Source organism: Musa acuminata, chromosome BXJ2-2 (genome assembly GCF_036884655.1).
Source record: "Musa acuminata AAA Group cultivar baxijiao chromosome BXJ2-2, Cavendish_Baxijiao_AAA, whole genome shotgun sequence".
Classification (NCBI taxonomy): domain Eukaryota; kingdom Viridiplantae; phylum Streptophyta; class Magnoliopsida; order Zingiberales; family Musaceae; genus Musa; species Musa acuminata.
This window is the reverse complement of record NC_088339.1, coordinates 28583190-28653649: the sequence shown is the minus strand read 5'-3', so window position 1 is coordinate 28653649 and position 70460 is coordinate 28583190. Positions and strand designations below refer to the sequence as shown.

Sequence of the window (70460 nt, the reverse complement as noted above, 5' to 3'; positions counted from 1 at the left end):
AGTGATTCAGTGATTCATAGGCTTGAGCCTTTGCTTGCCTCTCATATTCTCCTCCCCTCTCCATCTTAGAGCAGGCCTATGCTTGACCTCCTTCACCCTCTCCTATACGATCTCCTTATGTAACATAATCTATTCTATACGTAGTTTGTTTCGTAGATTTTTACGCACTAATTTTTGCACGACGACGAATATCTTTTTGGGAAATTGGAGATTTTATGTTTTTGTTCTTCCACTTTGCATGTGATGTCGCCCCCAAGATTTCCCAATAATAGTATCAAAGTCAGGTTATTCGTACGATAGATTGGTTTTGAACCGCATGTATTGTGTTTTGGAGAAACTTTTGAAGTCAAAATTGTTGACGCAAAATAAGGACGGACAACAACAGTTACTTCCCTCGATCTGCATGCCTGTAGCCACATGCAGCGGCTGCCGCAGCCAGGCTGCACAGCGCCGGCGTATGCGCAAGTGCTGTGCCTGCAACAGCCGGCCGACGGCCTGCTTGCAGCAGGCTTGCCGTCGGCGGGGCTGGCAGCCCGCGGGCAGAGGCGACTGCGGTCGCTTCTCCCGCAGGGTGAGGCGCCGCATTGCAGCGGTGCCTGTGACCGCTGCTCCCGCGGGCAAAACCCCTCGCATTGGCGGCCGCCTGGCGGGCCAACACCGCCTGCGGGCGCTGCCCCGCGGGCAGAACCGTCCGCCGAGGCGACGGCGCCCGCGGGGGCGCCCACCTGCAGGGGCAGCATCGCCTGCGGGCGGCGAGGGCAACGCCCCCATCCCCCGCCGCACAGGTCGCCGCCGGCGGGGTGGCGACGGCGGCGATAGCAGTAGGGTAGAGGGCATTAGGGCATCTTAGGGCAAAATACAGTTTTGCCCCTTGAAATTTCAAAAATTTCAGTTCTGTCGTTTGTCCAAATTACGAAAAATACCCCACAGCAATTAGAAAATTCCTTATATGTCTCTGATTTCAAAAAATATTAATTAATTAAAAATTTTAATTGATTATTATTATTTTTATTTTCTAGTGTCCTATATGATGATGATTTATATATGTGATGTATCAAAAGTAGACATATGATCATGAACGTGTGATGTATGTACTTGTGATTATTATTATTGGGGCTTGCGAGCCTCTATTTTTATTTCTCGCCTGCGTGCTTATGATGTATGTAATCACACGAGGAGGCGCAGTGGGAGCGTGGAAGCGATAACGGGACCCATGAGACGGACGATCGCGATGCATGGAGATGCATCGAGATATCGACAGAGCTAACGAGGACGAGATGGACAATCATAGGATATGGAGATGCACCGCCGCACACATAGATCTTGATGTGAGTGATTAGGCCCACTGGCTTGGGCCTGATCACATTAGGCTGTGGTACATGATTATCTAGTGTGATTGCTTATACACCTACTAGATATGTATATATATTTGCATGCGATATATATATATATATATATATATATATATATATATATATATATATATATATATATATTAAATATGTATATGTGTGACATGTTATATTAGGAGACCAAATCATATAAACCCCTCTATCGATAATATTAAATTGGTAAACGTAAGGCCATTAGATTGACCCACGTGGCCTTCCATCGTTATAGGTAGGGACCAATTCCCGGTGTAGGTTGAGTCGGTTGAGTCCCACGAGGCTCACATATATCGCGATTCGCTATCTTGCCTACGATATAGAGATGTCACCGATGACTTGAGAACATGGTATACTTGGTCGAGTCCCTCGAGGGTATATCATCAAATCAGACTCATCTTGTAACGATGATGTTGACTTAACCGAACATCATGGTTGGTCGAGTCCCTCGAGATCATAGTGATTTGGAGGCCAAACAGGGCAGGAATCACAAAGAGCTATGATCGACAAGAGTTGCCTACCTTTTGGGCTTAGTGTGATTGATCAAGTCCCTCGAGGTTACACTAAGACGCTGATTGGATCTTAATCCCTACTAGAAGTCTATCGGAGACTTCCATTTCACGTGCTAAGGATGTCGCATGACTCGCTAGTAAAATAGTGGGAGCATATTAAGATAGAAGTCAATATTTTGATTGTTTATTTCTTGCAAAATCTGCATGTTATTTATTTATACTACATCTTTATTTTTAGAAAATGTCACTTTCAAATCCCTTACTTGGCATACTTGATGTCAACCGCCTCACTGGTCCAAATTATACGGATTGGCTCTGGAACTTGAGAATTATTCTCACGAGGGAAAAAATCGTGTATGTCCTTGATACAGTGATGCCTACGCTTGAGGAAGGGGCAAGTGAGGATGCGATCACTCGCTACGTGAAGTACAATGATGATTCCACTCTTGCTTAGTGTTACATGTTGGGCTCTATGACTCCTGAGTTACAGAGACAACATGAAAAGATGGATGTCAGATCTATTCTGCTACATGTCCGCAAACTATTTGAGAAATAAGGAAGGACTCAGCGATATGAGATATCCAAGAGTCTCTTTCACGCAAGGATGACTAAGAGAACATCGGTTCAGAACAATGTCCTAAAAATGATTGAGTTGATAGAGAAACTCACAGGTCTAGGAATGATTCTAGAGGATAACTTAAGTGTGGACATTGTGCTTCAGTCCCTATCAGATTCCTTTTCATAGTTCATAATGAATTTTAAAATGAATAAGCTTGAGGTGACTCTCCCAAAGCTCCTTAATATGTTGAGGGAGGTAGAGAGCACCATCAAAAAGGAGAAGCCAGTTCTCTACACTAGGGAGACCATAAAGAAAAGGAAAGGAGAAAAGTCCCTTAAGAAGGACAAGGGCAGACCAGGTAAAGCAAAGGTTGCTAAAAAAGACACGACAACGGACAAAGGCCAGTGCTTCCACTCTGGTAAAGATGGGCACTGGAAGAGGAACTACAAAGAGTACCTTGTAGAGAGGGCGAAACAGAAGCTTGGAGAAACTTCAGGTACATTCATGATCGGTCTCCATTTGTCACTCTTATAATAACACATGTGCTAGTCATAAGTGCCCAGCAAGCCAATCACGTGAGTGATGGCACGTGTGACTTGATACAGAATCTTTTTGCTTATTATATTTTGGTGTATATCACTTTATAACTATTGCATAAATGTATACATATATTGTGATGTCCTTGGATTTGTGCAATGGGAATCGGATCGTGATGAGATCATGATAATGAGATCGATTCACCTTTAACACATATCCTAAATAATCCCGGTCATAGGTTACTCGAGAGGGACATCGTGATAACCGGATAGACTGGTGTGCTGTATACCGGTCCATATGATGGATGCAGCTGGTCTCATAGCTGCTCGTGTAGGGACACTAGGGATACAGTACAGGTGCTCATTGGAGAATGAGTTCACTGATTGATCCGCTTACGGAATGCTGGATGGTTGATGATGCCTTATTGTCAGACAGCGATTCCGTAGTCCTAGTGGTGTATCTGGTCCTTAGACTTGAGACACCAAGGATGTCCTGTATGAGTGCTCCACTCTTTGATACCAGACTTATAGGTTTGGCTGTCCCCAGATCTAGTACAGCTGGTCATTGGGAGTGGTAGTCGACCTTACGAGGGCTATTGAGTGTCAATAGAGGATCATCCACTCTCGGCGTCATGAGAGGAATATCCTATGTGTTCTTGCTCAGACAAATCCCTAGCCAGGGTCATTCGGGTTGAGAGAGAAAGAGTTCTCCGGGAGAATCCGATTAGAGCGAGACTCGAGTAGAAACCGTATGGGTCTGACAGCACCATGCTCGATATACGGTCTTTGGGATATTAGATGGATGAGGGACTATAGGTACATGGTAACTGAGGACAGACAGGTCCAATGGATTGGATTCTCCTGTATCGTTTGGGGACTACGGTGTAGTGGCCTAGTACGTCCGTAGTCGATGAGTCGAGTGAATTATTACAAAGATAATAATTCACTGAGTTAGAAGGAGTTCTGACAGGTATGACTCACGGCCAGCTCGATATTGGGCCTAGAGGGTCACACACATATGGTAGGCATTGCGATGAGTAGAGGTTCGGATATGAGATATCCGACGGAGCCCTTGTCTTATTGGATGCAGATCCAATACCCACTAGGGAAGGACCCATTAGGGTTTTGACACGGGATCTCTATAAATAGGAGGGATTCACAGCCTCATAGGCTAGAGTCTTTGCTTGCCTTTCCTATTCTCCTCTCCCTCTCCACCTCAGAGTAGGCCTGGAGTTTTTGAGGAGCGTCGTCGCAACCCTGCTGTGTGGATCACCGCTAGAGAGTAGGACGCTTGACCTCCTTCACCCTCTCCTAAGGATCTGCAAGGAAACAGGGATATACAATCTCCCTAGGTAACACAATCTCTATACGCAGTTTTGTGTTTTGCGGATTTTTGCGCACCAATCTTCGCACGACGACGAACATCTTTTTGGGAATCGGGGATTTTTGTTTTCTTGTTCTTCCGCTGCGCATATGATGTCGGCCCCAATGATTTCCCAATAACATGGGTATTGGATACCGGTAGTGCTTATCATATATATAATTCGTTGCAGGTTCTGGCAAAGCCTCGGAGACTAAAGAGAGGCGAGATGGACCTCAAGATGAGCAATGGAGCAAAAGTTGCTATAGTAGCTGTTGGTGAGGTCGCCCTACATCTGCCTAGTGGAGCTATTATTACATTAGATGCATGTTATTTTGTTCCTTCTATTATCAAACACATTATCTCTATTTCATATTTGATAGTAGATATAAATTAGTTTTTAAGAACAATAGTTGTTCAATATTATTAAATGATAAGATCATCACGAAAGGAACATTGCATAATGGTTTGTTTATGCTAGATACTACTCCACATATCATGAATGTAAGTGTGTCTAATAGGAAACGAGATAAGATGAACAATGCATACCTATGACATTGTAGGCTAGGTCACATCAATGAGGGAAGGATTCAAAAGTTGCTAAATGATAGACATATAGATCCATTCAACTATGAGTCATATGCAACTTACGAGCCTTGCCTTCGTAGAAAACTGATCAATTCTCCATTTAGTGAAACTGGAGAGAGAGCCACTAAGCTGTTGGAACTTATACATAGTGATGTATGTGGACCCATGTCAACTCATGCCATTGGTGGTTACTCCTACTTCATTACCTATACTGATGATTTCTGAAGGTATAATTATGTGTATTTAATGAAGTACAAGTCCGAGATCTTTGAGAAATTCAAAGAGTATAAGAATGAAGTAGAGAATCAGACTAGAAAGAGTATCAAGACTCTTCGATCAGATCGAGGACGTAAGTACTTAAGTACAGAGTTTACTCAGTTCCTCAAGGACCATGGGATATTATCCCAATGGACACCTCCTTATACACCTCAGCTCAATGGTGTGTCTGAAAGGAGAAATCATATACTGTTAGACATGGTACGGTCCATGATGAGTCTCACTGATCTACCCATCTCATTCCGGGGATATGCCCTAGAGACCGTAGCTTACCTTCTGAACAGAGTTCCAACTAAGTCAGTAGTGTCTACATCACATGAGATATGGAAAGGGAAGAAACCCGATCTTAAGGTTATTAAAATTTAGGGCTGCCCTATCCACGTTAAAAGACACAACCCCAATAAGTTGGAATCGATGATAGAGCGGTGCAAGTTCGTGGGATACCCTAAGGAAAATTATGGGTATTATTTCTATCATCTCGAGGGCCAAAAGGTCTTTATAGCCAAGAGAGCAGTGTTCCTTGAGACGGAACATATTCTTGGCGGAGACAGTAAGAGCATGATAAGAGTTGAGCGAGGTTGGAGAACCTAGCTCAAGTACCACTCTACAGCCTGAGTCTGTTCAAGTACCTAATACACAAGTTCCAACTTTACATAACTTCGGTAAAGTATCTCATCCTCCTGAGAGATATGTGGGACATATTAGAGGAGAGGATGTTGAGAATATTGATCCTTAGACCTACGAGAAGGCTATTATGAGTATAGACTTCGGGAAGTGGCAAAAAGCCATGGATTCTGAGATGAATTTTATATACTCCAACAAGGTTTGGAACCTAGTTGATGCGACCGAAGGTATTGTACCCATCGGTTACATGTAGATCTTTAAGAAAAAGATCGGAGTAGATGGATAGGTAGAGACCTATAAAGCAAGGCTAGTGGCTAAGGGGTATCATCAAAGGTAAAGTATTGACTATGACGAAACCTTCTCACCCGTAGTAATGCTAAAATCCATCTGAATTCTATTGGCTATTGTAGCATACTATGATTATGAGATCCGATAGATGGATGTGAAAATCACATTCTTCAATGGGAACCTTGAGGATGAGGTGTATATGATATAACCCGAGGGATTCGTGTCCAACGATTGCCCAGATAAGGTGTGCAGGTTACTTAGATCCATTTATGGACTAAAGCAAGTTTCTCAAAGTTGGAACATAAGATTTGATGAGGCAATAAGATCTTATGACTTCGTTAAGAACGAAGATGAGCCTTGTATGTACAGGAAGGTAAGTGGGAGCGCTGTCATCTTTTTGGTGTTATATGTGAATGACATCCTGATCATTAAGAATGATGTAGGAATGCTATCCAAAATAAAGGCTTGGTTATCTAGATACTTCTCCATGAAGGACTTAAGAGAAGCATCCTATATCTTGGGGATTCGGATCTAGAGAGATAGATCCAAGAGGATGCTTGGCTTATCCTAGTCCAGGTATATAGAAACTATTGTCAAAAGATTTGGCATGAAAAATTCCAAGAGAGGTCTCATACTGATGAGACATGGGATTGCTTTCTAGGAGTATGTCCCCAAAGACTCCTGAAGAAAGGGCGAATATGGATATGATACTTTATGCCACAACGATAGGGTCAATCATATATGTTATGCTATATACTATGCCTGATATAGCGCATGCTCTGAGTATCACGAATAGGTATCAAGCGGATCCAGGCTTGGAGCACTGGAAAGCAGTAAAGTGTATCCTTAAGTACTTGAGAAAAACTAGGAATCTTTTACTAGTATATGGAGGTAGTAGCCTCAGGGTTGAAGGCTACACAGACTCAAGCTTTCAGTCTGATATCGATGATAGCAAGTCGAATTCGGGGTATGTGTACACCTTGAATGGAGGAGCAGTATGCTAGAAGAGTTTCAAGCAAAATATTATTGCTGACTCGACCACAGAGGCAGAGTACATTGCTGTAGCAGATGCAGTAAAGGAGGGAGTATGGATGAAGAAGTTCATCACAGATATAGGAGTCGAGCCAATTAGCGATGAGTTGATTCCTTATATTGCGACTACCATGGGGCGATTACTCAAATAAGGGAACCTGAGTCTCATCAGAAGTGTTCTAAGGAGATTCCAACTTATTAGAGAGATCATGACACGAGGAGATGTAGTAGTGGAAAGAGTTCAATTCGAAGATAACATTGCAGATCCACTCACAAAGTCGTTGTTTCAGATTGCCATTGAGCGTCATAGGGGTCTGATAGGGATCAAACACATAAGTGATTGGCTTTAAGTCAAGTGGGAGATTGCTAGTCATAGGTGTCCAGCAAGCCAATCACGTGAGTGATGGCACGTGTGACTTGACACAGAATCTTTTTATTATTATATTTTGGTATTTATCACTTTATATTGGTTATTACATATATGTATGTATATATTATGATGTCCTTGGATCTGTGCAATGGGAATTGGATCGTGATGAGATCACGATAATGAGATCAATTCATCTTTAAATACATATCCTAAATAATCTCGGTCATAGGTTATTCGAGAGGGACATCAAGATAACCGGACAGACTGGTGTGTTGTATACCTGTTTATATGATGAATGCAGCTGATCTCATAGCTGCTCGTGTGGGGACACTAGGGATACAATACAGGTGCTCAGTGAAGAATGAGTTCATTGATTGATCCGCTTACAGAATGCTGCATAGTTGATGAAGTCTTATTGTAAGACAGCGATTTCGTAGTCCCAGTGGTGTATCTGGTCCTTGGACTTGAGACACCAAGGATGTCCTATATGAGTGCTCCATTCTTTGATACCGAACTTATAGGTTTGGATGTCCCAAATCTAGTACAACCGATCATTGGGAGTGGTAGTTGACCTTACGATAGCTATTGAGTATCGATAGAGGATCATCCACTCTCGGTGTTATGAGAGAAATATCACATGTGTTCTTGCTCAGACAAATCCCTTGCCATGGTCATTCGGATTGAGAGAGAAACAGTTCTCCGAGAGAATCTGATTCGAGCGAGACTCGACTAGAAACCATGTGGGTTTGATAACACCATACCCGGTATATGGTCTCTGGGATATTAGATAGATAAGGGACTATAGGTACATGATAACTAAGGATAAATAGGTCCAATGGGTTGGATTCTCCTGTATCTTTTGGGGAATACGGCGTAGTGGCCTAATACGTCCGTAGTCGATGAGTCGAGTTAATTATTATGAAGATAATAATTCATTGAGCCAGAAGGAATTCTAATAGGTATGACTCACGGTCAGCTCGATATTGGGCCTAAAAGGTCACGCACATATGGTAGGTTTACAATGAGTAGAGATTTGGATATGAGATATCTACCAGAGCCCCTGACTTATTGGATATCCAATAAGCTCCTGAATTATTGGATCCTATGGATGAGATCCAATAAGAGCTCATAAGAGATTACTGGATAGAGATCCACTAATCTAAGAGGCTTGGGTAGTTGGATGCATATCAAATACCAAATAGGGGAGGATCCGTTAGGGTTTGACAGGGGACCTCTATAAATATGAGGGATTTAGTGGTTCATAGGTTAGAGCCTTTACTTGTCTCTCCTATTCTCCTCCCCCTCTCCACCTCAGAGCAGACCTGGAGTTTTGAGAAGCGTCGTCATAACCCTGTAGTGTGGATCACCGCTAGAGAGGAGAACGTTTGACCTCCTTCACCCTCTCCTAGAGATCTGTAAGGAAACATAGATATACGATCTCCCTAGGTAACACAATCTATTCTATATGTAGTTTGTTTCATGGATTTTTGTGCACCAATTTTCACACGACGACGAACATCTTTTTAGAAAATTGAATATTTTATTTTTTTTATTCTTCCGTTGCACATGTGATGTCGCCCCTAAGATTTCCCAACAGAACAAGTCCCGACGTCTCGTGAAGAGGGAAGCTTTATAAGCAATTTAATGAGTACCATGAGTGCAAGAGAGAAAGGAAAAAACAATGATTTTAGAAGGTAAAACGAACAGTTGCAAGTACACAAATAGCTACTCACCGGGTGCTGGGCGCGAAGGTAAGTTTCCATCAAGTTAACGTGCAAACTTATGATGATTGTTCAACGCCCGATGTAGGGAGGAGAAAACTGGTAGTGAGGTGACGTTAGACAGTGAGAAAGAGAGAGGGTGTCGTAACAGCAGTGATCGCTGCAAGATCAGAGTTGCTGTCGCCGAGGAAATCTTGCTAAGGCAAGAGTGGCTCTGATATCATGTTAAGAATGAAATGAAGAAGATATCTCTGTGTTTAATATGGTGCTCCCTATTTATACACATTATGAGAGACGATTTTCCTCAACTGAGAAATAATATTTTCTCATGTAGTTGGAAAAATCTTAGTTGCTATTAGTTTAATCCAATCATGAAGTATCCATTATCTGTGATGAGATCGAATTTGAACATAAAGTGTCCTTCATGTTAGACCTAGATGAATGATGTACAAGCAGTGGTTAGCATAATGTGGCCAATCGTAATGCTCGACGATTTAAGCGACTTCTCGTATCCAGGTAATATTCGATAATCCTATGAAACTATTCTCGTAGATTTCATGACAATTACCAAAGTCATTGATAGGACTCAAGTATTTTAATTTACGTAGAGTTATGTAAACTCTCTGAATTTTTTATTATTTTTTTAAAAAAATTACTAACCTAAGCGTGAGACAAGCTTACTTTTGGAATATGAATTTTTGTCTCAAATAGCGGAAGAAATGCTTTTATTAGTAATTTTATTATTAGTTTGTCGTAGAGAAAGAAATGAAATCCCAATCGATAGGAAAAGGAAGAAATGCTTCAAAAGGAAAGTCCTCAAATGAAAGACAGTCGCTTTTATTTTTTACCGTGTTTTCAAATAAATAAATAAAAATTTCCAAATCATGATTTTATAGAAATATCAAATTCGTCTACCTACTGGATTCACAAATTTTGAGACAAAATAACCAAAGCAATAAGCAATACCAAACGGATTCAGTTTGAATATTTTCCTTGTGTAAATATTCTCAAAGTTAAATATAAATAGGATGGCACCAACGAGACAGCATAATACCATCAAAATAGTCTCTTTATAAGACACCGTAGGAAAAGTTAGATTCAGGCAATGGAAGTCTTTGCAGCCATGGCCTCCTCCTTTCGTCGTCTCTCTTCTCTTCTTGTTTTCGTTGGTTTCCTTTCCCTGCTCCGCCCCTGCGCTTGCTACAACCGCATGAACTCGTCCGACACTGACTTGGCCATGTCGCCGGCTGTAGCCACCTGGTACGGGGCCGCCGAAGGCCCTGGAAGTACTGGTAATGTCTACAATGTTCCTGCGTTACGTTCTGAAGTATGCATGAGAGCATACGTGAAATAGTGGATCAGCATGTATGTGTATAATATATACAGGTGGCGCATGCGGATATGGTGATGGGGTTGCCAAGGCTCCGTTCGATTCCAAGATAGCAGCAGGTGGTACTTCGCTGTACAAATCAGGCAAGGGATGTGGTGCTTGCTATCAGGTATACACGCCTTAGCCAGCTAGCTAGATTGTCTCATTTGCAACGTAGATAATGCTGGGAGACAGATTGATGATGGCACTGATCGGATCAGGTTGCGTGCACGGCGAACCCTGCATGCTCCGGGAGTCCGGTGACCGTGGTCATCACGGACCAGTGCCCCGGCGGCCCGTGTGCTTCCGACTCCGTCCATTTTGACCTCAGCGGGGCTGCCTTCGGGGCCATGGCGAAGCCTGGCCAAGCCGATGCGCTTCGCAGCGTGGGCTCCATTCAAATACAATACGCCAGGTGACAACCCCAACCCGGAACTCAACTGCCACTCGAACACCCTTATCCTAACATACTCTCCTGTGGCTTCGTAGAGTGCCCTGCAGCTACCCGGGCTTTCACGTCGCCTTCAGGGTGGACGACGGATCCAACTCAAACTACTTGGCCGTGCTCCCCGAGTTCGTAAATGGGGACGGCGAGATCTCGGCCGTCGAAGTGGGGCAGGGGAGCTCGTGGACGCCCATGCAGAATTCGTGGGGCGCCCTTTGGAAGCTGAACGCGCCAGTGCCTGGTCCAGCTTCGATCCGGCTGACCTCCGCCGTGTCGAGCAAGACCATCGTTGCCACCAACGTCATCCCCGCGGGTTGGAGACCAGGGGCCACGTACGACTCGAACGTCAACTTCTAACAAGTCTAAAACAATGCACTAAATTGCTACTTATATAAGATCATATGATTCACAAGTTATGATTCATGTGTGTTTGATTATTATGAATAAAAACAAGGAATAAATTATCGTGGTTGAATTTTAGAGAGGGAAAAAGAGTTTGACGTGTCTTTTGCCATAATGCTTTGCTCAAAATACTTAATAAAAACTCTTTAATTTATGTTCTCCTTAACTTAATAAAAACTCTAAACCATTAGCTCAAAATGCTTAATTATAAGGTAATAAATGTATACTTTTAATTTATGTTTTTATCGATATCCGATGTGAACGTAAAAGCAACGACACACGCGGCCTTGTTCCGATAGCATCAAGATTGAGACTTATAGGCTCATTAATTGGCATTTTATCCTCAAAAAATTACTTTTTTTAAAAATATATATTCATTTTACCCTCCTACATCCATCATTTTTAAAAAAAAATTTGAATCATTAATAATTCGGTTGAATTTAACGTAAAAGTCAGTCGGGCTTTTTTTTTCTTCTTACTCCCTTTCCTCCTCCTCCTCGTATTGTACTTTTCTTCTTCATATATTTTCTTCTTCGTTTCCTCCTTCCATCGTATCCATCTTCATCTTCCTCTTTTTACTCCTCGATCGGAAAAGAAAAAAAGAAAACAAAAGACGATGATAGAAAAAAATATATATAATTATAAAAAAGAAGAATAATAATAAATAAGCGAGAATAAATGAGCCACAAATCGACAAATGAAATATCCTGATCCAATTTGATCCAATTTACTCATTCCATTTGACATAACTCACCCAACAAACTTGAAAGAACAATGACATTTATTTATTTATTTATTGCAAGGTGTACTTGATTAAATTTTAAATAGAAAGATATTATTCCATAAAAACCAGTAAGTGATAAAATAAATAAATTATCCTTCGATAATTTAATCACGACAGGGTGTGAATGATAAATAGCTCAACTTTTCATATCGTGGCTATGCGACACACGTGCCACGACAACCACATACTTCTTCCCCTCGCTACCTATCATCAGCGCATCATCATCTCCCCATTATATTTAGTACTCTGAAGTATCCATCATATAGTCATAGGAATCTCAACGTCATCCCTCGAGGACACTTGTGAATCACAAACTAAAGATTCTTTCTCAACACACTAATTTTAGGAAGGCATCGTAGTATAATATATTTGTCGAGCTCTCTATTACAATCCATTGTGACTCATACATCATTGTGCTTTAATGGAGGTGGTCGATTTCTACTTTTTTAAATACAATAGGCTTTCAAGCATAACCTTTTTAATTGTGACTCCTTTGCGTAAATATTTCTTACAGAGAAGCTACTATCCCTAGCCAATGGTCCATTAACAATCTATGTCCACTTGATCGTCGGCCATTACACCATCCGTTCATCAAATTCTAAATCGTTTATCAATTAGTTATACTATTAACAAAAATTTATGATTCAACATATGTCAATCGATGATGCGTTTACATAGAAATAAGATCATTGCTAGTTAGTGCATGATACTAGTGAGTGACTAAGATGATGACACGCTTGCTATATGTGATGCTAATATATCAGCCACTTCAGATCCACTATAATACTACTATTAGTGCATCACGGCATGAACAAGTATGAAATAGTCCCGTGGAGTCTTACTCCATGTACCCAAACTTCGATCTTGAATTAAAAAAGAAAGAAGTATTTTAGGAAACAAATGACATGATTCTTATTTGAACAAATAGTTGATACTTCATCTATTCTAATTTCAAAAGAATAAGTTGAGGAATTAAATAGGACAATAAGATTAAAGGTAAATAACATCATCTCACTTGATATAATAACTGACCCATTAACTTATTATGAAAAATATTAAAACATATTATTATTCATTAAATCTTTACAGACAAATCTTTCCCGATTAAGGGTTTGATGAGAACATAAACGGAGACTTAACCATTAATCGCAAAGGCCTAAACCCAAGTTTCTGATATACGATAATGGGATCGTTTAGCCTGACACTTGTTTGAACACCTCGTAAGTCAAACACAGCGATGCCAATCGTAATGCCCAATGGAATGTAAGATTTGGTTTTGAAAATTTATTATTGTGGATTAACTCTACTTAATCTCGATGGTTACCAAATCTCTCTATAAAATAGCCCAAGCCTAAATGCTTCAATGAGACGAAGCAAAGATTAGCATTCAAGTAAAATGTCAATCGGTGCGTGGGGGTGCTCCCATTGCTGACTCAGTTGTAGCGTGGCGTAGCATCGGTTGTGACGTGTCTTGGACCCAAAATATACCTTATCATTTGACAAACGGAATACAGCACATTGGCATGGTCGACTAGTAGCACATCAGCTAGCTGCTTGGTGAGGTGACATAGCCTAATTGGTGAGGCATGTATCCTCCATCCTCCGATGCGATCGAATCTAGTCATGAATCATCTTTAACCTCTAATGTAATTGAATCCAATCATAAAGTGTCATGTATATCCAACACAATCAAATCTGATCATAAAACATCTCATATCCCGATATAGTTAGAATCCAATTATGTAGTGTCCATTATCTTCGACAATATCGAATTTGAACACAAGTATCATTCATGTTAGACTTAGATGAACGATATATCACCACTAGCTCGACACCTACTCAGATGCCTCGTCAACCCAACACATAGGAGTAATGACCGATGTGATTAGCATAACATAGCCGATCATAATGTTCGATGATTGAAGCGACTTCTCACATCCAAATAATATTCGATAATCTCACAAAATTATTCTCGCAGATTTCATGATGATTACCAAAGACGTGGATATGACTCATGTATCTTAATTTACCTAAAGCTCTCTGAATTTTACATTATTATTTTTCAAAATTTGCTAACCTTAAGTGTGACACAAACTTACATGGAATATGAATTTCCAACCCAAAAAGCTTGTCATCGAGGAACAAATGAAATTACAGCCGAAAGGAATAATTGTTTCAAAAAGGAAAGTCCTCAAATGGAATCTAGTCGCTTTTTTTTTTTTTTTACCATGTTTACGAATAAATAAAAACTTTCCATGATGATTTTATAGAAATAACAAGTTCTTCTCCCGATTGGATTCACAATTTTTCTTATTGGGAAGATGCAAAATAACCAAAGGAATAAGAAGATACGAAACGGATTCAGTTTGAATATTTTCCTCACGTAAATAGTCTCAAAACGAAACATAAATAAGATGGCACCCAACGAGACAGCATAATACCATCAAAATAATCTCTTTCGGAGTGAGCTAAGTCAAAGCAACGCATTATTATTACCATCATACAATCAACCATGTCTCGTGCTGGAGTGGCTTCCCTTCTCATCCTATGTTTGCTGATCGCTGCTTCCAGTAAGATGTTATTCTTTTGAGTCTGTATTTTTTTTTCCTTGTTACATTGAATACAAGACTTGCAGACACTGATGTGGTTTTTGCATTGGATGCAAGATTATTCTACTGCGCAGGATCTATGCTGTAAGGATCACCATAAATGGAATGGTACCGAGCATTGCTTGGGAGCCGCTGACAACGACGCCTGCAACACTTGGTGCATGTCAGACTGCCGGGGAGGAGAATGCAATGTTCGCGCCGGATTACACTACTGTCATTGCTACTGTTGATACATCACTGCTCCCGAGAGATGTAAACTGGATCATATGATTCCCAAGTTGTAGTCCATGTGTGTTTGATTATTCTATTATAATTACAAAAGATTAAGGTGAAGATATCGAGAGGGAAAGTGTCTTTTTCCGTAATACTTTACTCAAAATACTTAATAAAAACTCTTTAATTTATGTTCTATTTTACTTAATAAAAACTCTAAATCATTAGTTCAAAAATGCTTAACCATAAGATAATAATAATAATAATAATATACCTTTAATTTATGTTTTTATCCATGTCCAATGTGAACCTAAGAGCAACGGGAGATGCGGCCTTGTTCCGATATCATCAAGATTACATAAAACCAAACCCTAATCATCGATGACATAAAACCCTAATCATCGATGACATAAAACCAAACCTTCTTCGCTTCCCCTTCCCTGTTTTTTCTTCCGAATGCTAACCCTCCGCCTGCACTCCTGCATCCGTCAGCAACTTCTTCTTGTTTATATGCGAAATAATCAATCATGCATTCATATCATCTGGTCTCTCAATCCCAAGCAAACAACATAACCATCACCGACAGCCAGTTCTATCTACTTCTGTAGACACTCGACCGCTTGCTCTCTTCTACTTACATGTCTCCAAAATCCCACAGGTGCAACCCGGTATCGGTGGCCCAAGCGGCGACGTAGCGGTCACTGGCAGCCACCACGAGCGCCTCTCCTATCCGCTCCCTGAATCTGTACAAGTACTCGCCGGTCGTCGCATCCCACACCCGGACTCGATCGGCAGAGCGCACCACTGCATAATTCCTGTTCATGCACACGCTCATCTCCCCCAGCTCATGCTGGTCCTCCGCCCTCCTCAACGTGCTAAACCTGCATATCTCCTGCAGTGCAGGCACCCAGTGCACCATGGCCAGGCCCCGCGAGTCCACTACGATAACCCGGTCCTCGCATGCGTCCACTGAGTCCACGACTGCGCCGTGCGGGAGCTCAAGCCGGATTACCATTGATCCAGTGTCATTGAGATCCACGACCTCCATGCTTGAATCGGTGAATCCGACCGCAAACCCTGGCTCCACGATCCTCACGCGGCCGACCACCGGACTGGACAAGTCAATGAGCATGTGCCATCCCAAGACTGCGTCGGGGTCCGTCAAGGTGCCACCCACGTAGACCAGCTGCTCGGTGGCGGCGTCCCAGACGCGCCAGGACCGGCCGGGAACGCCTGCGAACAAGCCCACCCACCACCGACCGTTTCCGGTGAAGTCGACCAGCGTTCCATCCTCCATAAGGTTCCCGACATGGGCCCGTTGGACGGAGCCAGCGATGCTGAGTCTCACCACATGGACGTCTCCATCCAGGGAAGCGAAGGCGAGGCGTTCGTCGGGTTCGGCGAGGACGATGCCTGAGATGGCCCGGGAGAAGCGACCGAGGCGGTCGAGGTGAGGGTTGGGCCAGTAGGTGGCGAGCAGCTGTCCAGCTGGGAGATCGAACAGGCAAACCGAACCGTTGAGGAAGCCGGCGGCGAGGTGGTCATCCGAGAGGGCAAGGCGGCGGCAGGAGAGGGCGACAGGGGACGATGGCAGCAGGTGAGAGTAGGCATAGCGGCGGGCACGGAAGTTGGCGGCAGTGCGGTGGAGGCGGACGAACTCATCGCGCCACGACGGGGGCGAGCGATCCCGATTGGTCCAGACGCGACGGGTGAGATCGTGCCACAGGAGCTCCGAACGGGAAGCGGCTCTCCACGTCGAGCAGACCTGCCAGTCATTTCCCCATATACTGAGTCTCATATATGGTGCAATCGTAGAAGCTGCAATAACTGAGAGCTTATTGATGTGCATTCAATGCAAAACTTAGAATCAATTCAAGTTTCTTCGGAACTGAAAAGAAATCAGTAAAAGTGAACATGCAAGAGAGCTCCGCCTTAGCATCGATGCAAATTCCAGAAACCCTGCAGTGAAGACCAGGCGTTAGAAGAAAAGTAGATCTTTGCTGACCCAATCTTACTGGAGCTTTGCTTCCATTGATTCCTTAGCTTGCAGAGTAAATCAGAGATTCATGGTGTAAATGACTGCAGATTTACAAACCGCATGAATTGTATGGCTACAAATTTTGAACACTCAACAAGAGAAAACCGTCTATTGAGTAGCTTTGCTTTTCTTACTTAATCTACAATGCTGCGAGACTAAAACTTACTGTACCTTTCTAATCCTTCTTTTCCAATTTCTTTTCTTGGATGAAAAGAAGAGCCGATGCTGTACGAGCATTTAGTAGATATGTACTTTGAACTAAAACTCAAAAGTACCTTTCTCATCCTTCTGTTCAACTATTTGGATCAGGATATGAAATTATAAAGATCTGATGAATGTATTATTATTAATTTTAAATAAAATATTTTGATAAATAATTTAAATTTCAAGAAAGTTAATCGATCAATTATTCCATCAATCTTTACCTATCGAAGAAATTATGGCATAAGCTAAAAACCAAGCCATCAGAAAATGCCACCGAATTGGCATACGTATTTCAAAACACTTGACAAAATATTATTGCAAAATGGAGTGAAAGTTGTAAGCTTGAGTTGAAAGGCAATTTGATGCACAAGCAAGATGAATATTGTGAAATTAAACAAGCTTTACTACGTACATGTTCTAAGTTGTGGAAGAAAATTCAATTAACACACACACTAAAGTAAGTTACACTAACTTGGCATGTAGACGTATCACATTTCCGTCACGCTAAACTATGATATCTGAGAGAGGTGGAAAATTTCAGGTATGGATGCTTCAGAATGAGAGTCATGATGATCCAAAGAAAATTTCCATCCATATGCAACTTAAAGACAACACAAATGGATAATAAAGAGCGTGCGGCTTTTGCAGTGTACTTTTATGCCCCGTTCGAGTGATGCTGAGCCTCACTTGGCTAAGCAGTATGCCCATTAGACCAGCAGACTCTCTCTTTCCACTCCATACTTGGTCAGAAAATGAAGCTCATAGTTTAATGTCGATCGAGAGCTAGCAGAGACAGCAGCAGCTTTAAAACCCTTCTTCGTACAGCAGAAAAGGGAAGGCCAGAGTCACAAGTCAAAAGCAAAGAAAACAACGCATCGGAAATGAAGTCTATGGAGAACATACGAGCGGCTCCAGCTGCTTACCCGCTTAGTTCTATGGAAGCCGAGACCACAAAGCGCAGCACTTGCCTTTCTCTCTGTCACCTATAAACCATTCCATGGCATGAGGTACGTCTTCCAACGTTGGAAGGTCCCATGATGTCGTCGTTTGAAGAGAAGGCGGTTATATCCCTGATCGGGTGCTGCAATGGGTCAGCGAGAGTGCCGCCCGTCCATAAATAGTGGCTGTACCGCGCATGTAAGAGCCACCCAAAAGTTCGTCCTTGGTGGCGCAGGCACCACCGAAGGCCGCAAACTGTACTGCAGGTGAAGGGGCGAGCGACGTGCAATCGAGAAGCTGTCATTTCATTGACATCTTTTCATTAACATCTCTCTCTCTCTCTCTCTCTCTCTCTCTCTCTCTCTCTCTCTCTCTCTCTCTCTCTCTCTCTCCATACGAGTACTCTGATTCTGATTTCGTCTTGGCTATGTTCTTACATCCTACATCCTATCAACAAAAAGCAAACGACAAGCCTCGTCGGCAATGGCCACTGCAGGCAGTGAACAAGCTTTGGCAGAACGGTTCTAATAAGAGCGTTTGACATCCATGTAAGAGTGTCTGACCGCAATAAACGTAGCGGCCATCAAATAAACGTAAGAGGAAGATAAGGTAATGGTCGATTATATTTTTCCCAGGCAAAAGAGCACGATAAGCGGAAGAAAGCATATTCTTTCCCGTTGAAAAGTGACGATCTTAGAACGCACATATAGGTTCTAAGAACGAGATTGAAACATGGATACAGATAACAAGGTGTTGGATGGAGAGGAGAAACTCGAAAATCAAAACAATGTTCAGAAAGTTGACGTATATTTAACATGATTTCACAATCAAAGCTAAGGCCCTTTTACGTCCTCTAGCTTGAGATATCCTCAAAGTCTCATACACACCCTTTCATGTAAGTCTCGAAGGATTTACTCTAGAAATTTTCTCTACATACTCTAGAGTTATTCATATTTTCTCTCACCATCTCTACATGCTCCAGAAAGAAACTCATGAGCATCTAAATCCAAATTACAACTCTCCTCCCACTAAAACATCACAGCTTTTTCTTTCCCATAAAAACCCAGATATATGTAGGATATTTACAAAAAAAAAATCAAACCCTAATAATAATAAAAAAATTTCTCCATTAGGACTCATTCCTTGTTTTCCTGAGACATCGATTCTAAAAATTTTAAATATTTATCAATTCCAATACAAGAATAAAGTACTCTTTAGGTCCTTTTTCTTGGGGTGGGGCAAAGATACAGCCGCATAGCCATCTTTCTGATCCCTTAAAGTGAACACTGTGGAGTCGGCCACCTTGTTCTTCGGCAAGGAAGAAAAAAGATGGCGAGCTGATGTGTTGACGGCCTCCAAATGGGGGTGGGGGTCTCAATCCTTGTTGTCTGATTAATAGTGGGTAGTGCCAGCGTGGGGGACAGATCGCGGCTACAGTCCATATTTAAGAATACGTTCATTATATCTCGTCTATGAGTTCACAGATGAAATAATTTTGATAAAAAAAAAGGGAAGATGATATCAAGGCAAGATATGATTTTTAATCCATTCATATTTATGCAATGTTCTTTAATTTTAATTTTACGAGATGTTAGAGCTCATAAACATACTCGTTTTGTTCTAACAATTTAAGATTCTAGGATTCGCAGTGATCCAAATCAAAATATTTATCTACAGAGGAGTTATATACGAGAGGGCAGGCGGGTTCAAATACTGAGGGCACCTGCGTCCCCCTCTGCGACTCTGCCGAGGGGTTCTTTCTGCGACGGCTGAGCCGGCGGCTTAACGTAAGTAAACAAAGTAGCAGCGATGGTAATGGGTCGAGGTGAAGCACAGTATGAAGCAAGCGTCGAAAGAACGGAATGCCACCATACACCGCCCACCACTGTCACGAGGCTCCGAACGAAACCTCGTCAGAAACAGATGGGAAAGCGAACAAAAGAGACGAGAAGAGAAAGCGAAAAGATGGAGAACCAGCAGAGGAGTGGAATGAGTGTCACGCAATATAAGTTTCCGCTGCAACTATAGAACAGTAAGTTTGTTCTCCCAATACTTTTACTTTCTGCAGTCTATTTCTCAGGGTTTCATTGCTACAAAATCATTTCAACATCAACAGAAAGCAAGAAAATTGAAGGCCGAAAACAAAACCTAGTGTAACTGGAAAGAACAGTAGCAAAGAAAACTCGGTGTGCTCATATAGAAGAAGAAGAAGAGGAAGAAAGAACCTGGAACACAGCGACAACAGCAGGAGCGGCGGCCAACGGCCCAGCTGAGCTCGCCGCGTCGACGGCGACCTGGGCGGCGACGGCCTCGACGAAGTGTTCCGGCCAGACCACGTCAGCGGGCCTCGGCAGCGACAGCGAGGTGTCGCCAGTGCGGCGGCTGCCGAGGCTCACGGCTTCCTCTCCGACCTCTCCGTCGCTTCCGTCACCTCCCAGCAGACTCGGTGGCGACGTCGACATTGGCATAAGAGCCACCCGAAGGACAAGTTTTAGGACAGGGAGAAGAGGAGCGCACGAGAAGGCGGACAGCGGGGGGACGGAGAGGATGGCGCACAAAACGTAGCGTTTTATAGGCGTGATTGCACCGTTTCTTTCGACTTCTGTTATGTATTCGTTGTTTCGGTTTAGTTTATGACTTTATTTATATCTTTTTCGGGCGATATATTTATTATTATATACCGGTTATTTTGTTTCATGGTGATGCGGTACAAAAGCAACGCCGCGTTATTTTCTAGTATATATATATATATATATATATATATATATGGCTAAGGCTCATTTTAGCTCGTGGTTTTTGTCATTAGTTTCTTAAGTGATTTATTTATGTTTAAAATAAACCCTTCTCAACTTTAATTTATTTTATAACAAGTCTTTTCACGATTTGACGGGCGATGGTCTTACCTTGACATCCTTATAAAGGGAGGAGCCACTTGCAATAGAGAGTTAGTCCCTCGAGCCCAAAGAAAAAATCACTAGTCGTATTGCGCGCTTTAGCATTTGGAGCTTCTCCCCAATCATACCTTGGTTCACGTCCAGTATTGTCACTAGATCAATCAGGGCATGGAAAGGGCGAAGGATCCTATTGGTAGTGCTATCACATTGAGAGCCACCACATAGCTTTGGTGCCTCCACTATTCTAAGAGTAGGGTTGCCTACGACATCATACTCACAAGGACGCCACCAACCCTAGACCTTAGTGTCGGTCAATGAAGGACTCCTCCATCAATGCAGCTAGTAGATTGAGTGCTAGGGTCCGCAATGAGCCTATAGAACTCGTCATATCATTTCACGTCCTTCATCTCCTCATCGTCGTAAGCTTCCTCGTCCTTGTCCTCATTGGTTGCTTCTGGTATAGGATTGAACTACATACTCCCTCCCTGGTTGGGCTTTGACACAAACAATAGTGGCTCGTCATCATCATAGACCTTAGCAGCAACGACAGTGGTGGCAACAATTCTTTTCTCTCCCAACCATTGTTCCCCACCTTTGCTAGTGTTTCGGTTGCCGTCGTTGGTAGTTCTCCTATTCATTTTTCAATTCTCCGTCTCTCCTGTTGCCCCTTGCTTGACAACGAGTGCACCATCTTCTCAGCGATGGAGAGTGAAGAGCACCAGGAGGAGGAGTAGACAGGGCAAACAAGGCTGGCGTGGCTCTTGACGTGGGCAACAATGTATGAAAAGTGAGAGGCGTGCAAGCACTTCGTCGTGAAAACTAGTGTCTCCTGACTCGCCTTCATAGGGTTACTAATAATTTATTATGAATCAACTTCGATCCTTAGTCGACGAACCAGAGCAGTCTACTTCCTCCTCCTGCTGTGTGCCTCGTGAATGCATGTTTCTGCACCAATACGGGACTGATCGTGATTCTTGCAGCAGGAACAGAAGGTGAAGTGAACAGATTCAATGTGACGGGGAGGGAGATAGCTGCTTTAGCTGCCCATTTGCCTTCACCGGAAGGTCTCCTCCACGTGTAGGGAGGACGTGCCGCAGGTTCCATTAACTTGGAATTGGGCTCAATTGGTTCGAAGAAGGTTATAATTGGGAAGGTCCAGTTTGTATGCTGTCTGACGCATGTATTAAACAGCTGCATAGAGTGGGTCCCGCTCAATTTGCACTGCTAAGAACAATAATTTGTATCAACCTTCCGTCAACCACCCAGAAATCTACCTGTCCTTCTGTCGAAGGAAAGAAGGATAAATCGCGGGCCCCACGTTTCTTCCCAAGTAATCACACATGGACGGTAGTCCGGTTTCGGGAACAGTGTAGAAATAAAGCAAATGCTCTTCGCTACCCGTCCGTTGGGTTCTTCCTCGTGGACTTGCTCCTCCTACTCCTTGTGTGGTTTCGTGGAAGTCGCCCGCAGCTCCTCCGTCCGCCGCCTCCCGAGATCTTTTCCGCAGCTCGGTCGCCTCTCCATCGATTCATCGCCGCGTTGACTTCCTTCGCTTCTCCCTTCGGTCTATGTAGCCCTTTGCTCCACCGGTTTATCCACCACCTCGGGGTTCCCAAGATTCTCGCAGCTGTAGTTCTCGATTCCTTTTACCTCCTTCGATTTCGCTTCTTTGACGTGTTCTTGCGAGATTAGGGGCTGAGAATTGCACAATCCATGGCCTTTTACAAGAGATCTCGGACGGCGAGAGTCGCCCTGCCGTTGCGGCGGGTGCTCCCTTTGGTCCTTGTAGTCCTCGCCTCCGTGCTGTTCGTGGTCTTCATGCTTAAGAATCGAGCTGTCGCCGGTCCCTCCTCTTTCTCCTTCGCGAACCTGGAAAACCCTGCAACTATTTTAGCGGATCCTAGTTTCAAGCTCAAGCTGCCGAAGCAGACCCTCCTCTCTGTCTCCTTGGATCAGCGAAACAGATTGCCCCCCAGGAACACGGATCTCTTCCCCACCCTGGCCAAAGACCATACAAAGATTGTCCTTTACGTCCACAACCGCCCCCGGTACCTCCGGGCGGTCGTCCGGAGCCTCGCCGGCGTGGAGGGCATCGGCGAGACGCTGCTGATCGTGAGCCACGATGGATACTTCCCCGAGATGGACGGCATCGTCCGGGGCATCCGGTTCTGCCAGGTGAAGCAGATTTTTGCGCCCTACTCGCCGCACCTGTTCCCCGACAGCTTCCCGGGCGTCTCCCTGGGCGATTGCCACGACAAGGACGACCCCGCTGCGAAGAAGTGCAACGGGACGGCTGACCAGTACGGCAACCACCGGTCGCCGAGGATAGTGTCGCTGAAGCACCACTGGTGGTGGATGATGAACACTGTGTGGGATGGGATGGAGGAGACCAGGGGATTCGACGGTCACATTCTTTTCATCGAGGAGGACCATTACATCTACCCGAATGCTTACCGGAACCTTCAGCTGCTCGTAGGAGTAAAGCCCACGAAATGCCCCGAGTGCTACGCTACCAACTTGGCCCCGTCTGATGTGAACTTTAAGGGAGAAGCGACGGATATGCTGATAGCTGAGAAGATTGGCAATATGGGTTACGCCTTCAACAGGACTGTTTGGAGAAAGATACATGCTAAGGCGAAGGAGTTCTGCTCCTTTGATGAGTATAACTGGGACATTACGATGTGGGCTACTGTCTACCCTTCGTTTGGAGCCCCTGTTTACACTCTGAGAGGTCCCCGGACAAGTGCCGCCCACTTTGGGAAATGCGGACTGCATCAGGGGCAAGGGAAGATTGGCGCGTGCATTGACAATGGCAAAGCAAGCTTTCAGCTAGACGAGATCGATAAAATTCTTAACATAAAGCCGGATTGGCAGGTGCACATCATCAAGAAGCAGAGTGGTTACCAAGCAGGTTTTAAGGGTTGGGGAGGCTGGGGTGATTGGAGGGACCGAGAGCTTTGTTTGAGTTTTGCTTACATGTATCATGTCGTGTAAGCAGATGAACTCTGGCATCCTGAGATTTTCCAAGCTCTTGAGAGCATCATGTTTTATCCATGCTGTGTCTGATTTATACACAGATTTATTGAGGTACAAAATATCACTGTCTGTACCACTGAGGACTTCTTTTCTTGTATCTTTATGCAAAATTAATTAGTCCATCAGCTTGTGGAACTTAATTCAGTCTTTTTCTTTTGTATTGCTTGTCTATTTCAATTGAAACTTTTTCATATGGTGGTAGCGTTAACAATGCAATATACGTAGCCTTTTTCTAAAAAGCTATAGTCCTTCTGAAGTTGATGGAACTGTGAGAGCTAGAAGCAAATTATCAATGCCTGTTGTCCTTGGGACTAGTTAGCTCACAGTCTAGTTCGCTTTGCTGTTTATATGTTTCTTGAGTTAGCTTTTCTTCCATCTCTTGCTTGAGTTAAGAATGTTTAGTAGCTCTTTACTCCATTTCTTGTTGTTCTAGAAGGATTTGCAGGGCAAGTCTGTTTTTGCCAATGGACTATGGAGAAGTGATTTCTTTAATCATTGAAAAGTAGTGATATATGATTAAGGCAACTGACTAAAATGAGGAGCAGAAGCAACTGCTTGGGAGAAAGGCCCTCTGTTGAGAGCAGTTAGCAAATATTTTGTATGACATGGATCCGGTCAGCATTGATCAAAGGTATGCATCTCATTCGTTATTTTGTTTTTCGGTGAAAATTGCCATTGATATGGTAGGAAACTAGAATAGCTAGCTTTTCCATGTGATATAATAAAATTTCTCAACATAAAGTTATAATCATTGAAATGTTGTTCATCTTTAAGCATGTGGAAGTCCATTTGAAGACCTAAGATGGAATATGTTTGGGTATGAATAATTGCCACTGACTTTTCAGACCACATATTTAGCCACTAAATTGCTCCAGAAAATTACACAAAGTAATTGGAGTACATTTCTTATATTTCATGCAATCAAAATTCCAAAATTTCCACATAATTCTGTCATCAGATGATGTTGAATTTCTTAAACTACACTGGCAAGCTGGTTAAAAATTGTTGTTGAACAATTTGAGTTGTAATGTTCGATCTATACAATTTTGTAAACATAATTTTCAGCTTTTTAGGTGAATGAATTTACAATCTGGTTTAGGAGTAATCATACATGAATTAAGAACAGCTGCAAAGTAGAATGCGAACATCAAAAGTCAATGATGAAGAACAAAAATTAAGGTTGATCCATCTATTGGAAAGTTGCTTGCTGCACCATATATGATATTTGTAGCAAACATTTACTTTTAGACTTTTGCCAATCAGAAACATTGACAATTATATATGGAATTCTTTAGGCTGATAGATGCTTGGCTAAATCCCCTCATAGAGCACTCCAGTTTACTGGCTTTTGCAATTTGTAATTACTAATTTCTGCACTCTTGCCCTTTAATATACATAACCACCTATTAACATATATTACTTACAAACAACTTACGAGCTGAACACACTAGAATTTAACCTTTGGTCTGTGGGTGCTGTCATAAACAAAGTAATGACTCTAAGCAGGAGGCAGCAGTTGCCTCTTCTTCCAGATTGACCTGCATAAATATTTTCCATGTATTTATATGGGATGCTGCAGCAGGTTCTAGCAGACTTCTTGTGGAGCACTCTTCATCTCGTACCACAGCACTCTTCATCTTGCACCACTAGCTGAAGGATCAATTACACTCCAGATCATTCCCAGAATGGAATTTATAGGGACTGCAATGCAGATTGTTCCTCTTGAATTCAGGTATTCTAGTTCCTAAAGTCATACACTGAAAAATTATCCAAAGAGAACGCTTACTTTATTGCATGTTGCTAATTTCATCTTTGGATGCACACGGAGATGAAATTTTGCAATCGACTTAAACAATTTAGTAGAATTTCATTTGATGTGTTTGGGAATACAAAAATTTCATCATTTAATGCTTGAAACTATGAATCCAAGATCAGTTGTATTCAATAAGAAAAAAACAAAAATATAATGAGATGCCAATTTGCAGATTCATCCATCCAACACAGGGAATCCAAGAGGCTTTGTGCAGCAGATGTTCCACTACACTTCAGAGAAGGCCTTGGTCTTTATGCCATCCAAAGCTGAGTTTCCCTCCATTACCATACAGGTAGGAGAAGATCTTTCTTCATCGGCTCGGTTCTGATAGAACTGAACTTATGGTTCATCATCAAACAAGCACTCTTCTTATGCCACAAGCCTTTCTCATATGATTGTGTTATCTCTAAGACTCCTTATCTGCCTGGAGATGGTTCAATTTGATGTGCTGTTGTTGTAAATAGCTTTTCTATAATGTCCAGTGAGGATGTCAAATAAAGGTCTGTTCTTCCATATGTGAAAACATTCATTTGACTGTAAGCCTAGTGTTCTCCTTCAGCTGATGTGCAAGTCTCATTCTGCATCAGCTATAATTGATCTATTTTTTTCTCAGATATTCTTGTTTAGTGGTCTCCACCAACAGCTCTTCAATTGGAGACCTTAATAAGAGTTTTCTTTAATGAGACATCCTGTACCAGTTTAATGGATCTCAGCTTTGTTGTATGTGTTAAAGCTTCTTATATGCAATCTAAATAATGGAAGAAAACTTAATTTATTTACAAAAACAGTGAGCACAATGTTATTTTTACAAAGTACATTACAAAAGTAATACCCATTATCACTGTTCATCATCATAATATTATATATATATATATATAATATTTTTAATGGATTCAATCATCATAAGAGAGTTTTGTATGAATTAATTATATATTATCCTTTTAATTAGTTATTTTTAGTATTATGATCTTTATATTTTAAAAAATTATATTAAGATCTCTATATTTATAAAAGTGAAACATTTAACTTTGTTATTTCAATAAAAAAAATTTCTCTTTCTTGATTTTTAATCCTATAAAATTATCTTTTTAATCATGTATAAGGATCTTAATATTTGATTTTTATAAATATAAAGATCCTAATATAATTTTTAAAATTATAAATATCGAAACTCTAAAAATAATTAATTACAGGAGTTAATATATAATTAGTCGACATAGTAAGGATTGGCTCTTTTCCTGAGTCCTGGCTGGATCGAGACACTGGAACTCCACCTGGTCGATACCGAACTAGTTGTATGTCGTGGATAAAATCGCGCTAGATTTCTGATCACCGGTCGAACTCGAGTCCAAGCAAAGGCAATTCGGCGATTGATTGGATCAAGCAAACTGGTTTTAGTCGTTGCAGCGAACCGAACGAAGACAACCAAACCGTACCACATGAACCGGGACTTTAGACGCGTGTCAGCCGGTCTTCACTCATCCCTATTTCTCCTCGACGGGCTGCGGTGCCGTCTCTTCCTCGCCATCTCTCTCTAGGGTAAAGCCCGCCCTGTTCCTCTTCTTCTGTTTCTATCTCCATGCTTTTCGTCGTTTTGCCTGTTCGTTTTTGTGGTTTTAATTTGGTTTTGTGTTGTAAACTTATGGACTGATCTTCAAAACCCCACGCATGTCATTTCGTAGGCCATTCGAGTGGATCTTTTGCTGGGATCATCAACGTCGTTGATAATTCTTTTTTATTTGGTTTTGCGTGATAGATTTGCCGGCGTTTTCCTTGATTTCAGATAAAATTGGTTTTTTTAGGTTTTTTGTTGAACTGATCTTCAAAGCCGATTTTTTATCGGTTTTTGTAGGCAATTCGAGTTGATTTTCTGCTGCGATCATCGATCTTGTTGATAAGTTGTTTCTGAATGTAGCCATGGGCCGGTAGGTGTTTACTTCTGCTGACGGATGGAAATGATGGTTTCTGTATTTTGATCTGTGCAGGTCGACGAGATAACGTCATTATCTTTTCTTATCCACAATGTGAGTATAGCCATTTTGTACTGTATTTTCAGGTCGGTATCTTGTGATATCTTCTTAAGAGATGTGAACAATCAAACATACGATTGTTCTTAGCTGTCTACCTTGTCGACGCCTTTTTTTCCATAATTTGATGAGGTTAAACCCTAGGTTTGATTTGAAATGTAAATTTGTTTATCTAGTCTCGCTTGTGTTAGAAAAGCCATATAAAATAGAATTATTTGAATAATTTAAGAAGGGGATTTCATCAGCAAAGTTGCTCAAGCAATTTAGGAATATTGTCATTCTTCAAGTTCTTGGGTTAAAAATAAAGCTTGATAAGTGGACTTTTGGTTTTATCATTTAATCCACTTGGTAAATATAATTTCAGGAAGGCCTTTATCAACCTCTCATATTCATTTAGGCTACCTGCTAATGTAAGACTACATTCCTTTTGAATCTAAATACTAGATTAAAAATGGCTGTTTACTTGATTCAGGGCAGACGAAGAGCTTGCGGATCCAAAGAAATATCTCGAGGACTCATGCAAGCCAAAGTGTGCAAGACCCTTACACGCATATCAGGTGCTTTACGCTTCATTGCAAATAATTCCAGTTGCATATTTCTTGTTACATCTTGTCAGTGGTCATAATTTGTAATTTTGAGTTTTTGTCTAAGCTTCATATGCCTAATGGTTGTAAAAGGCATCTTACTGAAAAGTTTTGTGACATTTCATATATATGTCATGGTAGATTATCAAAGCTGGGTTAGTATAGCACTATAGCTTCCTAAATTGTTTGTTTGATAGAAGCAAGTACTAGGTAGAATGTTGCAAATATATGTTGAAAACCATACCTGCCCAAATTGCCATGAGTAGCATGATGTTTCAAGGATCTTTTCTTTGAATTGGTGCTTTATAATTCCTTTTATTCTGAAATATTAGGGTTCTCTACATTGTGAAAGTTGTGAAAAGCAGCCAAGGCTGTACCTAAACAGTTGGGGATGTGAAGTTTCTCAAAGAAAACAAAATCATGAGAGTAATTACAGGATATGGAAGAGAGATTGGTAGATGTAAGAGAACTATTAACAAAGGGAACTGCAAAAGAAAAAAAGAAAGAAGACACATGAATAAGTATTCTTCCTGCCCTTTACAATGTTCTATATTTTAACAAGTTAATGTGAAGACTGAAGTGATAATTTTTGGAGGAATGGAAGTCTAAATTCATGCTGTAGTGATATTTGTGAAAATTTGAAATTTAAATTCATGTTCACATCAGTGATTTAAAAAGCGCTAGGCGCCAAAAGGCGCCAAGGTCCAAAAACGCCCGAGGCGCTAGGCGCTCGCCCGAGCGAAGCGAGGCGCTAAAATATAAAAATATAAAATATAATTAATAAATATAATTATTTAAAATTTTAAATAAAAATATAAAAATATATAATATAATTAATAAATATAATCACATTAACAGTATAAACCTGCTGACGGAGAAACGAGGAAGCAGCGGCGGCGAGCGGCGACAGCAGTGAAGGCAGCAGCGGCGGCAGCGGTAGCGGGAAAGGGAAAGGGAGCGGAAGGCGCGAGCAGCGGGAGGCCTCGAGGGAGGCGCGAGTAGCGGGAGGCCTCGAGGGAGGCGCGAGCAGCGGGAAGGCTCGCGGGAGGGCTCGCAGGAGGCGAGAGGGCTCGCGGGAGGCGCGAGCAGCGGGAGGGCTCGAGGGAGGCGCGAGCAGCGGGAAGGCTCGCAGGAGACGCGAGCAGCGAGAGGGCTCGTGGGAGGCGCGAGCAGCAGGAGGGCTCGCGGGAGGCGCGAGCAGCGAGAGGGCTCGCGGGAGGCGCGAGCAGCGGGAAGGCTCGCGGGAGGGCTCGCGGGAGGCGCGAGCAGCGACAGCGGCAGCGGGAGCAGCGGCAACGAGCGACGAGATCGCGATCGGGATCGGGATCGGCAGCGGCAGCAGGTTAGTGGTGGGTTAGGGTTAGGGTTGGGGTTATATCGGTTTAGTTGGTTCGATTGAACCAACTAACAACCGAACCAGGACCGAACCAGACCTAAAATTCTGGTTCGGTTTACCCAGGCGCTCGCCCTAAGCGCCCAGCGCCTGGGCTCGGGCGAGCGCCTAGGCGGCGCTTGATTGAAGCGCGCCGCCTAGGACATTAGCGAGGCGCTCGGGCCTCGCCTCGCCTCGCCCGAGCGCTTAGGCAGTGATTTAAAAAGCGCTAGGCGCCAAAAGGCGCCAAGGTCCAAAAACGCTTGAGGCGCTAGGCGCTCGCCCGAGCGAAGCGAGGCGCTAAAATATAAAAATATAAAATATAATTAATAAATATAATTATTTAAAATTTTAAATAAAAATATAAAAATATATAATATAATTAATAAATATAATCACATTAACAGTATAAACCTGCTGACGGAGAAACGAGGAAGCAGCGGCGACGAGTGGCGACAGCAGTGGCGGCAGCGGGAAAGGGAAAGGGAGCGGAAGGCGCGAGCAGCGGGAGGCCTCGAGGGAGGCGCGAGCAGCGGGAAGGCTCGCGGGAGGCGAGAGGGCTCGCGGGAGGCGCGAGCAGCGGGAGGGCTCGCGGGAGGCGTGAGCAGCGGGAGGGCTCGAGGGAGGCGCGAGCAGCGGGAAGGCTCGCTGGAGGGCTCGCAGGAGACGCGAGCAGCGAGAGGGCTCGCGGGAGGCGCGAGCAGCAGGAGGGCTCGCAGGAGGCGCGAGCAGCGAGAGGGCTCGCGGGAGGCGCGAGCAGCGATAGCGGCAGCGGGAGCAGCGGCAACGAGCGACGAGATCGCGAACGGGATCGGGATCGGCAGCGGCAGCAGGTTAGTGGTGGGTTAGGGTTAGGGTTGGGGTTATATCGGTTTAGTTGGTTCGATTGAACCAACTAACAACCGAACCAGGACCGAACCAGACCTAAAATTCTGGTTCGGTTTACCCAGGCGCTCGCCCGAAGCGCCCAGCGCCTGGGCTCGGGCGAGCGCCTAGGCGGCGCCTGATTGAAGCGCGCCGCCTGGGACATTAGCGAGGCGCTCGGGCCTCGCCTCGCCTCGCCCGAGCGCCTAGGCAGTGATTTAAAAAGCGCTAGGCGCCAAAAGGCGCCAAGGTCCAAAAACGCCTGAGGCGCTAGGCGCTCGCCCGAGCGAAGCGAGGCGCTAAAATATAAAAATATAAAATATAATTAATAAATATAATTATTTAAAATTTTAAATAAAAATATAAAAATATATAATATAATTAATAAATATAATCACATTAACAGTATAAACCTGCTGACGGAGAAACGAGGAAGCAGCGGCGGCGAGTGGCGGCAGCAGTGGCGGCGAGCGGCGGCAGCGGGAAAGGGAAAGGGAGCGGAAGGCGCGAGCAGCGGGAGGCCTCGAGGGAGGCGCGAGCAGCGGGAAGGCTCGCGGGAGGCGCGAGCAGCGGGAGGGCTCGCGGGAGGCGTGAGCAGCGGGAGGGCTCGAGGGAGGCGCGAGCAGCGGGAAGGCTCGCTGGAGGGCTCGCAGGAGACGCGAGCAGCGAGAGGGCTCGCGGGAGGCGCGAGCAGCAGGAGGGCTCGCAGGAGGCGCGAGCAGCGGCAGCGGGAGCAGCGGCAACGAGCGACGAGATCGCGAACGGGATCGGGATCGGCATCGGCAGCGGCAGCAGGTTAGTGGTGGGTTAGGGTTAGGGTTGGGGTTATATCGGTTTAGTTGGTTCGATTGAACCAACTAACAACCGAACCAGGACCGAACCAGACCTAAAATTCTGGTTCGGTTTACCCAGGCGCTCGCCCGAAGCGCCCAGCGCCTGGGCTCGGGCGAGCGCCTAGGCGGCGCCTGATTGAAGCGCGCCGCCTGGGACATTAGCGAGGCGCTCGGGCCTCGCCTCGCCTCGCCCGAGCGCCTAGGCAGTGATTTAAAAAGCGCTAGGCGCCAAAAGGCGCCAAGGTCCAAAAACGCCTGAGGCGCTAGGCGCTCGCCCGAGCGAAGCGAGGCGCTAAAATATAAAAATATAAAATATAATTAATAAATATAATTATTTAAAATTTTAAATAAAAATATAAAAATATATAATATAATTAATAAATATAATCACATTAACAGTATAAACCTGCTGACGGAGAAACGAGGAAGCAGCGGCGGCGAGTGGCGGCAGCAGTGGCGGCGAGCGGCGGCAGCGGGAAAGGGAAAGGGAGCGGAAGGCGCGAGCAGCGGGAGGCCTCGAGGGAGGCGCGAGCAGCGGGAAGGCTCGCGGGAGGCGCGAGCAGCGGGAGGGCTCGCGGGAGGCGTGAGCAGCGGGAGGGCTCGAGGGAGGCGCGAGCAGCGGGAAGGCTCGCTGGAGGGCTCGCAGGAGACGCGAGCAGCGAGAGGGCTCGCGGGAGGCGCGAGCAGCAGGAGGGCTCGCAGGAGGCGCGAGCAGCGGCAGCGGGAGCAGCGGCAACGAGCGACGAGATCGCGAACGGGATCGGGATCGGCATCGGCAGCGGCAGCAGGTTAGTGGTGGGTTAGGGTTAGGGTTGGGGTTATATCGGTTTAGTTGGTTCGATTGAACCAACTAACAACCGAACCAGGACCGAACCAGACCTAAAATTCTGGTTCGGTTTACCCAGGCGCTCGCCCGAAGCGCCCAGCGCCTGGGCTCGGGCGAGCGCCTAGGCGGCGCCTGATTGAAGCGCGCCGCCTGGGACATTAGCGAGGCGCTCGGGCCTCGCCTCGCCTCGCCCGAGCGCCTAGGCGAGCGCCCGAGCGCCTTTTGCAATCACTGGTCCACATATTAACATCTTTGATTAATCTTTATACTTAATATGATTCCTAGGTAATCAGGCCATTTTCTAATCATGCCCATGTACTGTTTGCCGCCATGTCACTTACATGTCATGACATCAGCAGTTGTATCTAAGTTGTTACTAATTGTCCTTGATGCAATCTGGAAGGACAACTCATCTAACTGGAAGTAATTAGATTTATTTATTTATTTTCATTAGAATAGATTAAATTAGCTTATTGTATATATTTGTGAACAGATTGAGATGAGATAAAGGTTTTGTTTGAATAGGAAAAATCAGTAGCCCAGATTAGGCTTTGAGATGTTGGTTTTTCTTTTTTCTATTAAATTGATAGCTACTTCCATAACCAGAGTTTTAGAAAAGTTAGCATTTTTTTCTATGGACAATGAGGCCTTCATCAGATTTCCTCCTACTTTTTCTTCACTCTCATCAATTGGATCTCTCTCTCTCTCTCGCTCTCTCTCTCTCTCTCTCTCTCTCTCTCTCTCTCTCTCTCTCCATATCCCTCTACCTATTCATATTTCCTGTTTCTTATCAGATATCAAGTTTTCACTGCTTGATTTAACCACAGCAATATCTGCAATCTGCAGATTGAAGGGTATTCAAAACTTCTCAACATCAACAATCTTCTTATTTTGGCCTGATTAATTGCTGCAACCTTCCTATACAAGTTGTGACAACATTTCATTACTTCAGTATATGTGGAATCATCACAAAAGAGTTCAGTGTGCAATTTATGGCAATTCTGCACCAATCTGTAACAAAGAATTTAATTTTACCTGCGGTCCAGGTCATCTTGCGTCTTTCTTTAAATTGGTGCTCTCTTCTTTGTTGGAATATCCTGTTAAAATGATACATTTTGTGGAAAGCTGTCACTGAGAAATGAGATGAAGAATCTTAGATCTGACGAAGAGGCCACAGCTTTTTACTGGATAGAACTAGGAAGCTTGAAAATGGGCATGCATCAGGCCCATGTGATTATGGTGCATCATAACTAGAGGATTTTCCCTCTTAAAAGTGTTTGGACCTTGACCGTTCTCGCTTAAAAAGTAAACAAAATAAAAGTGGGAAATTGAATGATAGTGTGATAATTAAATGAGTGAGCAATAGATTAACTTTGATATGACTATTCCTGGTGACTTGAAATCTGAGAATTACTCGAGGCAGCTTAAACATAATAAGATTTCTCTGGTTAAGGACCTCATTCCAAACTATGTTACAATTGCAAGTTACTAGTGTCTTTATCTAGCTCCAAGAAAACCAAATTTGAAATTGGTTTTTGGATATTCTTTCATAGGTTACCTGTTTTGGCTTCAACTGTTGTTGTTTTCTCAGTTATTGTATCTTTTTCTCTAGGTGGCAATATTCTTGTTAGTGGTCAAAACTTACAGCAATAACCACTAATAGATCCATGTCTGATGTGTTGTGGTCATTATTTGTTCCAAACTGAAACCAAGTTGCTCATGATCTCAAAGAATTGTTGTCAGACATGCTTTTTAAGATTACATCAAAATCCAATCTTATCTTAAAGAATACCTTCTGCATCTGATCATTCACTAGTTTTGTCTTTTGTCTTTCTTTCTTTGTTTGCAACCATTTAGTACGATCCCATTTATCCTGCAGGCATGTGTTCGGAGGATCAAAGGGGATGAAAGTGGGCACAAGCATTGCACAGGGCAATACTTCGACTACTTTTCCTGTGTTGATAACTGTGTAAGCAGGCTCTATTTTCTTGTGGTTCTTGCAGTAAGCTTGTTTCCTATTCTTGGCTGATGCATCTTCCCTGATGTGCAGGTTGCACCAAAGCTTTTCCCTAAGCTGAAATGATGTGACACCCACAGCGCATGATCTACTTTTCATCTGCAATAAAAGCCTAGTCATTTGGCTTCATAAGTGCACTGCAGGTAGCGGATGGCCTACCTCTAAAGCTCATTTTGTTCTCTACGGCAAAATCCATTTTTTTTGGGTTTATTGACTTGTAGACAACAAGAATTGTAGTCCTTATGACAATGTTGTTGGTGGTGTTATATTGGTACATTTAATCTACGATGCTTTCTCTGGGTAGCATATTACTTTACGCTATTAATTTTTAAATTATAGAGATTGATAGGAGAAATATTTATCTCAATTAGGGCTCGTGGTTAGAGTTCGATTGAGCCACATGAATATCCCTTGAATATAAACTATCAAGGGATATTTTGCTTATATTGATGAATAATTTTTGTTGTTAATTCTATTATAGAAGTTCTTTTGATCATAATAATCATCACGATTATACTTTGAGATCATCATCTTTTATTTCATTATTGACTTGGTATCAAAGGGATGATATCGAAATACTAATCTTATCTTAGTTTTTTTGGAGGTTGATATTAGGACTTACACTTGAACTTCTTTGGTTGTGCCCAAAGATCTTTTATACACATGAGCTTGAATCAAGTTTGATTGATCTTATCATTATCAATATTTTTCATAACAAAGATGAATACTTAGTGAAGCATACAATAGCTTAAAAATGGATCGATATTAGAAATAATTAAATAAATAGTCAACAAATGAGGTTAATCCAGATACTTTTTTAAAAGCTACTGGGTAAAATATAATTAAAAAATGTTTATATATATATATATATCTCAATGATATCATCTAATTACTCGTACATTATGAGTTAAAATGGTGCTAATTTTGTTGCTGGATGGGGCGAAATTGAAGTATATTTTTTGCCCTTTACATAATCCGCTGACTTTTATTTGACGTGAGCAATTTAGAACATCACAAAGGGGCGCATACCTCGTGACCAGTGAAAAGTTTCAGGGCTATCTACTGTACTGATATTTTTCTTTTCTTAAATATATGGAAAACTAATAAAAGAAGTGCCTCGTGACTCGTGCGACGCCTTGCGCTATTTCTTTCCGGAACGCCGCGGGGTCGAACGGCATCCGTAGGGTTCGATTGGCTTTGGCATTTTGGTAAGCACCTTCGCGTCGCTTGTGGAACGATAGAGAGGCAGGTCTACTTCTCAATCTGCTCCTCCTTTGTTCGTTCTACATTTGTCTTTCGCTCTTCTCTTTTTCCGTCTTCCCTGCGTTCTGTTGTTTGAAGATTAGGTCGAGATAGCTAAGACGTGTGATCTCCGCCTTGTTTTCGGCTGCCGACGAGAGTGTGCTCTTGGGAAGTAGGATTCACTGCTTGTTTGTTGAACTATTATGGCTACTTGTGGCCAGCGATCACAAAAGCATTCTTCGTCAACCGTTCTCCGATCCATTTCTTCTCTCCTTGTCGATTGAAATTAGTAGGCTTATTGTTGTGATCAGAATGTGGAACGTTGAAGGAACGCCACACTATGTGCATGTGCATGACCACCCATCGCCTAATCTGATGAATTAAACTGTGCCCAAATCTATGATTTGTTCATCGTGTGTTCACAAGGTGCTTGTTTTTTTTTTTTTTTTTTTTTTTTTTTGTAGATTTTGGGGAAAAATGCAACACTTACGGAATTCCATAACGAAGCATGTGCGTTTGAGCTGCTCAACAGGGCTAAGTGAGTTCGGAGCAGCCGGAAGACTGCTCAATTCACCATGCCAGCGATTCTGCGTGTCATCAAGCGACACCAGCATGGAAGATCTCACTGCTAGAGTGCTTGAGTTGGTTAAGAAGTTTGACAAGTTGGATGCAAGCAAGGTATATCTCTATATTAAATAGCTCTGAGGTTTGTCAACAACACTAGCTAAATAGCTCTGAGGCTTTCCACAGTAGAACCAAAGACTTTGTTGTTAAAAGTACTTTGTTCAGTATACCATGATCTCAGATGACTATATAACAGTTTTATGAAGTCAAGCATCCACGACCAGTGATGCTTATGAATATTCCTGCTGAAACCTGAATGTGATTTCCTTTCATGGATTTATTTCCATGATAAACTTAGTTGGCTGTACAAGATAAATAGATATTGCGTATACCAGTACCTTTTGCTCATATGCCAATTCGAGATTCTGTTGTATATTAAAGTGAGTTGATGTGAATTGATTCTCATATATCGCAAGACCAGGCAGTTTGGATTAACATTTTGTCACAGACAAATCAGTATAAAGGATGTTCGATGTAATGTTTGTGTATGTCTGTATCTATCGGGTTTGTTCATACTTTGTATAACATGTAAAGGGTTTACAGTAGTCTTGACAGTCCCATTTTGGTTGGTTTTTGTGGTTGTCTTAGTCCTGTAAATGCGAGTTGTGTGTAGTCATCATGTGGAGGTAAAACTACTAAAAAAAAAACCATCTAAATAGCCATTTTAAGGGTTTTAATAAGCTCTAGAGAGTGATGCAGAGTGACATCCAACACAGCACCCCATGGCTACCCAGGTGACACATGACTTGATGGGCTTTTAAGATAGTGTTTAGGGCTAGTTTGCTACTTTGCTTTATAGTAGTATCATGTGGGCACTTGTGGGGACTTTTGGTCGTGACGAACCACCTTGAACCTTTTATTATGCGACCGTTCAAGGCTTACGAAGTCTATGTTTGTAATTTGCATTGTCTATCAAGTGTTTGCTAAAATGTTTATTTGTGAGATCTTGAGTTAAACATTTCCTCTAACTCATCTTCTCTTTGTAGGTCCTTAAAGGACCATAAAAGGTTTCGGAGAGACTGACCCTTTGCGGACTGACACGTAAGGATACCGCATGACTTAGGCAAAACTAGCTAAATCTGTGATAATTTGTCAAAATTGTGATCTTACCTTTGCATATTAATTAATGCTGCAAACGTTACAGTTAAACTTAAAGAGTTAATCTGTTCAAATGAATAATTTCTTATTACATAAATAAAGTTCAGTGATGTAAAATATCAAGTACACGGGGACATGTGCTATTCAGCACTTACATTTTCAGTACTTGAAGTTGTTCCTTAAATTTTGCATTTAGGTTCTGAACCATCTGCTAGAATTTACCTTTGAAATTCAAATCCTATTCCCTTTATCAAAAGAAATCTGTAATAGTTTCACGTGTCACTTATGGTTATCAGCAAATTGCTTCTATTTCAACTTTAAGTTTCTCTTGCCATGAAACATACACCCTGAGTAGATTTGATTACCCTTGTCTAGTTAGACATAATTTTGCTGCAAAATTTTCATTATTTTTTTTTTTCATTCCTCTTTCAGAATGTTGCTTCTGAATAACTTGGTTGATCTTATAAAACTGTCATATAACAACCTTGTGTGTTTTAGTATCACTGCAAGCCTTCTTAAGTCACTTATCTGTCAAGAGATTTTGAAAATATTTCCTTCTTATAGACAGCAGCAGTAATTCAGGGTAACAACAACAGACCAACCACCACCTTCGTGTTAACTCAAATCTGCATTATTCTTCCTAGAGTTTGCAGTTAATTGTGTTTGTTTATATTGGTCACTTCTTTTTCTGGTCATAAAAGGCAAAATGTTGCAAAAGAATTTGGTTGATCTTGCATATAGAATATAGGGCTGAATAATGATTCATGCAGTCAACTCCACATATTTGGGAGTACAGGCTCATTCTTGCGATTCTCTTTTTCATGCAGGTAACTGTTATCTTTATTTTTACTATAAGTGTTTCTCACTATCATAGTTTGAAGAGTAGGGTATTGCCAAGTGGACATTTTGTTTCAATCCATCCCATGTTTTGCGAAAATCATATTCACCCTTAAGCATGTTGCATGTATGTTATCTATTGCATCATAATCAGTGAACAAGCTCTATTTTTCTTGGTATTTTGTTTTATCATAATTCTATTTGAGATAAATGCGAAAGGCTAATCTATCAAATCATTGCAGGTAACCGAGAAGGCTGATTTCCAAAAGGACCTTTGTTTAGACAGCTTAGACAGGGTGGAACTTGTGATGGCTATTGAGCAGGAATTTTCAGTTGAAATTCCTGATCAGAAGGCGGATAAACTCTCTTGTTGTGGTGATGTTGTGAAATATATTTCCGAAGCTCAGTCAGAGAAGAAAGAAAGCACCTGAGAGTTATAATTATCTGAATCGTTTGGGCAAACCTTTTGGAGCTTGCATGGTGTATATCTGGGTTCATCTTCTTTAATTCTCTTGCTACAATCCAGATCTGCAACCACTTGATATAAAATGGAGTGTGGGCATCATGAATTTGCTGACTGTAAGCATGAACATACTTCTCTTGAATGATTTTTCTTTTGATGTTGTCTTTGGATCCTCTGACTATAAACTTTGATGAAACTGCTCAAGTTGTCAAGCCAATTGTGATGGATGCACTTATGTCATTTGTTCTGTAAATAGCATATTAGCTCTAATAAATTCTAATATAGCATGCATATCCATATTTACCTTCCTTGTCAATATATATTCAGAAATTTCAGGTTAATCATTAGTTATCAGTGTAATGGTGGTTAATTTGAGTTAAAATGTTCTTAATAATTTCATCATTTTAAAGTGTTGCTGTAAAAGAGAGATTAATGTCGATTAGAACTTTAATGTTGTACCTTTAATGATTTGCATGGGTTTTAAATTAGAGGGATAAATACTAAAAATGCAATTTTGCCTTTTCAATCAAAATGTTATTATCTGCTCATCACGTGCATGGCACGTGCATAGATATGCATCTTCCCGCCTCGAGAGAGTTTCCTCTTTTATGGTGTCACAATCTTCGCTTTATGATTTAGTTGGTCAGCGAGAAGCCACATTGCTTGTATCAACGTCGTCATGCCGACTACAACCGACGGCTAAGATCAACGTCGAGGCGGTTCATCGACGGTCAGTAGGATCCCACACGACCCATCCTTATCGAGAAACAAACGGCCAGCTGACTGCCACGCGTCCCTCCCGATGCGATATTAGGACTAAGTATCCGACTAAGACGCATCCCTCTCTCTCTCTCTCTCTCTCTGTCTCTCCATCGGGGGTGAAGACTTTGGAGCGGGACGCACCGTCGTTGATCCTTGGAATTCGAGGGTTTCTAGGGTTCCTCCGATCGCGTTCCCCCCTTGCGTATGAGAAAGTTGTCATCTTGGATTTCATCCCATACTCTCTCGCCCCCTTTCTTCCTCCTCGATCGAATCGATTCTGCCCACACGCGGAGGCGGCGATTACTCTGTTCTCCACTGTTGTGGCATCTCGATCGCTTGAGATCTTAGCTTCGCGTGATCCCTGTTCAATCTTGATCTTGATTCCTCTTGTCTGGGTGAAAAAAGGCGAAATTTTGAGTCCTTGTCGACCCTGTTCTTCCTCTAGTGACACTCCTCAGTACAATCTCCAAAAAAAGAGTCTCCTTCTCGTTGAGTTGTCCATCGAAATCGCGAAAAAAGACGACATTTTTGGTGGGTTTTTTGGCGAATTCTGTTTGTCTTTGAGGCTTCGCGATGGCCGATTCGGACAACGAATCGGGCGGGCAGAACCACAGCAATACGGGGGCGGCGGGGGAGCTGTCGTCGCCGCGGGAGCATGACCGGTTCCTGCCCATCGCCAACGTGAGCCGCATCATGAAGAAGGCCCTCCCGGCCAACGCCAAGATCTCCAAGGACGCCAAGGAGACGGTGCAAGAGTGCGTGTCCGAGTTCATCAGCTTCATCACCGGGGAGGCCTCCGACAAGTGCCAGCGCGAGAAGCGCAAGACCATCAACGGCGACGACCTCCTCTGGGCCATGACCACCCTCGGGTTCGAGGAGTACGCCGAGCCCCTCAAGGTCTACCTCCAGAGGTTCCGGGAGATGGAGGGCGAGAAGAGCGGCGGCGCGTCGTCATTGTCACAGCCACAGCAGAAGGACGGCGGCGGTGGCGTTGCCATGAGCATGGGGAACAATGTGAGCGGTTTCGCCAGCGGCGGCGGCGGCGCGGCGATGTATGGCGGCGGAATGACGATGATGATGGGGCAACAGATATACGGCTCACCGCCATCCTCATCCTCGTATCACCACCATCATCAGATGGCCATGGCGGGAAAGAACAGCATGGGGAGCGGCAATGGCGACGGTGGTGGGAGCTCATCTTCTTCCACAGGGATCGGAAGGCAAGGCAGGGTTTAAGCGACGGCTAATTATTGTTCCGAGTTGTTGACATGGCCAGATACATATATTAATACATGTCTCATGTTCTTCTCTGTATCAAATTTGTTAGTCCCATTCTCTTCCTTCTTCCTGTAATGAAACAATTGCATGGATTTGGTGGCGCAGTTCTCTTATCTTGTTGGAGTTCAGAAAAAGATGAGCTTTTGGAAGCTGAATCCTATACCCTCTGCTTTCAAGTTTCTGCTCTTTTTGCAGTGTGATGTTTCTTTGCAACCTCCAAAATTTGACGCAAAAAAAGCTGGTATCATCCAAATCTCATCTCATAAATCTCGAGTTCGAAGCCATTACTTTATGAAGATTTGCGACATCTGTATCAAATAGTTTCAAGAGTACCCATGGAATTTCATGTATTACATGCTTGAAATCCTCCAATCAAATGCAAGGAAGATTCAACTCATTACCAAGAACAGGCTACTGAAAGTTCTTGAGGTTTTGTATAACGGTGATTGGTGGTGTCCTGCCCTGCACATCTTTTTCCATGGGAACGTGGTCGTTGCCTGTCCCTCTCAGCACACACACATCTTGCGGGGGTGGGTTGGGATAAGAATACGAGGCTGAAGCTTCCAGCGAGACGAGGGGAGGGAGAGATCTTTGTAAGTGGCAGTGGCAGTGGCAGTGGCGGTGACAGTGAAGCAGAAGAAGAGGCTGTGATTGGCTGCAACCATATCTCTCACCACGAGTTGAGGTACCAGTGGCTGGGCCATGAAGGGATCTGCTGTGTGCTCATGTGGCACAGTCTTCGATCACTTGTTCACAGTCATTGGACCAACAGTACTACGACCTTAGCTTGCATGAAAAGATGTAATGGCCGTCACTGATAAGCCTTACTCTGAAGCTAGCAGCCCCACAGTGAAGCTTCCCCTCCCCGGTAAAGGAGAAATATATGTCCTCCATGGACCGAGATCAGGACATGCTGGCTTAGTGTACGTTCATGTGGATTGTTATATCCAGATGAATGATTAAGTTAGGTAAAGCACTACTACAATTACATGTGATATTTACCTTTACGAAGTTATATCTGATAATAGAGATAAATAAAATTTATTCTTAGACTTGGTTTTTGGGGTTTTGCAAGATGAATATTACTTATTCGATTGTGGTGGCCGTCTTATCCATACCTAAGATGCAAGGTTGATCTGCCCGATGTTCCTTTCGAGTAAAATGGATGAGTTTTGAGATGAAATTAATTAAAATTTAAGCACTCATAGCTGTTAGTTTCAAATGTTGCATTATTCGAGCTCAACGTAAATATTTTAGGAGTATTAGAAAAAAAATATTATTAATATCTTAGTTAATTCGACATGGTTCGGACTCATACATATAGGATTATTCAAGGTAACTTTCGAGGTAAAAACGTAAAACTCTCAAGGTGTCATTTATAAAAAGATCAAGATCGAAAGAGGTTTCTTCATCCGATTTCTTCGATACTCAAATTAGTAATTAAGTCTTTTAAGTACGCATCTTAAAAAAAATCTCTTTGTTAAGCTTTTTATATCGAATTATAAAAAGCATGAAAAAAATTTACTTGATTCGTCAGAAGATTCTTTCGAGATTTCAACCATGAGTGCAATTGAAGTATTATAAAAACAGACAAATGGATGACAAGTTAGTTATTATCTTATATATCTATTAAGATAGAAAAAAATAATTATAGATCAATAATAAAAATAATTATGGATTTTAAATATTAGTTTTATCTTTTTATTTATAATCTATTACTTATAATGATCTTGTGAATAATAGAAAGAGAATGAGAAGAGACGTCTAGTTTTCCTTGTAAAGATCGATATCGTTATAATTTTTGAATGATGATAAGTATTATAGATTTAAGTTTTTTTTAATAATAATAATATAATTATGATTTATATATTTACAGTGGATGCCATTGAAGATGTGGTCGTGTGTCGTTGTCTCTGTTCATGCGGATTGGTCATATACATCTGTTTTATATCCGATAAAACATATGAGCTGGCACACCATCGTCTGCGTTCTATGATCTATATCAACACGAATCACGAGGTGTTCGCGTGGTCAGTGAATTCCATGGGACGCAAACGTCACCGTAACGCATTCGTCGGGCGCTTCGGCTTTTACCGCTAAACTTGCCGGCCCGGTCGGAGCGTCAACAGCGGACGGCATCTCCATTCGTCCCCGGTGAACCCAAATCGAAACGTGGTTTGGCTATCGGGACTCCGCTCCACCTCACGCTCCCGCGACCCATTGTCGATCGTCCCTTCCCGTTATGATTAGATGGAGCCCACATATTCCACGGTTGAGATGCGCGAAGGCGAGTTGCTTTGCGTACGGCAAAGGATCCCATCCCGACTCGCTCGCTCGCGCTTCTTCTTCTTCTTCTTCTTCTGTTGTCGCTAATTTGGACTCCAACTTTATTCCTCCGGCGAGAGCGAGATGGTACACTTTGATTGTGACGGACAAGAATTTGGCCGAAACATTTGTGACGTTCTTTGGTGTGTGGAGCCAATTACATCATCATGGTGGACGCTCCTCTGGCATCAGTGGCAGACCAATTAATTGTAATAATGGATGGTGGAAGAACCACTCTGAATCCATCATTGGATCGCCCACACAATACTCGTTGACTGCGGTGGACCTGCACATTAGCAAGTGACGTACCCCTCCATTGCTGATCAGGAAACGCATCTAGATTTCCTACCCGCCCACGGACCTCCCACCCATCAGACGAGTCCCACGCGACCCCGCGGCTGGAACGAACAACGAAGCAGGTACGTGAGCGGGTAGAAATGTAAATACGTCAGCGACAGTTCTGATCTCAGCCGTTCGATGAATGCGAACCTCCGCGTCGACGGGGGTGCAGATATCGTCTTCCCTCTTCTTCGTTGCAACTACGCAGTGCAAGGAAGACCCTCCCGTTGGGATCCTCTCCAAGCAGTCAACGGATCTTTTTACGATGCCGCAACTATTCACGGTCGAGATGTGGTTAACAGAGCCTGTCGTACATGTAGAATCGGAGAGGATCCACGCCCCATCAAGCTCTCGTCCGGGGTGCGGATTTTTCGCACTTGCGACCAAAATCTTCCCGAGGATCCTTTTTTTCTTTCCCTTCGCCTGCGTCCTCGGCGCCCCATCCGAAGCGGGCGATTAAAGATCTCGATTCGGTAGAGTCTCCGGTTACCAAAACGACACCGACTTTGATCGCTATCTCAACCACATCGTCTTCGTGTTATCTTCTTATCTCATCTTCCTGCATCTCTGTCTGACAATAAGTTGGCATCCATTTGCTGAGTTCGTGCTCTGCAACCCGAAGAGAAGATTGGTTCTTGATTACTTTTCCTTTTTCTTGTAGTGCAGGATAATGTGGAAGATCGACAGCCTTGCATAGGGTTTATGGGTTCTGTTCTTTGCTGTTTGGGCGTGGATGATTCGGAAGCGGAAGAGCATCACCGGGGGCCTGTTTGCGATCTCAGATGCTTGATTCTGCGCAGCCTGAATGTTGTACGTTTCTTACCCGTATGTTAATATAAATGACTGGCTGTCACCTATCCATCGACATCCAAATGCGTCGTGTGTTGTGCAGTATGATCTTAATCCTCGTCGAGAACGACGCATTCAACCTTCATCTGATCAGGAGTCAACTCCCGCATCTCCTGCTTCACCGGAAGACGATTCTGCAGCGGGTGCACATTGTTCTCCCGATGATCCTACATGCTGCGCGTCCAACAAGGCTTCAGGGCACCTCCATGGCAGGCGAGCCTCATCCGAACTGAACTGTGATGGAATATTCAATCACTCAGCACCGGCACACATTTACGCTATCTCCGAAGACGAAGATGTTTGTGATAAGTAGATGAGATTTCCCTAACTGTTGAGGAAATCTCTCTACTCTGTTGAGGGAAATCCTCTAACCCGTTGAGGAAACTTCTCCTTCTAACCTGTATATAAAGACGGAGGATATGTCAATAACATTCAACTTCTTCTTCTACAACTCATTTATCTCTTTATTTTAACATGGTATCAGAGCAGCTCCTCTTGGCGACAGTAGCATTGCCATGTGTTAGCCAAGCGGCCACAGTAGCACGCTGCCTCAAGCGGAGTCATTGAAGAAGCACCAAGACACGGATTCAGAGCCAGTGCTAACCGGTCTTGCCTTTCTTCGCCGGCCTTGCTCCCTCTCCTATTTGAGCCAGTGCTAACCGGTCTTGCCTTTCTTCGCCGGCCTTGCTCCCTCTCCTATTTGCTGCACCTTCCTCTTCCTTCTTCGCCGGAAGGACAACGTGGTCCTTCAGCCCCACGTTGAGCAGCACCAGAGAAGACATCAGCCGCCTCCTGCACTTCTCCGGCCAGTAGCAGTCGCAACTGCTGCATCTTCCTCTATCGCAGCAGCCGCCTCCTGCACTTCTCCGGCCAGTAGCTGTCGCAACCGCTGCATCTTCCTTCCTCTATCGCAGCAGCTTTCATTGCCGCTTTTCTCTATACACCTAATTGCTACAGATTTCTCTCACTGCAGTTTCCTTGAGTACTGCTACAGATTTTTGCGGTCATTTTCCGGCGAACTGCAGCCTCTACAATCTGCTGCAGCAAGCAGCAATCCACAGCAGCGAACTGCAGTCTTGAGTACCGCTGCAGTTTTTGCAGCCATCTCCCGGCGAACTGCAGTCCCTACAATCTGCAGCAGCAAGCAGCAATCCACAGCAGCTGCCGGCAGCTTTTTGGCACTATTGTAGATTGCTCAATCTGCTACAGCAAGCAATCTATAGCAGCAGCCCCCTCCCTCATTCTCCACCTTGTGTGACCTGAGTATCACACAAGGTTCGCTGCCTTCTTCTAAAAAAAAAAAAAAAAAAAAAAAGAAGGAAAATGTCTTCGTTCACTTCTTCTGATGTTTCAGTTCCTGTAGGGACTCCCACTTCTTGTTCTTCTACAGGGCTTATCTCCATCAATGCCGCCACGCTAATCCCCTTTAAGTTATCAAAGGGTGGCAACTATGCGTCCTGGCGAGCTCAATTCTCTAATCTTTTATTTGGATATGATTTGTTAGGTTACGTTGATGGTTCTTTCAGTTGTCCTCCGGCCATGCTCAACATCCCCGGTGATCCTAATCCAGTACCCAATCCAGCTCACAAACTATGGCTACGACAAGATCGTCTCATTCTCCAAGCCATTCAAGCTTCAGTTGCTGGATCCGTTGCTCCCTTGATATCTTCATGTGTGACAGCTGCCGATGCATGGTCTAAACTGCAAACCACCCTGGCAAATCATTCGCGTACTCGCAAGCTCAGTCTTCTATCCAAGCTTATGGAGACAAAACAAGAGGGAAGTACTATCTCTGATTATTTACAACTTATCAAGGTTATCATCGATGACTTGGCCTTGATAGGTCATTCCCTATGTGATGAAGAGGTTGTCATTCATACCCTCAATGGTCTCGACACCGACTACAAAGAATTGGCTGCTGCAATTCGGGCACGCGACTCGCCAATCTCTTTTGAAGATCTCTATGATAAGTTGACTGACTACGAGATGTCTTTGAAGCGTGCGGACAAACTGCCTGGATCAACTGTCACAGCTCAAGTCAGTCACAAGTCTAAACGGAAGAACGCTCGGTACTCACCGAACATCACCCAAGGTTTGGCTACTACGCCTCTTGATTCTGTGAGTTCCATGCAACACCCCTCCTATCCTCCTAGTCATCCCTTCTCGCAAAGTGGCGACTCCAGCCATCATCCGTCTTGGCGTCCTGCCCTACCGAGCCATCAGAGACGGGTCGTTTGCCAACTGTGTGACAAAGTCGGCCATTCCGCTAAAGTTTGCCGGTCTCGTCTCCGCCTCCCTACTCCGTCACACTGGCCACAGGCAAATCTCCTAACTACTCCGACACCTAGCCAGTCCAATTGGATTGTCGACTCTGGTGTCTCTCATCACATCACCGCTGATCTTCAGAATTTGTCTCTTCACAATCCCTATGGCGGCAATGAAGATATCATCATCGGTGATGGTAAAGGACTTTCTATAACTCATACTGGTTCCACAACGCTTAATTCTGACTCTAATACATTTACTCTCGATGATGTTTTATGCGCCCCTCATATTACACGCAACCTCATTTCTGTTTCTCAATTTTGCAAACATAACAATACTTCCATTGAATTCTTTCCTGATTCATTTCTTGTTAAGGATTTGAGCACGGGGGCATCATTGGTCCAAGGCCCGAATAAAGACAACATTTATGAATGGCCGTCAGCCTCTCGAATGACCCAGCCCACTGTTCATTCTTCTGTTGCGGCTCCAGTTGATGTGTGGCATCGTCGGCTTGGCCATCCCTCACCCTTTATTCAGCAGAAATTATTATCTTGTCACTCTCTTCCTTTTTTTAAGTCCCCTAATTCTATGATGCATTGTGATGCTTGTCTTAGTAATAAGAGTCATCGGCAGCCTTTTGGTTCATCTTCAATTTCCTCCTCTAAACCTTTTGAAATTATATATACTGATGTTTGGGGTCCTGCTCCAATCTTATCTTTTGATAAGTTTCGATTTTATGTTATTTTTGTAGATCACTTCTCCAAGTACACATGGATATATCCTCTTTCTCATAAATCTGATGTTTCTCGCGTTTTTTCCACTTTCCAGAAGTTGGTCGAAAACTATTTTCAGTCTACCATTAAAACAGTCTACTCTGATGGTGGCGGTGAATATCAAGCCCTGGCGTCTCATCTCTCAGCTTATGGCATTCAACACCTCAAGTCTCCTCCACATACTCCTCAACTAGTTGGTTCTGCCGAACGCAAACATCGGCATATAGTAGAAACTGGACTCACACTTTTACATCAGGCTTCCATGCCTTCAACTTTCTGGACAGCAGCCTTTCAAACTGCTGTCTACCTAATTAATCGGATGCCTACACCAGTTCTACAACACCAGTCCCCCTTTGACACACTGTTCCACAAACCCCCTAACCTTCGTAAACTCCGCGTGTTCGGTTGTTTATGTTATCCTTGGTTACGTCCCTATGCCTCTCATAAGTTAACATCCCGATCTTCTCCTTGCGTCTTTATTGGTTACTCACTTGACCATAATGCTTTCCGCTGCTATAATCTCCACACTCACAAAATCTTTGTATCACGTCACGTTATCTTTGTTGAGTCTAACTTTCCTTTCCAAACCCTTCCATATCCTGCCATACGGACCACTTCACTATCTCACTGGAGTATACCTTCGGATCAATCGGACGAGCCTCCCATGTCTTCGTCTACTTCCTCCCCTCCTGATCCGCACTATATCACTCCAGTTCAACACTTGCCCGTTTCCTCTGTTCCTACTCCACTCCACTCTTCTCCAATTGATGGGGCAATATGTTCCGAAACATATTGAGGGAAATCTCATCTACTTTGTTGAGGGAAATCCTCTAACCCGTTGAGGAAACTTCTCCTTCTAACCTGTATATAAAGACGGAGGATATGTCAATAACATTCAACTTCTTCTTCTACAACTCATTTATCTCTTTATTTTAACAGTTTGTCCAATTTGTCTTGAAGGTAGATTAGCATGTGCTTCTCATGTCATTCATCTCTTTGATCTATCATCCTAAGCTCCAATCTCTTGCAGGATTTCCTTTGCTCTGGTGCACTAAGTATGTGTAGGCTGCAGAATCTTTGTACTGAACTCCCGCGGTCTAATATTGTTGCATCGGTTTGCAGAGTACAGAGATGAAAATTCTCGGACTACGCTGCAATGCACTCATCATTTCCACATGAGTTGTATGTATGAGTGGATGGAAAGAAGTGAAACATGCCCAGTCTGTGGCAGGGTGAGTTCCTTTCTTATGTTGGTTTCTTTCTTCCATCAAAACATCAGCTTCCAACTTCTGTTGCCTTACAGATGATGCTTTTTGTTGAGGACACATGAGCTTGCTGTTCAAAGAAGTCGGCTGGCTACTATTCACAGGGAGAACAGGAAGTTACATGGGAAGTACATCACCATCCTCATCATCACAATTGTCTTTGTTATCATCTTTCAGAGAACATAGTTATCTATGTCAGATATGAAGCTTTAGCTATTAGCACTGCTTAACAATAAATCATCAATTCTACATGATACACACACACACACACACAAAGGCAGCAGAGGTGGTATAAGATTCATCCATATTAGGATCAAGCATAATGTAGGTTCTTAAGGTCCCAATTACTTATTGGAAATACAGAGACGGAACCCAAACAAAAGCAAACCAAGACATACCTGGAGACATCAGCTGGAACATGGTAGTCTCGCATCATCATATATTAGCACTATTTCCAGGGTGTCGATGGGAGGAAGAAAAGATGCTACCACTAGCCGTTCAAGTGGCGGAGCATCCACGGCGGCAACAAGCTATTACTGATCCGTACCGGAAGCCGTGAAGCTTCCTCCCTGACGGCGAGGGCCATCCCTTGGTAACACCTGCATCATGGGAAGTTTGAGCTTGGAAGGTAAATTCTAAGAAAACATTCGACTCTGGTAATTGCTTCAGATGAAAGCAGTAGCTGCCATCTTAAATTAAGATGGCAACAATTGATGGTTGACTGGAACAAATATTTGCAAACCCATCCATGATTAATATTTCTATTCATATAAGACAAATGATGATTAGCGAAATATATTTTAGAAAATAAGATTACTTCTTTACAGTGTAAGTGGACGAACTAAGGACAAATATTCGTTGCAAGGTGCTTAGAAAAAATAATTTCTAGATGGAGCCACAAGTTTTCACTGATATTTTTTTTTTGTTTAAAGAAAAACAACGAATCTTGAGACTAAAGTACATGAACAGCATGCAATTGTGATGGGTGTGCGTGGCAGAAGCAACCTACGTTGTTTAAGCAGCAAACTAATACGAGATTATGCAGCTGGAAATACCCGATGTTGAGAGTAGGTTGGGGTTCCGCTATCAAGGGGGGTGGTGATGAGGAGCTTGTCTGGGCTTGTTCCCAGTGTGCTTGTTGGGTAATAGCCTTGATCTTCTGCTTCTCCATGAGCTGGCTCAGATCGATCGCAAGAAAGCCGAGTTCAGAGTAGCAGAACTGCATTTAACTATGAAGCAACATGCAGGAAGTTTTGTTACCTCCTGCTCCAAAGTCTTGTTTGCCGCCTGCAGAGCCTTTTCCTGTGCATGAAAATAAATCCAAGTCACAGAGCTAATTCATGGCGATTTGCTGCGAGTGAAATGTCATCTAGACCATGAATCATTTATCAAGGTTTTTGGAAAACCACACACACGAGTTCTGCAAAGCAAGAGCTAAAGAGTTTTAACCTTGGCATCATTCTGAATCAGCTGGTCTCATCATGCTTACTATATTTATAAGCTACCATGTGTAGGTTTAAGAAATTAAGCTGACAACTATAGGGGATGACAACTCCAGCAGGCCAATATCCTGGCAGCTAACGAAGCTCAAAAGTAAAATAATGTGCATCCAGCGACTACTTATTCAATTTAATACCAATTACTAGATAACTATCTGATTTAAAATGAATTACATGTTTCAGACTATTGTAGGCTTCAACAGTTGACGAAAAACCCATACAGCCTTTCTTTGCATATCATGCTGATTTCAGAAAAGATAGCAATAGCTAAATCTTTTCTGACCGTTCTATTCTAGTAAACTGTGTGGTGCTGTGAAAGTATGCTAAGCTCGCTGTCGAGCAGCTCCAAAAGCCCTCCTCCATGACTGACAGAGAAATTATCACAGAACTTAAGATTGTTAACCATAGAGATGTTGTCCCAGGGGCTATCGGAGGACGTCAAACTCATGCCCAGGAGAAATTGGTAGCTGCGTCGTGCTAATTATGATACTTCAATTGCCTGTTCTAAAGGAATAAAGGAACCATCCCTCCAAGATTACTGTTAAGTTACACTTTACATGTAGTATGAGATATCTTTATGGATATTTTCCTAGGTTGGCCCTTTTTAGAATTTATGGATAATTGTTCTATTTCAGTTTGGAGAATCACATAAAATTAATGAAATTAAAGTCATGGTCTGGTCTTGCTTTTCCATTTAAGTTCACAGTACCACATAGCATTATGTTGTCACAATAACTTCTTGACTAGTAAATAAGCTAGTGATACTTGTAACTATTTCCTAGCTTTAGTGTTTATTTGCGGCTTCAGGCTTCTAAACAAATGTCATGGCTGGGCTAGTTGAATCTCTTATTACATATTTAAAATATGTTTCGGTATCGTAGTCAGGTTTTTATTTTTTCAATTGCCCATAATAGAGCTAATGGCAAGAAAAAAAGAAACCTATCTATCTTACTACAAATAGTTGGGGAATTATAACTTCATGCTATATCATATCTTACTTCTTTTTTATCCTTGTTCATGCTTTAGCAACTGAAAACTAAGTGACTCTCTCCCCATGCATGCCATTCTAAGCCTGGAGTATTAATAGCAGTGCATGTGTAGTTGTCCCGGGCTTCCCTTTCTCTAGCACAGTTTGGGCCACTAGATAAGTCAAATGCAATGGGCAGATAGCTAACAGATAATTATGGAATTTATGCTAAAGATTCTGAAGATTACCTTTTTTTGAAGCTCAGCAATGGAGTCAAACATGACTTGGTTCTGCACCATGACAAATCCATCAGCTTTTATGACTTCGTTGTCCGAGAGATTCACCTTCATTTTGACATTAGCAAATGTAACGAGAATTACCTTTCTTGACCTAATATGCTTCAGAGAAATTTCAAGCTGATGCTCCAGTTGCTGGAGTTCTTTAAGATTCAAGGCCTCAAGTTGTTCTCCCATTAGATGCCTGCGAAGTATTTGAACTTGAACTAGTCATTGGTACGTCACTTGATATATGACTCTTAGCAGTGTCATAATTTGATCACCTTTGACTTTTACTTAAAGCTTCAACCTTAGCCTTAAGTTTTCCATATTCTTGACACCAGTTGCCCTGAACATTATCCAACGAAATATTAGTGATCTATGTTAGCTTGCCCTCGAGACTTGTTGTTTATGATCTGTTGAAACTCATGTTCTACAATATCAAGACATACATGAGTAGATATCATAAACTGATGGCTCAATTTGCATGAACTTTATACTATAAAATAATACCTGAAGCTAGTAGCACAAATATATTTTCGTCTTCAAACTATAGGGTAACACCTCATTGGTTAACTGTTAGCAGAAGCTTTCCATGATGCAAACGGGTATGCAAACTAAGTATAATTCATGCTCCTGAAGATGTCCTAAAAGAGTAATTGAAGGATACCTATGATAGATAAAACATATCTACATGTTAAGTAAAAATCATTTACTCGTAAAATATGTGATATCTTGTTGCCTAAATGTAACGAACATTGTATGTTTGTTGTCACAGCAAACACTCAGAACAAAAAGGAGCCTTCATTGTAAATTTGTCGCCTGAATATTAACTGAAATTGGAATCCTATATTTTATAAGCGATCCTTAATTTGGGCCTACAATGGGGAGGCCTGGGTATACTTTCTATCAAGGACCTCAAATTGGTTAAGCAAACCATCAACACAAAGCGTATCCTTTCTATCCCTAATCATGAAAATAAATTTTGGGTTAAAATTTAAATTACTAAATATGGAGACATGCATTCTTGGGACAATCATAGGTCAACCAGAATGTCGTGTGTTTGCTCCTTTTTGTTGCAAGATCCTGGGACTCGGGAAAGCTTAGCTACAGCTTCCATCCTGCGCTAGTCGAATGCATCTTGGAAATTCGTATCTCACAAGCCCCCTATGATGATGCGTGGAACTAGATCCCGATAATATTTATTTAAAAAAAAAGACCCTGAGAAGGAAAATATAAATCAAGATAATTTATTTTACGTAAAGAATGTGTGACGAAGACGAGATTCAAGACATAGTAATAAATAATTATGATCTTTACCGATTAGGTTAGCTAACATCTTCAAACAATAGTTTTCTATCAGTCAATTAAAAAATGTCAAGTTTCACTATTGACACTGTTCCCATTAATCTCTACCCTTTTTGTCATGTTTACACTATGAACTAGAAATATAAAAAAAAAAAGACCAGTACATGAACCCTCCATCTGCTTTTCTTACTCGACATATGACACCACTTTATGGGAAGATCTTTCAAACGTACAAATTAAGGATACTATATACAAATATTTATCCAACTGTGAGCTGTCTATATCCTTTTGTGACTTCTACCCGATCAGTGCCATTGAGATGGCATTCTTTGCCGGTAATCTTACTCGATGTGAACTCCCAATACGATGCATCTAGATCTCTGCTTCTACATTCATTTTGCTACCTTAATTTAGTAAAGGATGGACATTTTACAGACACCTGAGATAGCTTCGGTGGGAAATAGATTCCTTCAGGCGAGTGAATTAACACAAGCAGTCCATCTTTTGCACCTTCAAGTCTTGGAATGACACTGCTCTCCTAAGAAGTTGTAGAAATGCGTCCACCAAAAACAATGGAGTTACTGCTAGACATTGTCCATGACGTGAAACTACTGTGATGGACGATGTCCTGCATCTTTCTCGTGTAAGATGTGCAGAACACACTATATCCCGAACTAAATGCAGTAGAAATTAACTTGATGAATGCTAAATGTTAGATCAACATGAACCTTTTCCTAGTCCTTAATGTCCGACCTCTAGAACTAGTAGGACCCCTTCTTATTACCGATAGCATGTCATAAAAGGAGAAACGATTTTCTTATTTAATTTATACTTGACCAACGTAACAGTTCATCTTTCATGTAGATTGGGAAGTTCTTTGGTGAACTGGATTTATTTTGATAATCCTTTCCAGTCTTATGAGTCTATTTCCCATCTGACGAACCATCAGTGTGTTTATGGGTTGTTAATTGCACCAAGTTTTTCGTGGCCCTTATACAAATAATCAACAGGTATCATTCACGTTTAGACAAATAAACATGTATTTCTCTGCACATAAATTACATGCAATTCAAAGCATCAAGGTTAAAATATTGAATTTAGTTGAAACAAGCTTCTAACGAGTCTCATATAAATCATGAAAATTGAATAATAATCTGAACTTGACAAGTCAGCCGATGGAGACTCGAGATCAGTTGTTAAAAATAAGGCTCAAGGTGGGTTCGATCAATTATGTATTAAACTAAGCTCGATCATTTTCTTGTGGTAAAAAAATAGTAATAAAGCCCAACTTGAGCATTAAGTACCCTTGATCGAGATAAACATGGTCATAATCTCTCCTAGTTAAACTACCTTTTTCTGATTAATTCATTTCTTTCATAACACAACCAAGCATGCCAATTGTGTCGCAAAAATCTAAGTTATATAGACCTATGGAGTGATTAAATCCAATAGCTTAATCGAAGACAGTCGCTATTAGGAAAACCTAAATAACACTATATGTGGCTAATCATCCATGATATAGTACTTCCATACTTCAATTTTGTGTCATATGTTAAAAGTCATGATGCATCTCTCAGATGCTAAAGAACTTCCAGCAATGCTCTCTACTTGCTAAGCAATTTTTTTATCATGGTAGAAGTCATGACCTCAACCAACACTATACAAGGAAAGATGGCTCTTTATTCCTCATTTCCTCGTTATATCAAGTAGAAATACTCAACGAGTTCTCTCATAGAACACAATGGTCAGAGCCATTTTTGTTCATAAACCAAGTCATTGACACCATAACATGTTATCATCTATTGATCAATTGATCAACATGCAGTTTGCTGCTTATCGATAACTACGCTTGATCTTCTTTGCAGCTCATGCCGATAATCATTTGAGAAGATTCTCTCGTTCATGAAATAAGTTGTTATCAATGTGTTCGATGTATGCTATAATTCGGATTAGAGCGTGAATGAAAAAAACTGTTCCTATAAGATAACACTCTATCTACCATTTCATTCCATATCTACCCACGTATTCCACCGAGCTCATGTACTCTTGCAGGTGGAACAGTTAAAATCATGCCACAAGAAAAAATCCAGAGCAACAGAAATAATAAAATGGACTACTCATGTCTTTACGATAGCTGGGTGTTCAGTAAGAGGCAAATTTTGAAGTCATAAAACTGAAACTAATACGGTATATGATAAAGCAATCAATGATACACGTACAATTAGGTCGAAGAAAACAATATCTTGTATAAACTCATAAAAGAATGTCTGAAAACTGAGAACTTGATGTAAGGTGTAGAGGCGTACAAGATTACTACATGGATGGGCAGATGAGTTCACTAACCTGATAATCTTGATCGGATGACATAAGAGCCTTTTCTGCGTAGGAGTAATACTCGTAACGTTCAAGAATCTTTTCCATGCTGTAGAGAACAATTGACACACGAACATGATAAGGATGTGCTAGATACAATATTTTGTCTCGATTACAAATAGGAAAAGTCCTGGGCCATTATGATAATAAATGTTTAGAGAGTTATCTCTACATGCTTATCAATGAAATCAGTGGGAAACTTCATTCTCATTGCGGTTGCAACATAACCTAGAAATTAATTGGACAATGAACCTCTACAGCATTTTCTATGTATCTCTTGTACTGCACTAACCTCGAAGATAATTTGCACCAGAAATTGCCTCCAACCACATATAAAATTTCAAATTTATTAAGAGACATCAAATTTTAATTTTGATTAGTAATTCAAGTTGATAACGACTCTAATTCAAGTTGAATGAGTACACCAGATATCAACACACCATAAAATCAATGAGACAAAATATCAGAACTTGAAGAAAGAATGATAATTAGTTTGCAGCACAATCCTTTTATATAATATATCAGAACTCCTTGTATCCTCCCACATCAACAAGCAAAATAGGCCGGCCACAAAACAAATTCTGCAGATTTGGCCTATTAGGATATTGTAGAGAGAGAATACCTGCTGATGAAATCTTAGAAGCTTTCTCATGAGAAGCTCCAATTTTTTATATGCACTATTTCACATATTTATTGGAGCCTCATATTCATATCGGGAAAGATACACTCAAATTTGAAAAAGGAAAGCCTATATCTACTTCCACAAGGTAGAGAAAGCAGTCATGAATATAATTTATTAAACATGTAACTGAGACGAGGATCATCAGTTGAAAGATGAGGTGGCTGGCATCAAAAGCAAATCTTATAGCATCAGATAGGACCCTAAAAATAAAGCTAATAACTGAAGTTTAATGCTGAGGCCATGGTGGATAACAAGAAAGGATCGGACGCTTATTCATCAAAAGAGAGGTCACATAATCTCAGTAGATAGTCGACTTGTGAAAACATTGAGAAGAAGAAGCTAAAAAAGAGTTAGTCAAACATGGAGGATTGACATGAGGAGCTTATGCATAAGAACATGTTTCTAAATTTGAGTATAACAATAGTTGCCCAAAAGATGAAAACCCTAGATTTGCTTCCAAGATGGCATACCGGAGAAGACGAACCAAACTCAACGCGCTGAGAAGAGCGCACAAGTCCAAGTCCTAACACCAAAAGAATTACACTTGAAACAATATCAACACTTCACAGTTGACCGGCCTGAGAACGGATCACAACTCAACCAGAAAGGACATAAGGGAAACCAAAGAAACGAAACCCTAGAAACACTCCAAGCAACCGTTGGAATCTTCGGAAACCCGATGTAGTAATGGTTAATAAGAACCCTTACTTCTCGTGGTATCAAACTTCAGTGAGCCATGGCTGCCTACTTTAAACACGACCCGGCAAACAACAGCTATTTCAAGCAAACATATAAATGTATTCGAGTTGCAGATTAATGTATTCACCCCAAAATCGGAAAAGTCGGATCTTTACCCTCTAAAACAAGGAAGAAGAATACAAAACAAAAACAACAAAGCGGATTATACAAGAAAGAAGAAAAAAAAAATCAATCCTCTTTTTCTCGAAAAATTTACAGAGGAGAAACGAAAAAGCAAAACAAAGAATTATCACGAAGAACAGCAGTGCTAGAATAGGTCCCTGGATTTCCTCAACAATACACAAGCAGAAAACAGATCAGGGCCCATTTATCCACCACAGTTCATTCCAATTTTCGCGTACATGAGCAGTCACAGAAGAGATGAGAATTAGGGTTCATGTCAAAAGATTCAGACCTAGGGAAACGAAGCTGAAAAGGTAGGCAATCGAGGATGAAGTAGGATAGGGAGGTAGAAAGAGCGGGCGCACCTGGAGTCGGTGGAGTACTCATAGAGCTTGCCCTTGGTGGAGAAGACGATGAGGGCAACCTCGGCGTCGCAGAGGACGGAGATCTCGTGGGCCTTCTTGAGCAGCCCCGATCGGCGCTTCGAGAAGGTCACCTGCCGGTTGATCTTGTTCTCGATCCGCTTCAGCTGCACCCTCCCTCGCCCCATCGCGTCTCCACGACCGGTGGCCCACCGACGACGATCTCAGAAGCAAAACAGCATACAAAGAAGGAGCCGATGGGGAAGGAGAAGAAGAGGAGGAGGAGGAGGAGGGGAGAGGGATGAGAGAGGAGGCAGTTGCGTTGGGGAGAGAGGAAGGCGGTTTTATAGAAAACCAGAGCAGTATCGTGGAGACCACGCTGTCGAGCTGTGATTGGTTGGATGGCTGCCGTTAAGAGTGGTGGTGTGTGCAGCGACACAGAGCGACCACACGCGTATCATCGTACGGATCGAAGCCAGGCTTTTGCAATAAACCAACTTTCCCACTTACTCTTAACTCTGATTTCTTCTCCGCCGTCCGATCCTTTTCTTGTGACGGCGGCCGGTGGAAGCCATTGATTATTAATTACACATGATTTCCATAACCATATTTTAGGCATTATTTGTATAAAAAAATAACTCAATCAAATTGAATTTTCTACATTGTTGTTAAACCTTGCATAACTTGTTGTTTTTGGATTGTATAGACCGTTCTCTGTCTTTTCAATCGATTGTTTTGGTAGTTGGAAAACGTCTTAGTTTAATAACTTCGAGTCAATTGACTTTTAATGATCGTCATGTCATGTCTTATCTAGAAAATATAGGTTTTTCCTGTCTCTATCCGTTTTCAATTTTATATGTTTGAGATACTAAGAATTAAGAAATGAATAACGCCAATATCTCTTTCCTTCTCTTATTTTTGAAGATGGACACCAAAAAAGCAGTGATTTTTCTTTCAACTATGTGATATGGCTCAGACATCGAGTGTCACTTTCTTTGCCCACATAGCTTACGGTGATTTCTTCCGCTGCCGTCGCATATGTGTATGACAAATACTGCTGGACCCATACATTGCATTTGTAAGTTGGATTCTAAGTGGACTTGCCTTAACTTTGCAAGACAGTAAGTAAAGGACGTGTAACATAATCGTACTGCATCACAAGGTGAAAATTGAGATCAGTGTTCTAACTTTTAACATATGGTACAGATTTTACTGACTGGAATTGGTACATTTCATACATCAATATGATATGTACTGCTACTGGTCTTAGAACAGTATGGAACTACAGTGTGGCATCTCCTACCTATCACGTTAGTCCTTATTTTCCCACAGGAAAAAGAATGCCTTTTCTGGGTGGGAACAGTATAATGATATCATTGGATACCTGATGGAAGACCCAAGGACAATAATTCATCCCTCGAAAGGAGAATTATTGGGTTTATAGTAAGAATAAAATCACATTCAAACATAGTCCGGAAGCCACAAACTTAGGTGCTGCTGTCTTTGACTGCATATCCAATGAAGGGATGTTTCCACACTGAAGCGAGTGTGTCAAGTACTTGTATGAGATTATTAAGGGGTTGTACATGAGATGATCAATTAGTTTAGGGTAATAGCCAATACATGAAGCAGTAGGCATGGAAAGGAAGCCGATGTGCTGAGAGCCCAAGGGGGCCGGACGCGTCTTGGAACCATGCATGCGTACGTGCATGCATGCATGTGGTAAGCTTCGGCAGTGCATTGATATTAAGTGTTGCTGTTTCGGATAATATTGAAAACCGCAACTTGTTGCAGTGCTGTTGGTGTTAATTATAGATTATCCATATAGTTAAGTTAGTTTTAGTACATTGGTCCTTTATATTTAAAAAAATATATTAATATATTAAAGTAAAATATTTAATTTCATTTCTTAATACGATTTTATCGACCGAAGATAATGCACATACTATCATATATAAAAATAATATAAAAAATTTTAAAAAATAATAATTTTACTATCCTCATCATCCAAAAAATATTAATTTCATAGAAAGATAATTACTATCAAAATTTTGCTATCCTCCTAAATGACATATCCAACCCTAATCTCCTGTATCGTGTCTTATTTTTTTTTGCTTTCCTATCCTCCCTTTCAACTTTGTTATTCTCTACCTATCCAACAATAGCATCGACGGTTATCCTTGTATCCTCCCATTTCTCCTGGCTCGTTATCTTCTCCTCCTCAGACTTTGTCATTCTCTCGGATGGCCAACTCGATGATGATGTCGATGACACGTGTAAGGCTGATGGCTCTTTGCTGATCATGATATTCCATAGTAGATTCAAACAAAAATATTTTTTTTATCTCTCTTTTTAGTGCTATTATTACACATGACAATTATCTTAGAGTCAATACCGTAAAGAGAAATAAGATTAAATATTTTACTTTTGTAACTATAAAAATATCAATATAACCTTTTTAAAAATAAGAATTGGGATACTAAACTAACTAACTACTTGAGGTAATAAATATGTAATTAGCCCACTATTGGGCTGGATAATATTGAAATCTATAATATATTGTCGAAACCGGTGTTACACCGCTATTTAATCTTATCCGAAGTGCAAATTATTGGCCGACACATCAATCTAAGCATCGCCCCCATGTTAGATTCGTTGGCCCCAGATATAAAATTTCGTTTGGTGATCATTAATCTCAAAGCCTCGAAGTGATAGGAAAAGGACTCCATACATTTATAAGCTTTTGTGTGAATGAAACTAAATGATAAGTAATTTCTAATTAAACATTAGGAAAGAAGATGAAAGATAGAATGCATCACTTGCGATCAAAATTGAACAGTCAATAAATTTAAAAGATTAAGTTAGTAAAAAAGATCAATAAATATTTATGAGTGATAAGGGAATCCGACATGTGGAAATTCCAACGTCCGATTACTACTAATTTCACACCTACGTGGACGCTTCATTAGTATGACATGTTAGTCGATTACTACATATGATTAGCACGATTGATTCTTCATATCAGAATATAATTTCATGTAAATATTCTCTCGCTTTCTCTCAGTGGTTATCGAAGCCTCATATAACCTAAGTATGACTCTCCAAACCTCGAATCCCGGATTATTCTATCAAATTTTCAAAACTAATTTGCATCTTGTCGACGTGCAATTGACATAATTTTTTATAGAATTGCTTACCAAATCCGGTCATTTTGAACATTGATCTTTGTGAAGGTAATGACAAAAATGAAATTGACTCTGAAATCATAATTTGTAGCAGCAATCATTTTTAACCCTCCCTGATGGTGAAAATTAGGATCCATATAAGCAACTTTATATCTCGTTTTCTGATCTGACATTTATGAATTAATCTTAATGACATTAGCTCGAATATCATCTGATATAAACCGGACTGAAAATAATCAGACTATATATATTTGAGTTATTATCATCGTCTATTGTATTTATTTTTATCCAGCGTGACCCACATACCACTGAGGGTTATTAACATGATATTATATTGGTCATCACCCAAAGGGTGTACTCAAAAAATAATATTTCGAGGGTAAATAATGACCTAAATATTAATCAAAACGTACACATGATTGGGATTTTAAATCGGAACATTGCATTATTGGGGCTCAAACGTATGACACGAGAGACGAGCAAAATTCGGAAACTTAGTATGATCCAAACGCATGCATGCAGGTTGTCACCAAAAAAATATGACACGGTTTCTGCTTAGCGAGAGAGAGAGAGAGAGATTTGTTGACTTGTTTATTTAGTGGAAATACATATTTAGCCATGACCTTTTCTCTTCGAGGGTATCGAAAAGGATGTATGACTCGGTTTACCGACACACATCATATCTATCATTTCTGCTGTACGTTGGTGGTTCGTTTTTATCATAGGACAATGTTTTGATCCAAACTTATATATATAAGATTATCTAAAGCAATTCTGAGACGACTCAGGATAAATCAAAGGTAAAAGGTCTCATGTTCCTAAGGTGAAAATATTATACCGAAAGTATTATGCTCCTTAGGTATCTTTGAGATGGAGTTGTTGAGCTTTTGAGATGAAAGTATTGTGAAGTATTATGCTTTCTGAGATATCACCTACACGAAGACCAAGGTCGAGGGAGGTTTCTTGACTCGGTCCCTCTGATGCTCAAGTTAATAATTCGATGTTCCTAAATGATAACTTTCTCTTTTTTTGAATTACTTAAGCTCACATTTAAGGATCTATGATTACTAATTCGAGCGTAAGAATGACCGAGTTGATAAACCTTTTCGATCTTGGTCTTCGTGCAAGTGACACCTTAGGAGCACAATACTTCTAACTTAGGAGCGTAATACTTCATCTCGAGAGCTTGACGCTTTTATCACCTTGGACACATCTCTTAGGCACCTTGAAAGTACAATACTTCTACATCAAAAGTATAATACTTTCACTTTGAGAGATCGATGCCTCCACTTTGGATCTATCTCGAAATCACTTCAGAGTCATTTAAGATAATCCTGCCCGTATAGGATCGGACCATCTCAGATTGACTAACATATCAATAATATTTTTTTCAAACGGTTCTAAACATATATCTTGGTTGACGATAGAGAATTAAGAAGCTCTTAGAACCATTTTTCTTTCTTTTGAAGTTATACATTTTTCATTTTGTGATACCTATAAACAACATCATTTTTATTATTATCTCAATTTAACATGCTGATAGTTCCCAATTTATGGTTGAAGTCCACAACTACGTAATTACACTAATAACATCTATAATTAGTTAACAAGCATTTTGTATATGATCAGTGTATAGATAGAGATATATGGTTAGTTAGCGTTAGTGCATATTTTGATCGTTAACGAGATTTTATTCTTTTTTTGTTTGATGTCGTTTATGGGATTAAGATATGATAGTGAACCCCACTTGAAGCTCAAACGGAATATTAATGATTGACTAAGACGTCTGACCTAAATTTGTTGGATGACTCCAATTGCGATATTGAATATTTCATACAATGCTGATGGCAAAGTCAAAGCTTCTCTCATATTTAGGTTGATGTTTGTCTGATTCGGATTCTAAGAAACCAATGAAGCTTCAGAGTATTTAAATCCTAAACTCAAAACTCAAAACTTTTGATATACTTAGAGAGGGATTCCTTCTTATAGAAACTTAAGAATTATGTAGAAAATAAATTGTTGATAAAGAAGTTGGAGTGGGTAACTTAGTTCGTTACTAGACTCGTGTCGACGAAGTCTAGACATGCATAGGGTGCACGCCACCTCATATTACTAATAAATGAAGCTTAATATTATTCTGTTAATGGTGAAATAATGGATATTAAATAAAGTAGTACGCGAAGTTTCTCTCAATGTTGTGCCTTTATATATATATATTTTTAATTAAATTTATTGCAGTTTGAAAATGCATATATATATATATATATATATATATATGCAAAATTTGCTACAATATTTATAACCGGAATCCCAATTCCGCTATTTCCCTCCCAAACCATCGATCGGCGTGCAACCCCTCGATTCCATTCGCCCTTGTTGCGTATCTCCTTCGATCCGTCGATCGAGGATGGTGTCTATCGCGGCGGGGAGCGGGTTGCCCTGGAGATCGCCTCCAGCCGCCTCTAGGGTTCGATCTCTCTCTGTGCCATGGCTTCATGCCCTCTCCCCCACTTCGATTCGTTTCTGTTCATTCTTTAGATTATCGTTGCCCTGCAATCGCTTGTGGAAATCGCAACTCATATGAGGGCATCCGATATTGCTTGTGCCTTGTGCTGCAGATTTGGTTGATTCCCTTCATCAATCCGGCGCACCAGTTACGAATCATATCATCTTGAATCGAATGGTTTCCTACATCAATCAGGATCACCAGGTAAGAATTCCATCTGCTTTGAATTGGGCTTCTTGCCATTTACTCTTCGATGCATTCTCCATTTGATGGTTGATGCAGTTCAATTCTATTCAAAGATGATACTATGATATCGATTCCTCTTGCTTCCTTCCATGATGGCACCTTCCTCACCACCACCAAATACCTAGAGTTAATACTGTCCTTGGCCACAGATAGAAGCATAACAGAGTTTGGAAAAGATTAGCATCTTATTGTCAAATTGAAAGTTTTGAACGATAGATTAGAGTCGCCAAACTGCAAAAATACGCCAATTATATAAATAAGAGTGGATAAAGAATCTAATTGAGTAACACATAATGAGCATTGATCCATCTAACTAGTGAGAAAGCAAATGGTGGATTTGTCTACATAACCTGTTCTACTTCGCCTTGGCTTGGCCATCGGGCAATTTGGAAGATGCATTTGGCGGGTTGAGGTCATCCCATGCCTCGATCCATGTAACCATCGTATCTGCGAGCTTAGTGAAGTAGGGGTCAGTCTTGCTGAGCTTGTCCCTCACCTGCTTTGACTGTTCGATGTAGCATTTCTGGACAGTGGTGCACTCCTTCGGAAGGACGGCGGTCTGGAAGAAAGGGATTAGCTCTTCTTGCCAGAAGATGCCATTGTTCTCCTTTTTCAGGTTCACAAAAGGGTTGCTGGCCTTACTGTGCCAGATGTAGGGTAACCCTGTCTCAACTCCCAATCCCAAATGATCACAGATAACCTAAATTGGGACATCAACATTAGGACTTAGAGTTGCTTAAATGTATCTAACTAGTGAAAATTTTCACCAGTATTAAGAACATACAAAATAGACATGGAACAAAGTTCTGATTTCATTATCTTGATTTGCTTTAGAAGACTAGTACACACAGGTAGTATGCAAGGTAAAAACTAACAGGTACAATTGCTAACCTTGGTACACCAACCAGCCCACATATCGTGATAATGCCCGATAGGTTGACCATCGCCCATAAGTCCAAAGTACATTGCAGGGCCGATCAGCTCACGATCAAAGGCCAGGTTCATTCCGCGCATGGGAAATAGTGTTCCCTTTGGTATTGTGAGGACTGCATCGACATACCTGACGAGGAGGCAGAGTAGCTAGCAACATTAGGATGCATGGTAGACAATGAGTGATTAGATCTCAAACGTTGGGGCACATGGTACCTCGTGTTCCTTTCACGCGGCTTGACAAGCTGGGTGGGAGCATCATAGTCGGGTATGTTGAGCCAAAGGCCATGAGAGACAGCTGTTGGAGCCCCTTCGCGGAGGCTGAAAGGATATCCATGAACAAAGTCTGTACCTTCACGATAGGGATCATACAAGGTGTTGAAGAAGTAGGGAGTGGAAGGGTCAGGAGATTCTTTATGTGCTGTTGAAGCGCATTGATCTCCTTACCAGAGGGATCTTTAACAACCTATTTAAGAAATTTTGGAACAGTGATTTAGAATAGAAAGAACTTATGAAGGGAAAATAAAGATGAACATATATCCTCGGAGAATTCACATAGGATCACATGAGATAATCATTAATGTTCTAAAAGGAACCTAACTATATTATGTTTCTACCAATTGTTAGTTTAATTACCATCCTTGGATCATAAACCATGGAAGACATAGTTGACTCATCAAGTTGGGTTTCTGCTGGAAGATTCTGAAGTTGATCTTTTGGATTGCCATTTTATCAGATAATTAGACATTCAAAAAAATTGAGCTGACAAAATTGCAGCTACAACTGGTGGATAATCAATTCATGATGATTTGACTAGTATATTGTGTTAAGAATTAGTGATGAGATTATGGAATCAATGGGAAAGTCACTGAATGTACAACAGCCTGTAAGTTGATTTGCTCTTCAGATCTGTAAAACCCCAAGCTAGTAGATCGGTCGATATGATCTCAAGACCTTGCTATCAACAGTCATTACTAACTCATGATCTATACAGTTAATATTCTGTTCGATATAGGAAATCTAATCAAAACAAGCAAAATCACCAAATCAAACACCTCAACATAAGTCTAAAATAAATCCCATAGAAGCGGAACAGTGAACCATCTTCCATGGAGGCGAAAGGAAAAGATGTGATTCAATCTTTTTGTTGGAATCAAATAAGTCGTACGTAATTGCAAAACAATTGAGTCACATCCTACATTGAGGAAAAGAAGTAGTTCTTTTGATCCAAATCAAGAATACCTCGAGGAAATCGTATGAATGTTAGAAAAATCAGATCTTTCCGCTCTAAATCCTCGTATTCAGCAATAGCAAATCTTCTACTACTATGTCCAAAACCCCAGAAGAATAGACAGATGTAGTAAAGTAGAAACGAGGAGCAAGCATCGGTTACGAAGCAGTCGTCGTCAATGGTGTAGATGTACTTCTTCTTGGAGATCATGTAGCCGAAGCAGCGGCAGGTGGAGTCCTTGAAGGAGATGCAGGAGGCCTTGGGCCCCAGGATGCGGTTGATGTCGTTGCGGTTGTAGAGCTCGTAGTCGAACCCTTCCGGCACTTTGATCGGCTTGCTCGGGTCCCCGTCCTGCACGATGACGAGATGGTACGGCTGGAAGAAGGGCCGCTACATCTCCAAGAAATCAAGGTTCCGTATCGTCGGGATCACGATGTCGAGCTCGGCCTTCAGAAGTGGCGTGCTCGGGACCGACGATGATTCCTTCGCCATTTATGTTCCTTCACCAAAACCAGATCGAAGGCGACGGCGAAGACGAAGTGGAGGTAAAAATGCGTTCTTTTTCCTCTCCGGGAGTGTTGACACTTCATGTGAGGGGGGCCGGGACGAGAAGGAGAGCCTCCAGATAGATGGACGGACGACAAGGAGAGCGGTTGGCTCGAGGGGGGACGGTGGATGATGTCCGCATTGTGCGGGGGATCCGCACCGCGAGGCTTGCCCGACGCGAGCGACTCGGTCCCGGCCGCGCCGCGGGTTCGGACGGACGCCTCTGATATGCTCACTTTGGGATGATCTGTGACGGATAGTTCTTGCCCACTTCGAATTAAGAATTGCGGTGCATAAGTGTGATCCGATCAGATCATATCCACCTATCTAAACCCGAATCCAGGAATCAATTTATAGTGACCAAAGGTTATTTAGATTCTTTTGGTTTTACAATTAAGACTTGAACCCTTCTTTCGTATTTTACAGTTTCATCAAAGAAACGTCAGCCAGTTGCTATCTAATAATTGAGTCGATATAAATCGAACTAATTACTCATATCACATGGACCGTGGTCCTTTACTCATGCATTTGGATTTACGTTCGAGTCCTTGCTGTCCGCATTATAATTTAAAGATTATTGCAAGGAATAGAGCTTCATGTAATAATCTTTGAATTTACTCCACTGAATGGAGCCTAACACGAATTTGGTTACTGACTCGCTTGGCTGCATTTGTGTCCTTGTAATTTGTTTTCTCTTTCGGGTTTTCTTCTACTGATGGGTGGGTGAGATGGTGATGCATGAGCGACCATCTTCCGCAGTGACTTTGTATGGGCCTTTATTTCATGACTTCAGCTGCCAACAATCATGATCACTTCACATTATTTATTTGAGGTTCTGATTGTCCATCTGCCGGTGATCGACGGTAGCGACAATGATCACAGTCAATGGATTGTTTATCGATCATGATCAATGATTGAGAACTTCCGATACAATTTAGCAGCATAAATCTGAGATTCTCATTTTCTTTATATATATATATATATATATATCTGATTTCAGGCCAATGTATCAGTCAAAGATTGGCTCCATTTAGTTCCGTGACTAGAGATATCAAACAGATGGATGTCTTTTGTGATATCTGACCCATCTTTCTTCCCTTTCAAGTCTTCAATTAGGATAGAAACTCTGACTTCATTCTCTTTCTCCTAACATAAGACAACTACGCAAGGTAAGATCGCTTTGCATGTTTTGTCCAACAACGAAATGCTTGAGGGTGAGATAAAAAGAGAGAAGAGAAAAAGAAGAATAAGATGCTTTGGGTTGTATGCCACTATGTTTGCTGTAGCGTGCATGGGACTCTGTTCATTCTGACCATGCGGCTGGGTGAAGAGACGCTGTTGGGTGGTGAGTGAGTCAAGGACACACGGGAAGCGTCGTCAGTGTTTGTTAGAGGGCAAAGAAGTGGACGGCTCCAGAACACATCACATCTACTCTCTTACAAGTTCTTAGAGCACTAATTTGCCAAATGCTGTTTATCAGAGAGGAGAGTACCGATTCGCATGTTCCATTCAAGCAAACAGAGTTATGAAAACAAGCTGGATTTACAACGATGACATCTCCTGAGCTGTAATTGTTGTTAAGTAATTGGTGCGGGCTTTGAAGTCTAAGAATAATTAGAAAGTCAGGCTAATCATATTCAATGTATTAGAAAGTTAGGCTAACCATATTGCCACACAAATTGGGAACCAAGGCAAAACAGAGACATCACTGATTCAGTTGGTTGTCACTATTTCAACATATCAAGACCTTGTACTTATCGGATACTTATGGTACCTCTTCTATGAACAGACTTATAGCAGAAAACATCTGCACCTTTCTATCTAGGAAACGGTAGTTGTAACTTTCACTGACGCAGAAACAAAATATAGAAGCTTCTCTTCTGATCATTTGTTAGCAACACTACCTAATGCTCTGTACAGTTTTGACCCTAGTTTTCCCATACACGGATGTGCAGGCCGTTCGGAGCTTGTACTCTTGGAAATTTTAGTATTTTATCACCTCCAACTTCTTCCCATCTGTAATAGAAAATCAGGAAAAAGGTTATTTGAGAAAAAGTTAGGGGAACTCATGCTCGAGTTCACCACCGTGACACTTGAAGCAAAGATAAGAGATATAAATCACAGATGCTATATGCATCTTTGGATGAAAAGTTGATGAACAAAAGGTCTAGTAGTTTGTTATTATACTTCAATTGTATACTTTCTTAAGTTTGTTGAAGCTTATTTTTTATATCATGTAGCCAGATTATGCTTAGTTGCAAATTTAAGTGAAGCTGCTGAAGATAAAGATAGGAGAAATTGTAGACCTGTATCTGGTTACAAAATAGTGAAGGAATGTTGCAATTTCTGCTGTTCCCAATTCTTTTCCTGGGCACATCCTACTTCCTCCTCCAAACAGCATGAAATGCTGGTGTGAATCTAGGTTGCTCTCCTGCATTTAGTCAAGGAAGTATGCATTTAGCTTTTGTAATAAGCATCCCTGAACAACAAACTCATGATTTCTTACCTGCCATCTCCATGGGTTGAAGGTTAAAGGTTCTGGATACATAAAAGGATCATAGTTTATCTCTCTAGTGTAGACATAAATTCTCCAACCTTTTGGTATTGTGAAACCTGATGAAAACATGGTTTCTTTGATTAGAATAGGATAAGGTGACAAGATTGAGAAGTTTATCAGTCAGCAGTAAATTCATTTAAATCAAATAGTGTTTTTCTTTTCCTCTGGGCTCACCTTTCATTTCCATGTCCTGGGTTGTCTTTCGAAGTACCCCATTGACCACTGTGGCCATTCTTAGAGTCTCCAGTATTACCTACAATAAGAAACACTTTCTCCTGTAAGACAGATTTTGCTCAATTACTGGAAATAGCTCAGCGGGAGTCATTTACTTACTGCACGAGTAAAAGTCATGGACTTGTAGTTGTTCCAATCAATTGCATCCTTGCAGGACTTTTCATTATGAATTTTCAGATGTTCATTCTACAAGCGGAAGTCTAATGATAAGAGCAAAGAAAGTAAAAGAAGATCTAGGAATCACCAGTGCTAATCTTACTATCTTACCCTGAGTTCATCAAGGACTCTAGGATGATCATGGATATATTTAACAGCCATCATCGAAGTTGTTGAAACAGTTTCATATCCAGAATAGATTAAGGCAATCATCAGATCGATGATCTGTTCATCATCAAGTTTTACTTTGGAGCTTGGATCAATCTTTAGGAGGTGATCAAGAATGTCATTGTAGGAGCATCTTGAGATTCTTCTTTGCTCTATAATCCCATGCAACATGCTTACAACCTTCTTCCTTGCCTATAAGAAATCCACTAGCTATGAATTTGTATCTTATTATCCGAGTGAAAAATGGTAATACTCAGAAACTTGAAGCTACCTTCAGGCCTCGATAGTAGTTTGTGCCAGGAAAATTGATTGGTAAGGAAAGAGTCCCAAGAACAAGTTTGAAGATCTCTGTTCTTAGGCCCTTCGAGACTGGACCTGTCTCAATGCTAGCAATTTGCTTCAATGCTGACATCAGTGCCATCTGAACACAAAGAAGGAACTATAGATCTAAAATTGCAATATGTAGGCTAAAGCAATTAAACAATGTAAAGGATCTGTGGGTCTTAATCAGTGATGTATAAATCCTAGAATTTGTATGCATGCAGGCACCATTAACCTCCAAAATGACACTGCCATTTCCATTAAAAAAACATATAAAAGAGAATGAAATGTACCCTCTAAACATAGTTTTTCCTGATGCTTTTTCTTATAAAAGGATATTTTGTATCACTTCTTAATTAAAAGGGTGGCCAACCATTCATCTTCTTCAACCGCTGATGCCACACAAAAAAAAAAAAAAGAATAAGCCAAAGAGTGAAGAAGAGATATATGAAATTTCTACTACCGTTAATATTTTCGTATGTTTTATTGCTTTATGGGTGAACCTACTGTAGGATATCGAGAAGCAAAATACTACATAGATCATCTTCTTCAATCCCTGATGCCACGAAAAAAATAAATAAGCAAAAGAGTGAAGAAGAGATATATGAAATTTCTTCTACTGTTAATGTTTTAGTATGTTTTGTTGCTTTAAAGGTAAACCTACAGTTGGATATCATGAAGCAAAATAAAGCTTTGATAGACACCTGTTTTAACAAGTAACTCATTTTAGCAACTACTATAGCAGCATAAACGTTCTGATCTCTTCCCAAGTCCCTGCAGTCGGCATCTTTTTTTTCTTTTTCTTTTGCATCTTTTTAAGTGTGAACATAAACCAGGATCATCCACAAAGAACAATTGTGGTATACTGAGTGTAGAGAGTTATGTTCCTGCATAGGAGAATTGGAAACTGACTCACCTCCTTTGTTTTCTCTTGGATGTCAATGACTCTTCCATTCCAATCATCAATGTAGGACCTCATGAACTCATCAATCTTGGGCAGGAGCTGGTCCCTGATCAAGGGGGGGCTCACGAGGCCAAGCATGACACTCCTCATAATCTTATGCAGGGAACCATGCACAGCAGCAATGTTGGATCTCCCCAGTACATCCAACATGGACTGTGGATAGCCAGGAATGAAGCCTTTTCCTTCATTCATTAGAATGAACCTGTTGAGTTCTGGATCCATGCACACCACTGTAGGACATCCCAGTATATGTGACTTGAACAAACTCCCATGCCTATAGATGTGAGAAAACAACATGAACGCTTGAGAGGCATTTAAGATTTAGGAGCTAGAAGAGTTGAGGCTTGTAACAAGAATTTTCCTTTGAGTTAGCGTTTCCAAGATTTGAAGCTGGTGAATCTACATGAAGATTTGGACTTATGAGGTCAATATTGTGTTATATATCAATG

At 41.7% G+C, this 70460-nt stretch overlaps 7 protein-coding genes, 1 long non-coding RNA gene and 1 pseudogene across 11 annotated transcripts in view; 5 read left to right on the top strand and 4 right to left on the bottom strand.

The window, feature by feature from the left end:
- The first annotated feature begins 10362 nt into the window (after nucleotides 1-10362).
- On the top strand, nucleotides 10363-11422 carry LOC135605012 (expansin-B15-like). Its single transcript, XM_065094681.1, has 4 exons — nucleotides 10363-10543; nucleotides 10638-10750; nucleotides 10842-11035; nucleotides 11110-11422. Exons 1-4 carry the CDS (start codon nucleotides 10375-10377, stop codon nucleotides 11420-11422), a joined length of 789 nt encoding a protein of 262 aa, XP_064950753.1. The 5' UTR covers nucleotides 10363-10374.
- A 4285-nt stretch (nucleotides 11423-15707) lies between these two features.
- On the bottom strand, nucleotides 15708-16922 carry LOC135604840 (transcriptional regulator STERILE APETALA-like). Its single transcript, XM_065094495.1, has one exon. It carries the CDS (start codon nucleotides 16920-16922, stop codon nucleotides 15708-15710), a length of 1215 nt encoding a protein of 404 aa, XP_064950567.1.
- Nucleotides 16923-22547: 5625 nt separating this feature from the next.
- Nucleotides 22548-26682, top strand: LOC108952204 (alpha-1,6-mannosyl-glycoprotein 2-beta-N-acetylglucosaminyltransferase-like). Of its 3 annotated transcripts, none has more exons than XM_065096379.1 (4): nucleotides 22548-24235; nucleotides 24621-24815; nucleotides 25767-25916; nucleotides 26170-26682. In XM_065096379.1, the coding sequence occupies exon 1, from the start codon at nucleotides 22862-22864 to the stop codon at nucleotides 24140-24142; it is 1281 nt and encodes a 426-aa protein (XP_064952451.1). In that variant the 5' UTR covers nucleotides 22548-22861; the 3' UTR covers nucleotides 24143-24235; nucleotides 24621-24815; nucleotides 25767-25916; nucleotides 26170-26682. The 3 variants fall into 3 exon arrangements, with proteins under 3 accessions (XP_064952451.1, XP_064952449.1, XP_064952450.1); XM_065096377.1 differs by having other exon boundaries at nucleotides 24618-24815; XM_065096378.1 differs by having other exon boundaries at nucleotides 24618-24815; nucleotides 25764-25916.
- A 745-nt stretch (nucleotides 26683-27427) lies between these two features.
- Nucleotides 27428-34836, top strand: LOC103975610 (cytochrome b-c1 complex subunit 6-1, mitochondrial). The gene is made up of 5 exons (XM_009390623.3): nucleotides 27428-27536; nucleotides 27983-28021; nucleotides 28497-28581; nucleotides 34383-34472; nucleotides 34554-34836. Coding segments are annotated over exons 2-5 (210 nt in total). The 5' UTR covers nucleotides 27428-27536; nucleotides 27983-28019; the 3' UTR covers nucleotides 34587-34836.
- Nucleotides 34837-39627: 4791 nt separating this feature from the next.
- On the top strand, nucleotides 39628-41000 carry LOC135605852 (nuclear transcription factor Y subunit B-3-like). The gene has a single exon (XM_065096375.1). The coding sequence runs from the start codon at nucleotides 40120-40122 to the stop codon at nucleotides 40780-40782; it is 663 nt and encodes a 220-aa protein (XP_064952447.1). The 5' UTR covers nucleotides 39628-40119; the 3' UTR covers nucleotides 40783-41000.
- A 2333-nt stretch (nucleotides 41001-43333) lies between these two features.
- Nucleotides 43334-45017, top strand: LOC135605851 (uncharacterized). Its single transcript, XR_010484571.1, has 3 exons — nucleotides 43334-44069; nucleotides 44150-44298; nucleotides 44381-45017. It is a non-coding gene; the product is annotated as an uncharacterized LOC135605851 (long non-coding RNA).
- A 3910-nt stretch (nucleotides 45018-48927) lies between these two features.
- LOC135605849 (truncated transcription factor CAULIFLOWER A-like) lies at nucleotides 48928-57301 on the bottom strand. The gene is made up of 8 exons (XM_065096374.1): nucleotides 56971-57301; nucleotides 55033-55111; nucleotides 51666-51730; nucleotides 51487-51586; nucleotides 51355-51396; nucleotides 49901-49942; nucleotides 49696-49814; nucleotides 48928-49239 (listed from the first exon to the last, which is right to left on the bottom strand). Exons 1-8 carry the CDS (start codon nucleotides 57153-57155, stop codon nucleotides 49131-49133), a joined length of 741 nt encoding a protein of 246 aa, XP_064952446.1. The 5' UTR covers nucleotides 57156-57301; the 3' UTR covers nucleotides 48928-49130.
- Nucleotides 57302-62438: 5137 nt separating this feature from the next.
- Nucleotides 62439-65955, bottom strand: LOC103975617 (probable UDP-arabinopyranose mutase 2; annotated as a pseudogene).
- Nucleotides 65956-67222: 1267 nt separating this feature from the next.
- LOC135583353 (cytochrome P450 85A1-like) overlaps nucleotides 67223-70460 on the bottom strand; it is a 4211-nt gene continuing 973 nt past the window's right edge. Inside the window, exons 3-10 of one of the 2 annotated variants that reach the window (XM_065096372.1) lie at nucleotides 69964-70285; nucleotides 68998-69147; nucleotides 68670-68918; nucleotides 68502-68588; nucleotides 68343-68421; nucleotides 68118-68224; nucleotides 67918-68042; nucleotides 67223-67627 (exon numbers count right to left, since the gene is read on the bottom strand). In XM_065096372.1, the coding sequence (XP_064952444.1) occupies nucleotides 67540-67627; nucleotides 67918-68042; nucleotides 68118-68224; nucleotides 68343-68421; nucleotides 68502-68588; nucleotides 68670-68918; nucleotides 68998-69147; nucleotides 69964-70285 (1207 nt within the window). In that variant the 3' untranslated portion in view covers nucleotides 67223-67539. Of the gene's footprint in view, nucleotides 67628-67917; nucleotides 68043-68117; nucleotides 68225-68342; nucleotides 68422-68501; nucleotides 68589-68669; nucleotides 68919-68997; nucleotides 69148-69963; nucleotides 70411-70460 lie in introns of both variants that reach the window. The other variant, XM_065096373.1, reaches the window with a different exon arrangement.

Bases quoted from the DNA above. Each gene is read 5' to 3' on its own strand.
- LOC135605852 (XM_065096375.1), top strand. From the start codon at position 40,120: ATGGCCGATTCGGACAACGAATCGGGCGGGCAGAACCACAGCAATACG.
- LOC135605012 (XM_065094681.1), top strand. From the start codon at position 10,375: ATGGCCTCCTCCTTTCGTCGTCTCTCTTCTCTTCTTGTTTTCGTTGGT. The intron at 10,751-10,841 runs GTATACACGCCT...TGATCGGATCAG, and splicing joins GATGTGGTGCTTGCTATCAG to GTTGCGTGCACGGCGAACCC. The intron at 11,036-11,109 runs GTGACAACCCCA...GTGGCTTCGTAG, and splicing joins ATTCAAATACAATACGCCAG to AGTGCCCTGCAGCTACCCGG.
- LOC103975610 (XM_009390623.3), top strand. The intron at 28,582-34,382 runs GTGCTTTACGCT...TTTATCCTGCAG, and splicing joins GACCCTTACACGCATATCAG to GCATGTGTTCGGAGGATCAA. The intron at 34,473-34,553 runs GTAAGCAGGCTC...CCTGATGTGCAG, and splicing joins TTTCCTGTGTTGATAACTGT to GTTGCACCAAAGCTTTTCCC.
- LOC135605849 (XM_065096374.1), bottom strand. From the start codon at position 57,155: ATGGGGCGAGGGAGGGTGCAGCTGAAGCGGATCGAGAACAAGATCAAC. The intron at 51,397-51,486 runs GTAATTCTCGTT...GTCATGGTGCAG, and splicing joins AGCATATTAGGTCAAGAAAG to AACCAAGTCATGTTTGACTC. The intron at 49,240-49,695 runs GTATTTCCAGCT...CCCATGATGCAG, and splicing joins CAACCTACTCTCAACATCGG to GTGTTACCAAGGGATGGCCC.
- LOC108952204 (XM_065096379.1), top strand. From the start codon at position 22,862: ATGGCCTTTTACAAGAGATCTCGGACGGCGAGAGTCGCCCTGCCGTTG.
- LOC135604840 (XM_065094495.1), bottom strand. From the start codon at position 16,922: ATGCACATCAATAAGCTCTCAGTTATTGCAGCTTCTACGATTGCACCA.